Source organism: Salvia hispanica, chromosome 4, assembly GCF_023119035.1.
Source record: "Salvia hispanica cultivar TCC Black 2014 chromosome 4, UniMelb_Shisp_WGS_1.0, whole genome shotgun sequence".
Taxonomy (NCBI): Eukaryota; Viridiplantae; Streptophyta; class Magnoliopsida; order Lamiales; family Lamiaceae; genus Salvia; species Salvia hispanica.
Window position 1 is genome coordinate 3,003,745 of NC_062968.1, and position 60,948 is coordinate 3,064,692.

Here is a 60,948-nt window from a genome sequence, read left to right on the forward strand (position 1 = left end):
CGTCGACTCCTCCTCTCGTCTGCCTCTTCAAATTCGCCGGTGACTCCGCCGCCGGTGCTGTAATGGGCTCCATTTTTGGTTACGGTACTCAATTACTTATCTTTTCCATCAAATTTCCTTATTCCTACACATTGTTTGGCACAATTGCGTTTGTTGAGAGTGTGTGATGCTGCTCTATCATTCAATACAGAATTGGCTTTTGTTGGTTCAATTTATGTGCTAGTAGTGTTTTAACTGATTTTCAATTTCTGTTGGCTTTGTTATATGTGATGATCATATAGATAGTGAATCCTTTACAATTTAGTCTTCATGTTTTAGGGTCTGGATTAATTAAGAAGAAGGGTTTAAAGGGATCATTTGCAGAAGCTGGATCTTCTGCCAAGGTGTGTATAATCTAATTCATATGGATTATTCTTTGACATTGCGCGCGAAGAGAAGATGGACTTTCTGATTCTTTCCTGTCATAGACATTTGCAGTTCTATCCGGAGTGCACGGTTTGGTCGCCTGCATTGTGAAGAGATTGCGGGGAAAAGATGATGGTAAGTCGGTTCGATGTGTGGAAATGTTGGCTGGCCAAAACTCCATATGTTTATGTTAACATGATCTTTCTCTACAGTCATAAATGCAGGGGTTGCTGGTTGTTGCACAGGCCTTGCACTAAGCTTCCCAGGTATTCTAACCCCGGTTTCTCCATCCTACTTCTCTAGGTTCAATGTTTTATATTGCATCACGGCACTCCCGCTTTCACATCCGTAACTGTCAAGAAAAAGTATGGTCCTTTTAGCGTGTACTTGTACGCAGTCGGTTTGTGTAAAAAAAAATCAATAGTTGAATGCACTTCCTTAGTTAGCTATTCTCATACGTTTTTCTTCGATTCACCTTACACCTAATGTTTGTTGCTCTTGGTAAAAATATACTATATCTCATGTGTCTGAGATTTTTCGTTGTTGATCCATGGTTATGAAAATGGTTTCCACCTTGTTTGTTCTTTGCCCCCGGGAAGTAAAAACTGCACATGAGGAGCATTCGTGAGTCGTTGTTAACTCATTTTGGTGTTTATTTGTGCAGGTGCACCGCAAGCTCTACTTCAAAGCTGCCTCACATTTGGGGCGTTCTCATTCATAATCGAAGGTCTCAACAAGCAGCAAGCCGCCCTCGCTCAGCCATTTTCCACAAGGGTCAACCGGCAGCATGATGGCATACTTCCTCCGTTGGCATTACCCCTGCCAAATGAACTGAAGGAGTCATTTGCATCATTTTGCCGGTCTATAAGAAAATGAGACGCAATGGCGAACTTCGTAAAGCTAAATCGCCTATCTTGAAATTTGGAACTGAATTGTTCTTTGTAGCAGAGCTGAATTGAAGGCTTCCCTTTATTTTTGCGATTAATAAATTTACATATACACTATACAATCTAAAGAAATCCAACAAACGGAATCTGATCTCAAGTTCTGAACTTAAAATGATAATTTACGTGGCAATAGAGGATGAAGTAGATGCCTCGTCTCAAATAATGACAATCTTGTTCTTTATTTCCAGCATAAAATAAATAGCCAATGAAGGCCTTATTTTGACAAAGCTGGTGCTATATATGTAAAGACTAAACCATCATGTCATGAAAGAGAGAACACAAGGCAAAGCGGGAACTTAGTCCCATCTCTTAGCATCGCTTACGGCTTAGAAAAACCCGATAACTACTTCCTCCAGACAGCATATCTGTTACCACTAGTTGCTAGTGTCCATTCCTTTCCAGAAGGAGACCATGATCCATCTCCAATCTTCATGGCTATCTTATCCCCGATATTTGCAGCGTAGAGATTTGGCCGTGCTTCTAGGATTGTTATTGGTGACCGACTGGTTATTCCTTGATTTCTCCTAATATCAATCTGCAAAGTTACGTGAGATTAGAATATGTCACAAAATGCTAGAACTGTGGAAATTAATGTTAGATAGCGTACCAGCTTCACAATCTGGTCATGGTATGAACTACCCCAGTCATAGAAATGATCGTAGAATACAGAAGGTATCCCTGGATGTGTGAGTATGTACACATAACCCTGTGTATTATACCAACTATTAAAACATAACAAGCTTTCCCAAAACAAAAAATGAAGTGAGTTTCAATATGGAAAAATGCTGGTGCAATTTCCATAATGATAAAAAAATCCAAAAATCATGCATACGGAAATAAACTCTATACAATACCATATAGTTTGTGCATTGTTCAAACAAATTGAGTTTCGACACAAAAATTTAAATAGCAATGATGTAGTTCTGTTACGTAGTCGCTAGAAGTCACTGAAGGTAGTATAAACATTAGAAAATTTGTGCCTGAATAATGATGTCCCAAGTAAAATCACTTAATTTATCAAAAGGAACTTCGTAGGCAGGTCAAGTGACATGTCATCATTCCTTTTTTAAAATTGCTATGTAACCAGCTATGAAGTTTATGGCAATTTATTGAATGCTTTAATTGATAGCAGATGTTAGCTAGAAGATGTTAAAAGGAAATATGAACTAGTATGAAAATGAATAATACCTGTGCTGATAAAAGCAAATAAACAAAAGATTATTATGAATATAATAAAGTAATTCAGATAAATTATGAAGAGTACCTCCATAATATGATTCGATGGAAATGGCCAATGTGCCTGACAAATAACAATTGCCGCAGAGTAAGAAAAGTTGACTAATGATAATGTAATATCTGCTTGAATGAAGGTGTGTGTGTGTGTGTGTTAATGTGATTACTTTGGCAAGGTTGTATTACTGTAAAGTTTGTGTTACAGCCAAATCGTCTATATCACTAAAGAAGGGAAATTTGAGGGAATTGTGTAGGTGAAGCCCGGTAGATAGATGTAAAACGAATAATGGCAGCCACATTTTCAGGCATCAAGAGATGTTTCTAACAGAGCATCTCCTAAAAGTTTTCTTACGGCTTTCTCACACTTCCATTGGTAAGAACAATTATTACCTGAGTCGAACCAGTGTCATGATTATCTAGAAATGTGACAGCCCTTGAAGGCCACCATCCCATGACACCTGGAGGCTTCCCTTTAGGATCACGCAAGCGCCAGAGTTCTCCTTTAACAGCTTGCTAAAAGCAATACAACAACACATAATTTAGAAAGATGAAAAACCTCTGAAGTGATCAATTGAGTGTCAGTTGCACAGTGCAAACAGTTAAAGACATAATTTGGCTGCTAATGAGAAAGGAAAGAGTCTTTATGAATTTTAACTAGTAATAAATGCATTACCTGCAGAATTCCCTTTGTTGTGAAGTCAAATGCAGCTGATTGTTGTCCTGTGCTATCAATCCAGTTGATAATCCTTTGCCTGTGGCTATCTGCAAAAGAGTTGAGGTAGAGAAAATGAAAAGGCCTTCAAGATCAACAAACAAGTATAACAATTACTCCATGAAAGAAATACGGATGAAAAAAGTAGCAAGAAACTAATAACTGGTAAACTCCAACAATCAAACTTAAGTTTCTAGAGAAAAAAGAGAAGGAAATGGAGCTCTGCATTAGCAAATTCACGAAAATGTAATACTCTAGAGAACTCGTACGTATTTATGAAGAAACCTTATACCTTGATTGTACTCCAAATATGTCCCTTTGTAGTTGCAAGAATCCCAATATTCCCCAACAGAAAAGATCGGCTTTGCACCCTCAATGTATTCTTTCACGTATTTTGGAGAATAACTAGACAGGTGAAAAAACAGATGAACTGAAAAGGACTGGCATAATATATATGGTGTGAAGTTCTTGAAAACCCGAATGTAGTGCATACCCTCTAGCGAAATCGAAGCGAAAATCCTGGAACCCAACACTATTCCTTAACCATCGTAGCCAGTCTTTAATGTCTTTCCTTACAAAGTCTTGTGTATGATCAATATTTGGGACACCGTTAAAGTTATCCCCTGTACTTTTGTTCCCCTAATGGTTGATCAGTGCAGTGAATGTTAGTATGTTTAGAGAATTATCAATCATTAACATGAAATAACATAGACATCATCATACAATTCTATCACATTTAACCAAAGCTTTCAGGTTAAAAAGAACTTTTGTAATTTCATACTAAGATATTAATGAATGATGTCTCGCCAACTTACAAAACTAAGTGGTCAAGGATCAGCTAGTTAGTTTCCAACTGTCTAGAGGAATCTGCATACCGAGTATGCCCCACAGACCAACATTTCTCAAGTAATTTGGATTAAGCACTAAATATTAATAAGAAGTTGTTGCAATACTCAGATGGCTTATGGAAAATTCAACATTATTTCAGAGTTCAGAGTAGAACTAGTAAAGCTTGTTAGCTAAGCATTGTAATCACCTTTCCTCCAGTGCAGCAAGTAACAGCTCGTTCATCCCATGATAATGGGATTCCATCATAGCGGTTGTACATTCCACCATGCCCTTGTGTGGTCCCAACTCGATGATTTATAACTATATCAGCCATTGCTCTTACTTTGTGTGTTTTCATCTTGTTCAGTAAAGCTTTGAGCAGGTTCTCAGAACCATATGAAGAGTTAAGGGAATAAAGGTTCTGGGGAAGATAACCTGCCGGTCAGGAGAACAAATTTGGCATAATGAATAATATAGCTTAGTCAAATAGCATAAAACTTAATCATCAATTTCCATATCAACCACCTTCTTGTGCAAATGAATGAGTTGGTGGTGGCAACCAAGCTGATGTAAAACCAGATTTTGCTATATCAGGAATCTTTTGCTCTAAGTTCCTCCACCAATCATGTTTATGAGACTCCCAATTAAAGGCCTGCAAAGCAAATAATCACCATGTAGAGATATCTGATTAAATTCACTTTGTTGATTTTATGTTTTTGAAAAGACCTAAATAAACTGGGGAATCCCTGACTTAACATATCACTCTCAAAGGGTAAGTCAGTTTTTTTCTTTTATAAATAGTTCTGGTAACACATAAAAGGAGCTTACTAGCTCAACTTGGGATTCCCTAGTTTAACGCATCATCATCAAAGGGTAAAAAAGTTACTCCCTCCGTCCCATAAAAGTTGAGACAAAACTTTTGGGCACGAAGATTAAGAATGTATATTAAATAAATAGGAGAGATGAAAAAAGTAGGAAAGATAAGAGAGAGTAAAGTAAATGAAGGAATAAAGTAAGAGTGATTGGATGTTTTATCTTTTGTTAAAAAAGGAAATGACTCAACTTTGTTGGGACAGACTAAAAAGGAATACGACTCAACTTTTATGGGACGGGGGGAGTATTTCTTTTATCAATAGTTATGTAACACATTCAAGGAGGTTACTAGCTCAACTCAACACACACTTCTCTGGCCCCAAAGCAACAATCATCTTTGATAAGCTCAAGTTTGAACAAAATACAAAAAGATAGAGCATTTATCTACTAAGGTGAACATTGATAATTACCAATTGATTCATATTTTAAATTGGAACTTTGTCCATTATTCTAATTACTTTTTATGTGTTCATTCCACTGTGTTCATGAAAAACAGTCAACTGTTCAACTATCACCAAAGAAACAATACTTCCAGGATGGAGGTCATATATTTTCTGTCTGAGTGGAGCCGCTTCCTACGATTTAAAACATAAATAAACTAAATTTTGTTTTGACAAAATTGAGTCACCAACTCACCTGAAGAAGAATTTCTTTCCCATTGCGTATTGCTACACCTGCATATCGACATAAACAATTAAGCCAGTGCTTTCAGATTTATTCAACCAAAAATCTTATAGAATAATCATAAGCTACTAAAGCATTATAAATATTACTAACATTCATGAACTGCCAACTTCTAAGATCATTATCAGCAGGAATGATCCAATTGCTAAGTATTAGGATATAAAATAACGTCTTCTAGGCTTAGGCTTGTCAAAATTTTAATTATTACAAAAAGTAGTCGCAGTTATTTCCTGCATCGGAAGGCAAGTTAAAACCGTCCAAAGGTGGAACTAAGAAACCGTTTGTTATGGTTTCAGTACTTAAACCCTTAGAGACTAGCTAAACAATCTAGTAGTATAAAACTTTCTTTAAAGGTTGAAAATTTTTAAAAAAATCAAGCCAGTGTTTTTCATAAAAAAGTTATCAAATGTTACTATAAGCATATCACTAACCATGTTATTAGTTACTACAAGAATATCATGTTAATTGTTAAAGGCTGGCAACTTAAAGCTATGGCAACAATAAGAAAAGTGTATGCCAAAAACATGGTTAAGGGAAGCCTAGTGACATCTAAATAGTGATTCTGGTCAACTAGATTCATACTCCTTTTTTGATAGGTTAGCATAGAAATAATCACTACATTCCTTTTTTAAAAAGCATACCTGGTTCAGTTTGCCCATTACTTTGGCCCGATTCCTGCAGTCGGAGAAGAGATTATATCAGCGATCTTATTATGCTGCATATATGCGAATTTTATCACTCGTGTAACAGATTCGCACATCCGAATTTATGATGTTCTGTTTGGCACCAAAGTCGGCAAGAAAACAACTATAACAACGAATACTAATAAAAAAAAGTGGGCACCTACATTTCCCATTTTATATCAGCAAGAACTAGCAAGCCAGACGGCGCTGATCAAAATGAAGCCCCTGCATCCACCATGAGTATTACAGTCAGTACAAGTATCATTCAGACAATAAATCAAGAAACTGACTATGACAATGACTGAGTCATAGCACACAATTTGAATAATCAATAATCAAATATCTCCTGAAAATTGGATGATCATCCTAGGATTTCGAAGCTGAGAAACGAAGCATGATTTGGGGGTGGAACCAGTCAAATTTTCATTATCATATGAAAAGCACCAAACATCATCTGCTAAAAAGTGTACACCTGATTGCAGATAGGTTTAGAAAGTTTTATACAGATTATGAGTTTGTCATCGTACCAAAGCAGTTTGCCTAAGACCAGAAATGTGAAAATCAAAGGTCAAAACAGTATGCATAGTAATGGAGAGTCTTTTTATCCTACTACTACATAATTGGGTGACAACTAAAGCCACAATAGCACATTAATGCAGTAATACATGGACAATTATGATGTTGTAAGCAGGTAGTGACCGATTAAAAACCATAATTGCGAGAGAACTCACGCAGGCACTTGAGCAAAACGATCGCAGCGCGAACCAAAGGCGTTGATGTTCAGCCCCTATATATAGGTGGAGAAGGGATAAAAGTAGATGAAGTGGAATCCTGGAACAATTTCCAGCCATGAATGAGGTGAAAATGGAATCGCAAAAGTTGGAATTTAGGGTGAATATGAGAAGGAACAAACTTGATCAGCTCAAAACTGAACGTCTATTGGCAAAGTAGAGCGCAGAATTGGGGCTTTTAGAAAGCGGTTGGGCTTTTCTCGAGAATCGATTCGATTCGATTCGACGTCGTTTTCTGTGAAAGATGTTCAGATTCCTCTGTTTTCAACCGTCAATTGATCGCGCGGTAAGGCGTATGCAGTTGGTGCACCAAGTTGTGTGCCCCAGCACCACAGGATATAGTTATGAGTTACCAAGACATAGTAGTAAGGTCATTAATAATTTTCAATTTCATATATTAAGATTATTAACACACAGATATTATTATTATTATATTAATGCAACATGTAAATTTAAATATCAATACAAAAATATAAGTTTATAAATACACGAAGATTGATAAATTTATGTCTTTGTACGAAGATTGATAAATTTATATCTTTGTGGTGATATTTTCAATATATAAAATTAAAATTAATTATTTAATTATTACTATAAATTAGTTAGTATTTGATCACACAACAATACTCATATTAGTAATCACTATGTCAACACACAGGCATATAATTTGACTGCTCATATATTCTACTCATATGAGTCATGTGACTACATTTGGATTTGAATCACTACAAAGTACTACTCCAAGTATCCTCAAATAATTATCCACTAGTTCAGGCATAGATTTTAAAAAATATAAAAAAAAAGTGAGTCAAAATTAGTGTAATATAAATTTCACTTTTATATACATTAGTTAAAAAGATTAGCCTGATTTATTTGGCAATACATGTCTTACTACATAATTATAAAATAACAGGTTTACCTTCATTGCTCGGCCATTAAATTTAAATTCATTTATAATTTATTCATTTAAAAAAAAAAGTTAAAATAAAATAACAAGTGGATCCCATTATATATCGTCACTACTACTATTTTGTACTAGTACTAGTTGTTCAGTAAAAAATGTATCACTAAATGTTTAGGTGATCTAAATACATTTATACATGTAAATGGAATTAGTGTATAGTACTTTTGAATAATTAGAATATTTATTTTGTAAATTGTGTTATGACTAAAAATATTAATAAATTTAGGGGTGGGAATTCGGTCGGTTCGGTTCTGACCGAACTGATTAGTCGGTTAATCGACTCCCATTTTTTTCAAAATCCAGAACCGATGTTTCTCAAAGAACCGATCGGTTCGGTCTTCGGTTCCAACAAAGGAACCAAACTCAAGTGCAATATAATACATTAAGTAATAAGTCGTGAAATCAAAAGGACAAAGACCATGATTCCATTCCATCATCAAAAAACAAAATTCCAACAAAGTTTACAAAACTAAGTCCAAAACCAATATAAACCACATCATTTATCAAAAACTAATTTTTACTTTTCCAAAACAATAATAATAAAACTAAAATAAATGTATTAACATTAAATATTTAGAAAATAACGGTTATTCGGTTATAACCTTTCGGTTCTCGATTAGAACCGGAACCGAGATTAGCTTAAACTTAATAACCGGAACCGAACCTTAACCTTATTTTTTTGATTCTCGATTAATCGAAAATCGAAAATATAAAGTCGGTTCACGGTTAACCAAGAACCGAGAACCGTTTCCCCATACCTAGATAAATTGATAGGTCGGTTGACCAATACGGAAATAAAAAGCAGCCGATAAGCTCTATTTTAACACCTCAACTCATGGAAAAGCACTCACTAGTCACTATCATTATTCATGGATTTCATACATAATTACTAATTAGAGTATAATTTTTTATTTTATTCTTTCTTGTGTAAAATTAAATGCGAAGTTGATCATAGAATCATGAGTGATGCGGAGAATACAATGTTCTATAAGAAAAATCATCATTAAGTACAATGATATGTATTCAAAGGAATTGAATTGCAGATTTGAAATCTCCGCTTTAAATAGATGAATTGTATTTATTTATCTAATTAAATTTAAGAATAATGTTCAATTATATTACAAATATTGCTACTCGAATAATGAGTAAATGTGGAGAATATGAACTAATTGAGAAAAAATGTAGACTAATTTGGTGGTTCTTTGTGTTCTGACACCTTGATCTTTCGCACGAACATGTTGTTTAAAGGCAGGAATAGGCATATAAAAGCAAATTTATTTGTAAGATTAACTTTTAATTAAATTATTTTGTAAATGATCTCCGCATATAAATTCACAAATTGAAATCTAAAGTTTAAATGAAGAACCACATATTTATTAAATCATAATTATAAAACAATTGAATTTATTTTAGAGAATATTCTCATTCTTTGAAGTTAAGGTAATTTTAGCATCAAAATAAAAAAGATTCAAAAGGACCCCAAAAGGCAATGTAAATAAGAACAAGATTTTGAGAAATCGCAATAAAAATTAGTTGATCCTTAAATAAACCGATAAAAACGAAACCAGTTTTAAATGAAATGGATAAAAAATAGATGAGAAATCACAATCCCCATATTAATACTTGTAAAATATCTAATCTAAATCTTTTTATCCTACTTAGGAGTGAAATTTCATACTAATATTTTATATCGATATTTTGACTGAAGATTTCTTACCATTCTAAAATACCTATTCATCTTTATAAATAGCAATCACACAGTTAATTCCAACATCAAACAACTATCTCTGTATCCTCTAAAAACATTTCTTCCAATGGGAATCTATGATCGTAGTCAAGAGCATCCATTCATGGTTAGAAAACTAATCATTTTCTTTCATTATTTTTGAGGTTTTGAAACTCCACATTTTAATGGAGATTTTCGTTTTTTTATGAATGATTTGATTATTATGCAGACTTGTATTGTGAGGGTGGACACTCAATCTTGGTGGACTCCATGGGAGAGGACTGTTGCAAGAGTGTTGAACAAATGCCATGGTATGTTTCTTCTCATAGATCTCTTCTTTGTTCAAAACTTCAAATAGACATAAATGGAAATGCTTAACTAAATATGATCATGTGTAGGAATACACAGTTTCAGAGTGGATGATAATGGCATGGTTGAAATATCTGGCACCGTCGATCCAAATTCACTGCTGAGAATGCTGGGGAGAGCAGGACGAGCCGCGGAGCTCTGCTGGATGAATGCTGGACAGTGTTCCAGCAATCTTGTCATGCCAACCAGTGGAGGAAGCGCTTACTCGCACGATGGGAGGTACGTGCACGCTCCCAGCCATTCTCGACCAAAGCCACCCTCACAACGAGCTATCCTGCCATCAATCAACAATCAGAACTACGTTTATGGTCATGACAAAACGTGCTATGAAAAATATGGATTCGATCATGTTCATAGCTACCAGCACCGCCAGCAGCAAGGTTGCGAGTATCAGAGTGGTTACAGCAATGGAAGATACCAGTCTCAGATTCGCAATGGAAGGATTCGCGATGATGAAGACGTAGTGTGTTGTTGCATTGCATAGTCATGTGGAATGACTGATGCTACACTCAACCACTGTTTTTTTAGTGAAGTTGAGTATAAAGAGCACATTTTAAAGCTCACTAGTTTTGTTTTTCAGTAGTCATTTCATGTGGAGCACTTTTTAAAGCTCCATAGTTTTAAATGTTGATTACATGTATTGCTCACTCTAAGGCTCATTACTTCTCATTTTTGCATAAAGTAGTCACATAAATAGAGTAGCATACAAGACAGAACGATACAGATTAAGACAAGTGGAAAGGGGTTTGAGAGAGTTCGTAACATTCAGCCAAATAATCACACCTTCTGGGTGTTATTGCATACTTTCCACAAAGATGCATTGCCACTTCACCTTTTGAGACAGTACTTGAACCCTCACAATCATCTATCAATTCAGCAGTTTTGAGTAGAAGTAACCATAGTAGTATATCACAAGGAAGGGGAACGGAAGCACGGATTGAATCCTTTCAAGTCGAGTCAGTGCCAAAATCTCAACACCTCATACAAAATGCCAATTCCACAAGGTAGTGCAACAAAAGCCACCTTGACTAAGTTCACAGCTCTAACACCAGCTCTCACTAGACCATGCTTTCTTGTGGAGAACCTGCAGGTGATTCGATTAAACAAGTGCACACCCTCAAACCGATCCACTTTTATTTTAAAGTATATGATTATATTTATGGGGATTGGTTATGCAATATGTAAGTAAAATAATACTCACTCCGTCCAAAAAAATAGAGCACAATTACTATTTTTGGCCGCCCACAAAAATAGAGCACATTCATTTATAGAAAGTTTTCAACAAATAATAACCCTACACATCATTTCACTAACACTATTTCTCACTTACTTTTTCTCCTTCTCTCTTACTTTTTTCCCTTCTCTCTTACTTTACCAATTCTACATTAAAACCCGTGCATACACAAATTGCTTTATTTTTTATGGACAGAGGGAGTAAAAGTTACACATTTTATTAAACTGTAAAAGCAACCAATAATATATTTCAAAAGTCAAAAATAATTATTCCAAAGGATGAACGCGAAGTGAGAGTTTGGAGAAACCGTGACCTAGAGTAAGAGAGATTGACATATTTATATAAATTTAGAGAAAGTTAACCTAGTAAGTTGTAATAATTAGTAAATAAATTAGCCCAACTTTTGAAGCCCAAAATGTCTAAACCTAATTTAAAAAATTCTTTAAATAATAAATTGGATATTCGGGTAATACCCAATACCCGATTTATTTTAAATTTCAATATTCAATCTCGTACCCAATTCCATAAAGTTGGATATTGGGTATCCAATACCCGGCGGGTATCGGGTTGGGTACAAGTAAACCCAATATCCGATATCCGTATTCCCACTTCTACTTGGCCGACACTCGATTTTAGAAGTTATTGGTTAATGTGTTTAATTGGAGAGAGAAAAGACGTGTATAAGTATTAAAATAGAAAGAGAAAGAAACATAAATATTTTAATAGGAGTGAGAAAAAGTGATTGAGTGTATTTAGACTTGTCAAAATGGATATCGGGTATTGGATACCCGATATTCAAACCCGAAAAAGTCGGATAATTAGATACCCAAAACCCGATTTTTCGGATATCGGATCGGGATCGGGTAGTGAGAATTTTGGATGATCGGGTATCGGGTTACCCGATACCCAAACGGGTATACCCGAATATTCGATTTGTTTTTAAAATTAATAAAATATATATATTTTTATAATTAAATGTAATTTAATTTCTTAATTATATGTGGATGGATGAAAGATATTAATATGTAATAATTTCTTATTGTGGATGAATGAAAGATGTAATTTTTATTTAATTTCTTAATTTTATTTTTTATTTTGGATCGATGAAAAATGAAAATATAATTTAATTTCTTAATTATACATGGATGGATGAAAGATATTAATATGTAATTTAATGTGTTACATGTGGATGGATGAAAGATGTTAATATATAATTTAATTTCTTAATATAATTTAACTTATAAATTTTGTATTTCTCAAAGTTTGTAATTATTTTCTCTAAAATTCGATCTATTACACGAATTTTGTATTTCTAAAAATTTGTAGTGATTTTCTCTAAAATTGAGACTACTACAACAATTTTGTAAATCTCAAAGTTTGTAGCTATTTTCCCTTGAATACTAGTACTTCAACTTTGTATTAAATTCGAACTAAATAGTAGTATTAAATAAACTCTAAAAATTGTAGTAGTAGTTAATTTTCTAAAAAATCAAAAATCAAAATCACAATCGGGACTGGATACCCGAGTCGGGTATTTGGGTATCGGAAATCAAATTCGGATCGGGTATCGGGTATTGAATTATGGGAATTTCGGGATCGGGTACCCGCGGGTACCCAATTTGACAGGCCTAAGTATATTAATTAGAGAGATAAAGTTTCCAAAAAAAGAAATATGTCTTGTTAATTGGGACAAAATAAAAAGAAAATGGGATAGAGTATATTCCTAATAAATAAATATATTCATTTATTAATTAAATTAAGCTCAGCCCAAGAAGAGAGCCCACTAACAAGTTATAAAGTGCAGGATAGGAATATTAGGTTAGTTGAATGCAGCTCAGCCCAAGAAAAGAGCCCACTAAGCAGCTATAAAGTGCAGGATACGAATATTAGGTTAGACTTTAAGCAGAAGAAGAAGACGGTTGCTGCTCTGCATATTTCTCCACGTCGGAACCCTAATCCGGCCGAGCTGTCACTCAATCATGGGTAATAACATTGTTTTTCTTTCACTTTGAGTACATCCAATCGCTACAATTCCTCGCTGATTGATTTCGCTAGAAAATGCTATCCTTTCGCAGGTATCTCACGGGATTCGATGCACAAGAGGCGTGCAACTGGAGGAAAGAAGAAGGCGTGGAGGAAGAAGCGAAAGTAATGTTTGATTCAGTTTTTTTTATTGAATTTCATTAATGTTTTCTGAATTGCTTACTCGCTGCAAGTTTGCATAGATCGATTAGTTAGGGCTGCATAATTATTTGATGCAAGTCTATTGATCGGAAATAATACTAGCATTTTGAAAAAAACAGTTGATTATGCTATAACTTTGTTCTATTTTAATTATATTTGTATATAGTGCTTATTAGGTATCTGCTCTAAAATTCACTGAGAGATCTAGTGAGCTATGTTGTTTCAGTAGTTTTAATCATTGTGTGCCTCTAGGTATGAGCTCGGAAGGCAACCGGCTAACACAAAGTTGTCGAGCAACAAGACAGTGAGAAGGGTGAGAGTTCGGGGAGGCAATGTGAAGTGGCGTGCCTTGAGGTTGGATACAGGAAACTATTCTTGGGGTAGTGAAGCTGTAACCCGAAAGACCCGTATTCTGGATGTGGTTTACAATGCATCAAACAATGAGCTGGTCAGAACACAAACTCTGGTCAAGGGTGCTATTGTTCAAGTTGATGCTGCACCATTCAAGCAGTGGTACCTACAGCACTATGGAGTTGAAATCGGTCGCAAGAAGAAGGCTGCTGCCAAGAAGGAAGGGGAGGTATATCTTTGTTATGTGCACTGTATACTGCTTTGCCTGACCTGTTATTTTTATTAATGGATTGGGAATTGTAATTAGCAGTATTAATTCTTTAGCTCTTTCCTGGTTTAGGAAATCACTGAGGCTGCTGCTACTGAGGAGGTAAAGAAAAGCAACCATGTTCAGAGAAAACTAGAGAAACGTCAGCAGGACCGAAAGATCGACGCACATATTGAAGAACAATTTGGTGGTGGTCGTCTGTTGGCAGCAATTGCCTCTCGTCCTGGCCAGTGCGGCCGATGTGACGGGTACGTGTTTTACACCTGAATTTTTCTAGGCTATACATGTTTGATTACAACCTGCATTAAGGCAAAAAGATTGTTCATATCATTAGAGCATTATTTGTAGTCCAAAGTATGCTCAATGATTATAACACTCCTTATTCGATCAGTAACTCAAATACTATCTACCTAAAGGGGTGTGCAGGTGAATATCTGTAACATCACCAATTTTTTTACATTTCTAAGTATTTACTAACTTATGCAGCAGTAATAAGCAAACAGACCAATAAGTAGTTATGCTGCTAACCGAACAAGCAGCTCCAACCGGGAGTAGAAGAAATGCGCTTACATTCATAGCAACGTGTGCAAACTAACGTGACTGCTGTAAAACGAATAAATGTGCTCATATCTACCAAGCTTCAAAACAATCACTAAGCAGATAATAAAAAGTACTAGTATATGTTTGATGAAGCCCTCTGCATTGTTTATAAGATTCAAACACTATGAATAAAAGCACGACTTTATAATCCATGGGCTAGAACGATTTATCTCCGTGTAGCTTCTTCAATCTCGCTCTAATGTAATCATTCCGAGCTTGAAGTCGAGCTTGTTGAGGAGCAACATTGACATGAGAAAGGTGCAAACCATATCCAAATAACGAGCAACCGAAAAGAAAAAACGCTGTCGTAGCTGCAATCTTTTTAGGTGTAGCCTCAAAACACACCACCATCTCAAATCTCCCTAATTCAACTAGTAAACATACCAGAAAAATCAATCACTTTCCCACATTAATGCATAATACTCCCTCCGTCCCTGATTCAGAGTCACACTTTTCTATTTTGGTCCGTCCCCAATTAAGAGTCACACTTCATTTTTACCATAAATAATAAGTAGGTCCCACGTTCCACTAACTCAATTCACTCACATTTTATTATAAAACTAATATAAAAAAATGGGTCCCACATTCCACAGATTAGCCATTTGGGTTTACAGCACTCAGCAGTTAAAGTGTCATAACAAGTAGTGCTTGTTCACAAATTAGGCACAAATCAATCTCTATATACATAGATGCATCGCTATTCTTTATAAGAAGCTGAGCAAATGAGTTGCTGAGAAAGAGATGGAAACATCGACATATACTCCTTATTAGAACGCTTTATCCGTCAAATCCCAGACCATTAACAATTAGGGTTCCGTTTGATTTTCGATTTTACCATTCAAATTGAATGCTTGAAATTTAGGATCAAATCAATGTCGATCTAGCGAAAAGTAAAGCAAGATAGGAACTTTATGAGCTTACCGATTAAAGATAACGGCGGCGGTGGTGTTCCGACAGGCGGCGTCGACCGATGAGATTTATTGAGAAGAAGACGGTAAATGAAACCATGAAACGATCATTCAATTACAAAATGAAAAAAAAGTGCTACTAATAAAAGTAGCCATTTTTTAATTTTTAGTTTGATACATTTTGTTTAGACTTTAAATATATTTTGATCATTTATAGTAACATAATATAATATGTGCCGCCACTTTTTATTCTCCTTTCTTTCCCTCTATCTATTTTCTATTTATTCGTTTTAAACTAGTAACACATTTCAATTATTTTTTATTTTTTAGTTTATCAATTTTACATAAAATTAATATTATTTACTATTATTCATAAAATATCATGAATTTTAGCATTGTAACAAATTTCTCACAAGTTAGATGTTCTCCTAAATTGGATTCGACATGGCACACCGAATTATGTAGTTGGACAAATAGTCAGTACCGGGAACAACAACATTTTAACGTGTAAACCGAGTCGTCTTGCGCGTTGCTTGAATTTAAAAATATTTCCTCAATTTTGTGGGAATTTCAATTGTGAAAAGTTGCCTACAAGGCTTACAAATATGATTTATGCTATAAATTTGAAGTTCATGGAAATATCAAATTTCGTCCAAAATTTAGACTTTTGGGGACTAAGTCAGCCCTATAAACATATTTGCATAGGTAGATAGTAATGCTGAATTCTAAAATCTAGAAACGAAATAATCAATTTGCAAAACTCCATTCTTCTGAAAATAAATGGCTTTGTTACACAGTGAATCATAAGCTAAAAATTAAAAGTATTGTTTTCGAGCGAGAAAGTTGTATATTAGTGAACAACTTTATTTGATATTTGCATCTAATAATTTTAGTTTTACTCATTATATCATGATAGTAGTACTAATTACATTAATTCGTAACAATACTGGTTCAAAATTGTGTACCCCTTGCGCTAGGCTGCTAAAACACACATGGCAGGGGAGATTTTCTTTTTCTTTTTTTTTCCCTAAAGAATCAAAATCTTAAGCTGAATCTCCAGAAAAGCTCATACTTGACAGAAAAAAAAAATCGAATTCTGTGGAAGTATGAGTAAGTAGTTTGCCAACTTTCAACTATCTACAAACACATTATTGGCATTTTCTTGTATGAACAGCTCCAACAGATTGCTCAAGTTGGCCTGCGATGGGCTTGAACAATTCCCCGGAGCATCCCACCGGAGCCGTCGCCACAAGTTCTCTGATCTCCTTAACCACCAGAGCTTTGTCTGCCGCAAACATCTCATCCTCTGCACAAAAAATCCTTACTTAGCCTCATCACTCTTACAGCATGTTGCATTGTTATGTTAGATCACCGGGTTTACCTTTCTCGGTGTTGAAGCCATCAAAAAACCGCAGGAGTTTGTTTCTGTTGGCAGCGAGTATGTTGATGATATCAGCAGGCTTGTTCTTGTTCGCCACGAACAGCTGCACACATGGCTGAGTTAGCACGAGTACACCACAAAACTGATTATAGTATGAGTAGCTAGTGTTCAGGGTAGGAGGTGATCGATACCTTGAACACGTGGAATGCATCGATCTGTATGCACTTGTGTGTTTCCTGCAACACACACCAACATTAGATGTTGTAATATCATCAATGGAAGCTTTCAGAGGTTAAAGAGATGTTACCCTCATTAGATTCATGAGAACTTTCATATTGTTCTTGGAGCTGACATAACGCACCATGACCCCGGAGTTAGATCTATCAAGCAACATGTCTCCTAGAAGCTGAAAAGCAAAAGTTATCGTTAGTCTCAAATGTCTTACATCTTACAGCAAGATCAACATTAGTAGTCATTTTATTACTTTTAGTCCAATGGAGGTAAGGGTTGAAAAATACACGAATGCAAAAGATTGCCAGTCGTTTCGAAACAGAAAAGGGCGATTCTTAGGAAACTCCATACCTTGATAGCTTGGCGACGGGTCATGTAGTTTGGAGACTCCAGCAACTTTGAGTTGAAATCAGAAAAGAACTACGGCGAAAACATTAGGATAAATGTAAGGTACTTAAAACTTTGGGAAAATTTCACAAACAGAAGCAAGAAGCTAATGTACTACTTCCTATTAAATTTGCAACAACTAAATAGGGAAAAGAAAACCATACCCAACTATAATTTTCTGTGAGAAATTCTGCAACAGTGGACTTATGCCGTGTCATGAGCTCCTGAATATACCAGGAAAACATATAACTTCAGTCACATGATACTATTAAGAATGCAAGGGTAAGATATATAAATCACATATTACTAAAAGCACATCCAGAAATCAACATGGTCTATCAATCAAATATACATCCCTGCACCAAATTATTGAACTAAAGTGTTTACAACATGGAGGAAAAAATTGGCTACTTATTAATATAATAGAAATGTAATTACCCGGAATGTAACATCAATAGAAATACTATGAACATAGACCATATAGGAGAGTGAAAAGTTTGATAGACAGTTATTTTTTTCCACTAGAGATATAAGACTACCATAGAGAAAATCCAAAAGCAACTGCTCCTTAGCTAGGTATCACTAAAATCTTAAGTGATGATGAATTCATAACATATAGAATTAGCCAGGGAATAAACAACTAAGACACAGAAACTGAAATCATAATGGAAAACCTTAAAGGTAGTAGCAGCATCCGAAGCAACATCAAAATTTGGAAGTTGAATGTAGTCGAAAAACTTCTTTATATGGGCTGACTTCAAAACATAACTGCGAGCAAAGAAAGATCAAGAGTTCATGGAGTGAATGAGAGAGTGGCATCTGAATGACAAAAATATGATTCGGAATGTCTATATTGTTACGCTTCTTACCTAGCGACCACCTGATGTCTTAGGCAGTCCCTTAACATTCCTCCGTAATGCAGAGCAACGGAAGGATCTTCGTGCCTGTAAAAAATGTAATGTAAAACCAGCATTTTGCATATACTAGAAAAGGAGAGATGTATTCTAGGAAAAAAGAGGGATATTCATCAGTTTCATCTGCAGAAAAGGCTACAAAATTATGATGGTTCAGGAAGCAAGTAAACGCAGTAAAGTCTCCATATACTAGCATTTCGCATATAGTAGAAAAAATAGAGATATTCTAGTTAAAGAAGGGACATTTATCAGTTTAATCTGCGTTATGAAATTCTGATAATTCATGAAGCAAGTAAACGCAGTAAAGTCTCCATACATCGATACAAAGATGAAAGCTATCGAAAGCTCTAACTAGCAGCAATCTGAACTATACTAGAATGCATGTGTAAATTACTCACCCAGTGATCATAACGTCCAAAAGATCAATGTTCTTTTCCCAGTAGTCAGAAGCAATCAACCGTGAATGAACAGGTTGCCTTTGCAGATTCGCAACCACTCTCGTTGCATCCTTGCGAGTCTTCACAGAGGAAAAAACACGTCCATGCGATCACAAAAACTCAATCCAAAAACAGAAGCATTGCTCTCGTAAAAAAGTGTGTTACCTCGAAGTTTAATTTGGGGAGGCAGCGAATGAGCAGCCGCATTGTGTCGCCGGCGAAGAATTCCTGAGTCAATTGCGCACAAGCTTCTGCAACAGGCTCCGATTCCTCAATTCCGTACAGAATCGATTTCAGCTCCCTGATATCGGCATCCAATTGCGCCAACTGCAATCAAAAGTGTTAAAAAAACAAGACGAGAGCAATGTGGTAGATTAGATCTGATAGGGCACGGTACGGTACCTTATCATTGCGCCTGGGGGTGGTAGCGTCGTTGGAAAGGGAATCGATGCAGATGAGGAGTCTGGCGACATCGCGGACGATCTCGGCGGGAGGGCGGGGTTTTTTGGATTTGAAGAGGTTCTTCATGGAATTGGAGCGGAGAATTTTGGGGACGAGCTTCCTAAAACTCATGGGGGAAGAAGTGGTCTTCTTGAGAGCGCCCTCCTCCTTTGTGGAGATCGGCATCACGTTCCCCAGAGAGTGATCGGGGAATGAGATCCCGTTGGAATGGCGAATTCCAAATACCACGCGAGAGAAAGACGCGTTCTTCCGTTTTGCTCTCTGTTTTTGTGTTTCTTCCTTTTTTCCCCTGTGTTGTGTGGGTGAGTATGGGGTCAAGAGGTGAGGTAATGTAGAAGAGGCATACGAGAAATCGGTTGGATTGTGGATGCCATTGTGAGCCGCGCCATAAACGATGGAGATCCCTCAGAAATCTGCGGAGACACAGGAAAACGAAGACAAACACAGATTCCAAAATTGCAGGAGCCAATCACGAAATATTATTAACTACAAATATTATTATTTACGATAGATAGATAAATAAATAAATTTTGGAGTATACTTTAGTCAGACAAATTAAATTCAAGCATATAAATTTTAATTAAACAAATTCACTTCAACAGAAAATGATATTGAGATAAAATTGTTAACTCATCTTTTAATTAATTAAACAAATTTTAATTAATTATGAGACGTGATCAATTATTAACTCATTTTTTAATTGTTAACCATAATTAATTTAAAGTCCATAGAATTTTCAGAGAGCTAGTGGTCCATAAATTGGCATATGTAGTTTTTTTTTATTATTTGAATTTAAATAGATTAGAAGAATGATCAAATTCAGGGTTTGGGATAAAAATCTATATAGTAGTATATAAAAAAAAATATATAAAAAAATATTAATGTGGTTTCTTGAATATATCATACAATTTTGCATTGACATTGTATATATATTATAGTATTGACACAATTAAAAATAAAAGAATTCAAATTTTGACATCGGAACATATGCAAGTGAGATCTCGTTAGAATCCTTATAATATTATCTTTAATATTATATATATTGTGTAAAAAATTAATTCAAATTGAGATAGTTATAATTATTTAAAGTTTTGAGATATTTTTTAAAAGTGGATTATAACTATTTTATTGTGAATTGACATTAATAAACCCCTAATTGGCTTGACATTGATACTCATGCCGGATTATCTTATGCCTTGATTTAATGATACAATGATTATTATTTAGTTGTAGTTAATAATTTAAGAGGAAGTTAGCAATATAACACACCTAGGGGTGGCGCCGTACGGTATACCGCACCAAGAATGTCATACCGCATATCGTACCTCGAATTGCGTATGATAAAATGTCATACATATACCTTACTGAATATTCGATATACCGCAATGCGGTATACCGAAAATTCAGTATGACAATTTCCGATACCGTTACCATACCGTTTATGCGGTATACCATACCATATTTGGGTATACCTTACTTTTAAGGTATACCAAAATAAGATATGACATACCATTATACATGTGGTTCATTATTTTATAACCAAATATTTAAAATAAAATTTCACCTATTTAAATAACGTCCAAAATATTAAAACTCCATTACAATCAAATCTTGTTCATAAGATTCAAATCAACAAAACTTCAACTATCAAATCCATACAGTGGACTTGATTTGCATCTCTTCACTAAATTATTTCTCAATCCACTTGATAAATACATATAATCGGCATATACCTCATTTTTTGATATATATTGTATGTTCGGTATAAATTAATAACGGTATTATACAACATAGTCGATATATACCTCATTTTTGGTATATATCGAATGTGCGGTATACCGCGGTATACGAAAATCTATACCTTTACCGTACCGAAGTCTATCGGTAAGGTATCATACCATACCGCAAATTGCGGTAAACTGCAAATTCGGTATTTTTCGGTACAGTAAATGCGGTATTTCGGTATATTTACCCAGCCCTAAACACACCCCATCAAATAATGATAATAGTATTAGTATTAATGAATTAATCTAAATGAGCAAATGAAATTTTATTGTAACTTAAGCAAATAACAAAAAATAATGCTGTGAAATTAAAAACTCTTCGAAAAACTGAGTTTAACTATTGTTCCTATCTAGGGTGCGAAAGCTTATGCATTTGTGAGGATTTTCGGAGGATTCAAATCTTTTTTTTTTTTTCTTAACAAACAAATAATGATTGGATATGTTGCAATTCTATGACCCTTACAATTAGTGAACGTGTAAGTATGGATATCATTCCGCAACATTTATAAGAAAACCAATGAACTATAAATAGGATAATTATATTTTTTTTGATACTTTAAAAATAAAATTAGCTATATAAATAATTTCTCTACAAATTGGCAGTTGTATTAGACTAATTACGGAAATATTGTAGTAAGTACATTATTTAAAGATGAGGATATCAATTTCGGGAAGGGTTGTAAAATACTTAACAAGATTAATTTTTATATTTAATAGAGGAGACACGAGAGAAAAAAGATATTGTAGAAAACCTCAAACTATGGTTCCTTCATAATCTAGTTAATCTAGAAACGGATTTTTGTGAAATATTTAGGAGAGAAATATATTACACGACATAATGATCTTTATCACTTAACTATTGAATATATGTGTGCAACAACAAAATGACATGATCATAACAATAACAAACTACTAAAGTAATCAATAACCAAATACAAAACTGGATTGAGACTTCCACTGCCTAGCCTTCTCAAATCCATTAGTACAATTCTCATAATCCTCAATAGTTTGATCAATTTGTTCTTGTGTGTTCATCACAAAGGGTCCATACTGGCGCACGGGCTCCCCCAGCGGCTCGCCTCCAACCAGAATAAACCTCAGCGCCTTGGATGACTTGTTGGAGGCGTAGAGGCCATCGCCCTCCCCAAGGAGGAGCAGGTGGTGGGCCGACACGGCCGAACATCTCTCCTTCCCAAACACACCTTCTCCCTCCAAAACATACACAAAGGCATTCCAAGACAGGGGTATTGGCTGCCTAATGTGTGCCCCTGGCTTGAGTGTGAAGTCAAGATACATGGTGGGAGTTCTTGTGTATATCTCTGACCTCACACCCAATGATTCCCCTGCAATCACTCTCACTTCGACACCGTTTCTAGAAGCTTCTTTTATATCTGTGCTCTTCATTTCTTGATACTTTGGCTCAATCCTACACATAAAGTTAGTAATGTGTGACCACTTTTGATACTCCACTTGGTAGCACTATTGAAAAGGAAAGAAGGGTGTTTGTCTTTTTCATAGTGTAGAGAGAGTAATGGGGCACTCACATTTTGTGTTTGGAGGAGAGGTTGATCCATAATTGCAACCCCTTTTGAGTTCCCTCTGCTGCAGGCATTTCTGAGTGGACAATACCTCTTCCTGCGGTCATCCATTGTAGGTCACCGGCTTCGATCGTGCCCTTGTGCCCCTCAAAGTCCTCGTGTGTCACCGCTCCCTGACAAACCAGTACATAATAGTGAGTGTTCAGTTGCTCGAGATTAAATTGATCAATTTTATCACAATGGGGACCAATCAAGACTAATTCAAATATTGATACTATCCCGAGAATAAGTACAGATTCATAACTAAACAACAAAATAATATAAGTACTAATCTTTTGTCATGCCGGCCTAGTAAGGTGCAGAAAGTAGATGATTGAGGCATGTTCAAGTCCAATTAATTATTTAATTTGTCAACTTAAACAAATGATGAATGTTGCTTTCTTCACAGTCACATCCACTTGAAGATCAGCTTTCCTAGCCATTCATTATGGCAAAATCATGACATGGTCCATCTCCTAATTTTCTAATGTTGCTTGCTTATGCTGTTGTATTATTATATGCTAGCATTCGGACAACAAGATCCTTTCAAAACATGAAATTATTTAAAAGAGCAACTATAGAAAAACTTTTTCAAGTCAATACTATGATGTCAAACAATACACATTAGAAAACAGTGTAGCTCTATACCTGCAGCATGTAGGTGACGGTCTCGAATCCTATAATACCATGAAAACAGAGATACATCACTATTAATCACCATAATTAAAAAAACAATTATCATCAAAGAAAAAAGGGGAAAATGATGAACAAACCTCTATGTGGGTGATCAGGAAATCCAGCAGGAGCAGTAACTGCAATCCCATTTCACAAAATATTACAACACGAAATCAAGTCGAACTCATTCAAGAACTTAAAAATAAATAAAACAGAGACAATAACCACACCTGAGAACTCGTCCAGAACAAGAAAAGGGTCGAAGTATTTCAGCTCAAATCTTCAAATTAAAAAAAAAATAAAGTTTAGAATTGATTGCCAAAAAAAAGATAAATTTGATGAAGAAGTAGTTGAGATTGTCTAACCTTCCGATGCTTCTTCTGACGGTGGCGCCGACGCCTTCGTGCTGAGGCCGAGCCAGGAATTTTCGGACAACGGGGCGAGGATCGGTGACAACGTTGGACATGTTTGTATGTATGTTTTGTTGATATTTTTTGGAGGGGATTTTTATACTTTTGTGAAGTGGGATGTGAATTTGAATTGAGTATTAAATTTGGCTTCATGCATTGGGGTTTTATAGTTGGAGGAGTTTAATTCCGTTAGTTGATTTTGGGACAAGGAGTGGGGCCACAGAGGCAGCTGTGGATTCTTCTTCCTTCAGAAGAAGGGGGCGTGTTTTATTTGCCACATTTTACGTCATGCTGACGCCCAGATGACGTCATCCTATGACCTTTCTCATCGTATAAATGAACAAACCCTTACGTCATCAATAAGATAATGCGATGGATTGAGATTAATTTGTCTGAAATTAATTGAGATTGAATTGAACTGATAATATCTGAGATTAATTTTTGCCAAAGTATCATTTTAGGTTCGTGAACTTTGAAAATATTATTTGAGGTCCATCAACTATGAGTTAATTTCATTTGAAATACTTTTTTACTATTTTCAAATTTTTCTGGACGAACATACCTCAATACCTTAAAAGAGTATATATTTTTAATAAACTTATCATATACTCATATTTTTTATAAATATCTTTACAATATATTTTTGACGAATTTTCTAAATATAATTTGACCTTCAATATTATCACTTAATTTTGTGACATGCAAGTAAAATTGCTTCTTCAATTTTTTATATTAAAGAATTTTAAAATTGAACAAAAAACTTTTCTTTAATAGTAAAAAGTTGAATAAGGATCTTTTCTTGGATGTCACAAAATTAAGTGATAATATTGAAGGTCAAATTATATTTAGAAAATTCATAAAAATATATAGTGAAGATATTTATAAAAAAAATATGAGTATATGATAAGTTTAATAAAAATATATACCCTTAGAAATATTGGAGGGTATTTTCATCCAGAAAAACTTGAAAATAGTAAAAAAATACTTCAATTGATATTAACCCATAGTTGACAGACCTCAAATGATATTTTCAAAGTTCACGGACCTAAAATGATACTTTGGCAAAGTTCGTTGACCAAAAAAAATGTTCCATCTATTGTAAATCAAGATTATTTTATATATTGTTATTGTCTCGAGATTAAGTGTTGGACTCTGAGTATAATTCACTTATATAATCATTTAAATCAAAGATGGAAGTTTATATAAGGTCCTGTTAGGTTGAGATTTTTTAGCTTAATTGAGAATTGAGATGTATTTTTAGCCACTCATCCATAACATTTTTAAAATATCAACTACAAGTAGATTATGTCAACTCGGGGGTATCGTCAATAGTCTGCACATCAAATGTCAATTACTTTTAGTTGACTTTATATGTATATAGTTGACATGAATTGTATGTGTAGTTGACATTATATATGTAGTTGACCTCAATTGTATATGTAGTTGATAAAAAAAATTAAATTTTTAAAATAAAAAAAAGGTATTTATGATAAAATGTACTCCTACTATGAAATTACCATTCTATCTTTTCATAATTAATTAATCTAAAAATATTTTTTACGTGTCAAATTCTGAACCACTCATTTAATAAAAATGAGTGACTGATAATGCATCTTAATTCATGATTAAACTAAATAATCTCGATTGATTACAACCATATATATCGTGAGTATCTTCTATTCTTCTATATAATACTAGATGTGAATACGGGAAAGCATCCACGTTGATGCTTTAATTTGCTGGGTATTTGTGAGGCTTTTAAATGTTTAATATATGATTGTGTTTTAGTAGTACTTTTTAGTTTTTACACTTATTCAGTTTGTCGAGTTCATATCCAGACCAAGTCATGACAACATTGTTTCAACCACAATATTTATTGTTATTTTATTATCTTCATTCAGTAATCATTTACTTATAAAATCGGTCTTTGTAGTTTACTACAATTATTTTTAAGTTAATTGTTCCAAATCAATATCATTAACTTTGATTTTAATTTTGATCTATGAGAGGCCGCACCAAGTGCACCTCAAAAACTAAAATATCATTAATATTGATTCTCTCGTTTCTACCATTTTTAATTAAATTTCTGGGAATCGTGTCTATCAGTCTATGTATTTCCAAAGTAAATTAAGTGCAAAACAACAATTCGAAATTCACGACAATTAAATACTGAATTGAAACTTACAACTTTTAATCATACAAAAAAGTTGAAAAAATAATAATAAATAGTTAAAGTAGAGAGAAAGAAAAATAAGAGAGAGAATAATGTAGAGAAGAGTCTTAACTATAGTATTCTCTTTTTTACTTTATTTTTTCTCCACTTTAACTATTTATTATTATTTTTTCAAAACGAGTGCAAAAAAGAAGTGACTCAGGTAACGTGGGACGGAGGGAGTACAACTTTTAATCATACAAAAAAGTTGAAACTCCAATCTTAAGAGCCCCGTACATCCCATTCCAACAATACTGTGAGAGGTGTTAAATCAGGGTACGCAATAACCCGTTAAGGAGGAGGGCCTAACCCACTGCCTGCCAGAAGCCTACCTCCCAAGGCCTCACACTTATGCCTGAGAAGTGTTGCAACTACACGACAATAGTGAAATTTGATCATTGGTCAATCATACAAATCTGTCCTTCTGGAACCAACTGCGCTGTCCCCGTGGATAATTTACAACTTTTAATAAACATATAGACAATAATAACTTTTATAATTTGACAGACAAATTAATTAAATTGATTTAATACTACATATTTGGTGCATGAGATCGATAAAACTTTGTGATTGATGTAATGTGAATATAACACCATATTAAATGGTTGTAAGTTAATTGCTCACTTAGATGATCGGATAAGGAAGAACTACTGCTGTCTTTTCATTCCTTAGTTTTCAGATAAACCAAAATCATTAAAAAAATTCACAAATGTTGCCGTGCAATTTGATTTTTGTAGGGGTGATAGATTTTAAATTATTATTAAATTAAACTGATAATCCATTCAATGTGTACATTATGCACAGCTGAATTAATAGTGGTTGCATGTTCCACGCTATAATGAAAATCTATTAAATTTCGACCATAATTAAAGAAGTTGCCCACATCATTAGCCACGCACCGCATACGTAAATATAGTTCCCTATTTTCTAAGTCATTTTGCATAAATTTCAATATTGACTTCATACATAATTCCCATACAATTCTTTTCTATTCATATAAATACGGATATACTTCCTGAAACTACAGTAATTTTAGATGTGGTTAAAGATAAATTTTCATAGGTCTTGACGTCTTGTTCGACATAAGGCGTCGTCGGTAAGAAGTATGTCTTATAAGTACTCCTTGATTGTTACTAGAGTACATGTTAATCAATTTAAATAATGATTGGTTTACCTTTAAAATAAGAGATAAAGCACGTATAATACTACTCCAAACTTGATCACACGAATGAATAACTAATAACAATAAAAAGAAAAAGTTAGTGTTTAATTAAAGCGTTAGCAAAAATCCAAGAATATCTGAATCGAACTAAACTGAATTTTAAAATTTAATTCGATTTTTTTGGGATTTCGATTCAGTTTTATTTTTTTTAAAAATTTTGATTTTTCGATTTGGTTTGGGTATCTAAAAAACCGAACTTGTTTTTAATATTTAATATATTAATATTAATATTTATATAATAATTTATGCGTACAAGGTAAAAGTTCAACTTAACGTAGTGTAAAACAATTTAATTGTATCATTTTCACCCTTGAAATATGTATGTAACACACGTAGTATTTGATTTTTGAAGTTTCGGATTTTTTATTTTTTGGATGTTGAACATATTGTTATAACAATTGGAATTTTCTATTTTGTTCTGTTTTCAATTGTTTTTCGAATTTTGATTTTTCGAGTTCGAATTTTAGTTTGGTTTCGTTTCATTTTTACGAAAATTCGGCATTGATTCGGTTTAATTTAAGACAAAAAAAAAAAAACAACAACAACAACGGGTGTTCGCCCTAATTAATTACGAGTGTAATGGAACCCCTATTTATCTTAAATCATTCAATGAATCACTTAGAATCGGGTTAAAGAATAAATAATTAACACTAATATACTGCCATTAGACAAATTAATATTGGAACATATAACATGGATTGTCTGTCAAGAATAAGTGGTTGCATTTAGAGTTGACAATGAAATCAAACTGTCAACACAGATAATTAGATAGAAGCAATTAATAGCTAAAAAAAAATCTTATGTACTGTTTTGAATAAGGACTGGAAAGTCATTGGTCAATTCCCAATCTATTCTTAAGCAATACATATGGAATTTGCCCATTGCATGCCATCAATGTAACGAAAGCATGACGAACACAACGTAAAGATTAGTTCAAAATATTTTTATCTCTAGCATGCAAAATTAAAAGAGTAATAATTTGTACATTAAGGATAAGGATAGAATGTAAAACTAAACACAATTACTTAAAATCTGAAATAGACCACATATTTGAGAATCGATAAAGTCGATATAAGATGAGGTTTGTGTTAAAATGACAACACCTCTCAAAATGGTGACACCGTAACATCACATATACAACAATATTATAAACGTTACACAGCAATCTATAGATTGCTATATAGCGTGTTGGATATTGTTGGCCGAGAAAAATTGTTGTATACAGTGTTGCATATTGCTGGCCGTGTTTTTTATCCTTTTTTTTTTCCACATGACAGCTTATTATTCGTCCACGTGTACAAATGATTGGCTAGGATTAGGAATGGTGGTATGATGTTATTTTAAGAAGTGGTGACACCCTAACACTCCCCTATAAGACGATATTCAAATTATTTACGCAATGCTTATTGTTCTAGATAATTTTATACCATGGATTTTGAGGTGATAAATTAATATAGGGTTAATAGTCAATTAAATCATAAAATTTTAGTCAAATTCCGGTTTATCTCACCAAAGTTAAAATTGAAATATCAAATTATGAAGTTTTATTTTTTTTTCAATATCCCATCTATATGAAAAATATCATCTTTAAATAAGTATTTAAAATGATGTATTTTATGAAATAAGTATATTTTTTTTTCTTTTTTTAACAAAAAAAAATCATTTTAATTATCATTACAAGGTAACATTTTATATATAGATAAGATAATTGATGAAAATAATTGAAACTTCATCATTTATTATTCTAATTTTAAACATTGAAGAAATAAATCAAAATTTAATTAAATGTTTAATATAAATTACATACATCTCTGATGGACGCCGTTTATGCAATCTTGCTAAGAATCAAAATTATTTTATTAACAATAATTAAATCAAATTCTAAAGATCAGGGTTTGGACGTTTGGCATAGTCACCTAGCCTTAAATTAGGATATTTATGGATTATTAACTAAGAATAGAATAAAATAAAACAAATACAAAACGAAACTCGATATGAAAGGGACTCGGCTTTGAATACTCGCCACCACTAATAATAGACCAGGAATAAATTAATTCCCATTGATCTACCAGTTATATATAGTATTTGTTTAATTCGATTATTTGGTTTTTGGTTATTTTTGCCACCCACAATATTATAGAGTACTCCATAGATATAGGTTTAACCTAATATTTATGCATAATAAAGAATCATTTTTAGACTATTAGGTAATCAAATCTAATGGACTTAAAGTGAAATTAATAGATAATTATAAAAATTTAAAAGGCATTATAATTATTTTAACAAATCCAATCAGTTATCCAATACTTATTTATTGCATTCCGTAATCCCCAAAAGACTAAAGTATGATTTTCTTTTCCTTACTTATTCTAAATTATTCAGAAGATATACAATATCCTTAATTAATTGGTTTAAAACATCCCTAATTCTCGTGTAATATAATATAATTATTTATTGAATACATCCATTTAGTGGCCAAATTGTCCATTATATGCTTCGCAAATGTTCATTGTAGATGTTAAATATGTTGTGCAAATTAATTCACACTGTTATCCATTGTAGTTCAAGCAATGTGTCATTAATCATTATATACAAAATCAATTTCCATTGTAGTTCAAGTAATGTGTCATTGTAGTTAATGTATATAATCTAACAAAAACATGCATAATATTGAGATTTTGCCTACAATATATTGAGATTTTTTGTTGCATTTGTTGAAAATAGCTGCTTATCAACATGTACGAAAATTGAAATATAATTTATCAAATTTCATCACCCAAACATCGTCGGAACATATACAATTGAGATCTCGTTGGAATCCTTATTAAATTATCTTTAATTTGATATATTTTTTGCGAAAAAATAATTTAAATTGAGAGAGTTACGTAAATTTAAAGATTTGAGATGATTTTGAGGAGAGAGAAAGTAGTTAGTTATAATTACTACATATAGGATTTGACATTAATACCCTTTTAATTTAATTAATAATTATTTAAATTTAAAATATATTACACTTGGCATCATATTAACCACAAGATCTTCTAATCTAATGGTTGAAAATTGGTCTCAATTTGGGATTGGTAATTAGTTAGCAATTGATTACATCCCATAAAACCAATACTTTAAAAGTAGGACCCACATCCCACCAACTTTTTCAACTCACTCTCCATTACATTTCTTAAAATCCGTGTCGGGTCAAAGTGTAGCAAATTTTGAGGGACGGAGGTAGTACTATATAAGACACTTAACATTATAGTGTACTCCATTTGTTCCTCCTTAATATAGGCGGACGGGCGACGTAGCGGCTTCTGGTTGGCCAACGGTATAGCCGTTGGAATTTTTCCTTTAAAAAAAAAAAATTTGAAAATGCAGATTAAAATTAAAAAAAATTCCACTTCCCAATAGAAGTATCCATTTATTTTCCACTTTTAATTTATATTTAATTATTTTTTATCCTAAAATTCACATTTTCATCGATATAAATACCTCTCATTTCAACCCAAAAAATCACACCATACCAACAACTCTCTCAATTAGGGGTGGGTAGGTACGGTATACCTTACCGAAACCACCATACCGTATACCTTACCGTTAATACGGTATGCAAAAAAGTCATACTTTTACCTTATCAAAGTTTTCGGTATACCGAACTTCGGTATACCTTATTTTCGGTATGACGAATTTCCATACCGATACCGTACCTCATTTTCGGTATACCGTACCGAAGTTTGGTATACCTTACTTTTGCGGTATACCTGACTTTCAACATCAATTAAAATAAAAAATCAAAGTTTTTAGAATATTATTTATATTTTATAATTTTAAAAATAAATTAAATATAATTTATTCATAATTATTTTATATTTCACAATAGATTTTATAAATTTTAAAAATATATAAAATTTATTTTATATATAATTGTATTTATATTTTTGTGGTATATACCTTAGTTTACGGTATATACCTTAATTTACCGTATATACCGAATTTCGGTATGCATGCGGTATACCGCGGTATTTGAAAATTCATATCGTTACCTTACCGGAATCTTTCGGTAAGGTATCATACCGTACCAAAAGTCACGGTATACCAAAAATTCGGTATTTTCGGTACTTTTTCAGTACGATAAGGCCGGTATTTCGGTATTTTGATATTTTTCCCCAGCCCTACTCTCAATCTCATTTTCTGTCAATTCTCACTCTTTCTCTCTTGCAAACATATCTGGCGAATATCCCTCCGCGGATGGAACCATGATTGGTTCGGCGGTTTGTCATCCGCCTCGCCGGATACGAATTTCTCGCCCCCTCCTCCTACCCAAGGCTCAGGTATTCCGGGTGGCTACCGATTACCCGCCCGGACATTCAAAATGGCCCCGATGGGCAATAAGGGTGGACACTCGAATACGGCTCAACACAGTCGTTGTCCCAACTTCCGGAGGGCAACGCCTGCAATTCCGGCAATCACGGTAGTCGCGGTGACTCCGTATACTCCGCTCGAGATGGAAAAGATGTTCAAAGCATATGTCACGGTGTCCGAAGATCCGGAGGTAGGCACAAACCAAACCGGGGGAAGGTTCTGGGGCCGCATCGCTCATATCTACATTGCCAACCGACCGGAGGTCGAGGTCGCTATCCTGCTTAGGCGAGGACGAGGTGGCAAGCCAACTTGCCGGAGCTCACTTAGATAGCTCCGACGCCTGCCCGAGCGGTTCCCGATGCCGTTCCCGGGGCGGAAAACGACAACGGCCAGCTGAATCGCCGGCTCCCTTTTTGCCACCTCCATCCCCTGCAATGCCTTCAAACCGCAACACGTTTTTTTTCCTTTTTCGAGTAACACCCTTTTTGCTGATTTGTCTTGGATATCTCCCAGACAAAGAGAGATTCATGGCCGGATGGTACAAACCCTCCAAGTGATCCCCGACCCCAACCAATAACCGCCATCGAACTAGTCTTTTTCAAAATTTGCACGGATGTAATTTTTTATTTTTAAGATTTTAATTATGTAAATTTTAATTTTTAAGATTTTAATTATGTACTACTTTTTTATTTTTTAGTAATTTGTAAAAGTAATTTGGATATTTTTGTGCATTTTTAATATTATAGAAATATTTTAGTAATTGAAATATTAAAATTGAACAATATAATGGTGGGACACATCACACATGAATAGTGTAAGAGCATGTCTTATGGAAGAGCACGGATGTGGGTGGGTGTTGTGCTCTTGCGGAAGAGTGGGGAATTAAAATTAAATGAAGGTGGGTCCGGGTCCACATCTGTACTCTTGGAGAAGAGTACAAACGTGGATGCTCTTTAGTGCATCTCCTACGGCGGACGTCGCGGTAGGACGTCGCGGAAGTCCTACCCGACGTCCGCCGCTGTGAAGAAAAAGGTAGGACACGCCCGTCCCGTGCGCCCATCGGATGGGCTCGCCCGTCCGCCCCACGTCCTACCTGACGTCCGCCACTGTGGCGTGGGTAGGACGACGAGGTCGGACGTCCGACCGAAAATTAATTTTTTTTTAAAAAAAAACACTCTATAAATACGGCTCACGAAATTTTAATTCCGTAAATTTTAATTTTAATTGTGAATTTATTAATTTTATTGCGAAAAGTTCTAATGATGACATGACATGAATTTTGTGTGGGAAGTCCTAGTGGGAAGGACGCCACCGGAGACGCTCTAATAAATTCGATCTTTAGTATCTAAGAATACTTCAAAGAACCCGCTCGGTTTGAAAAACTACATTAAAACAATTACAATATAAAACCAATATTAACGTAAGCACACCAAATACTACTTAACAATCTTTACCTCCGAAATTATTCTTACGACAGATTATATTGAGCTGTGTGTATATATTTAAATTTCGTAGTTAAGTGAATATGTTTGCTCGTGTATTCTTACACTACATTTGTCTAAGAAAAATAGTTATATTTTTCTATTTTGATCTTTCTATTAAAATTAGTATATAATTTCTGATTATTCTAATTTTTAATTAATAATACTTTTAACTATTTTTCCTATTTATCTTTTAAATAAAATATATGCATCGTTGATCCAAATATGCACCTGAGTGTACTTTGTTCTATTATAATCGCAGTTTCTACAAATGAGTTAGATTAGGAGTGATTATGGTTTGATAACCGATCAATTGTCATCTAAATGAATCAATAATCCCATTTTGAAATGATTTAGTCCACCAAAAATTGAATAACTTATTATTAAGTGGGTAACCAAAACAAAACATGACAAGCACAATGTTGAATTATAAATACGATTGAAAGAGAGAGAAGTATTGCTCAAACCTCAAATTATGATTATTTCCTACGCAATAGTCTCAAATACGTACATTGCCAAACTACCACAAAACTCTTATTCCCGATTAATTTTTCCAATCATATTTCTTTTGTGCTTGACTATTATATTCGGAGTGATTACTAAAGTAAATACCATCGCTCTTCGTTATCCACCATGACTCATTTGGTCTGGCCTTGAAGAATTTTTCGCGATAAACTTCAAAATTTTGTTTCTTTTTACCCCAAAAAAAAGACAGAAAAATATCGTTGTTGGTGTAACATCTGGACAAAAACTCCACTGATAATCTTGGTTTGGGTAAAGGAAGTGGTCTCCGAGATCATCATCTCCAGATTCACAATGAACTTTTAAAGATGGAGAATTTGAAGGCAAATTGCTAAGGATATGGACATGATGCTTTGATGTGAGAAAACATCCATCGCCAAAAAGGCAGATTTCCGCTATAAGAAATAACAACAAAATTTTCTTCATTGCATTTCTTTTTCCTTCCTAAATTTTCTGTGTATATTATGGTTTAGGGATTTATATATATATAGTTTATTTTTATTTACAGAGAAATGGAAATGATTCATTCTTGAACACATTTGATCTTGTCAATTAATTGGCATTTGATTTGCTTTCACTGCATACTTTGAATTTTGAATTGAAGCGAATACGCAAATATGGGGAAAATATATTTGTTTTTTCTTAAAATTAACTGGGGCCAATAAATACCATATTATGATATAAATGAATATTTTGTTTCCAATTATATATTTTTAATTTAATACACGGATTACATGTTACAAATATTATTGATTTTGAGGGAATTTTATAATTGGGTTACTTATTATGTACAACAACAATTTCCCCAAATTAATTGTTTACTGAATGTGGCACTACATTAAATATTACAAAAGTATGAAAATAGTATTTCATCTGTCTCCCAATAGGAATCATATTTGGTGTGGATAAGAATTTAAAGAAATGTAAAGAATAGTGAGTTGAAAATATTAATGGAATATGGATTCCATTTTTTTATATTGATTTTATAATAGAATGTGAGTGAGTGAGTTAGTGGAATGTATGACCTACTTACTGTTCATGATAAAAGTGAGATGTGACTTTTATTGTGGAGCGGACTAAAATAGCAAAATGTGACTCTTATTGTTGGGACAGAGAGAGTATAAAAATTCCTCAAATGTATTTAAGTTTTTGTTCATAAACTTCTGGTGATATATTATTGAGTAAGGTCAAAATTGGTCCTTAACATATGGTCAAAATACGAAGTTGGTCCAAAAGATCACTTTTTAAAAATTGGCACATAAACAAATGAAATCGTTGTCGATTCGATCTTTTTTTGACGGAACCGTCAAAATTGACGGTCGATAAATCAAGCTTGGATTTTTATGAATTTTAAAATATGAAAAACTGTCAATATCATTTTTTTTTTGTATTAAAATCAAATTAATATACATAACAAAACAAACAATGCTAGGTATACATCAAACGGGGATGATGCTCACATAAGATATATGCTCACAAACTAATATCATTTCTCAATTATGGTGAAGTATATCACATGAAGTGGTACTTAAATATCACAATTTTAAGATTTGTACCAATTTTCCACGGCGCATGTCATTCTTCAAAGCTGACTTATTAACATGACATATTTTATTTTGTTAGATACGTCGAATTCAAATACTCTCTCCAACCTTCTATAATTGAGTCATATTCATTTTTTGGTTATCCTACTATAGCTGAGTTTCCTATTTTGATAAAAAACACCGACTTTTCTTCTCTATTAATTTACTCTCTCTTACTTTATTCTCGCTTCATTTCTCTACCTTTTTCAATTCCTACTTTATTCTTCCTTCACTTAATTCACTTTTGACACAATTTCTTAAATTTCGTACAAAAAAGAAACGCCTCTACTACAAAGGAACAAAGAGAGTATTAGGATATTGAAACGACGTTCTTTTATGTGTTATTCCGACTATGCCACGTAAATAACATGACTAGCCAAGCTGGTTGATCAAAAAAATTCTATATAAGCCGTATCAAAGAAATTGCACACTTTTAAAAGTGAACCGTTTTAAAATTTCATGAAAAATAGCAGGTTTAGCCCAAACCATATTTTTTTTAAATGAGTAAAAGGTGATTTAAAATATTTAAACATATATAGCCGCAACTGAAATTAGGGTATATTTGTTGAACCTTATATATATATCAACCAAACAATTAAATAACACATATAATTCATTTATATATATATCAACCAAACAATTAAATAACACATATAATTCATTTATCTTGGTCTTATAGTTTCCCTTTTTCTAAGTCACTTTGTATATAGTAGTATAAAAATAATTAAATACCGACTTTAGACTAAACATGATAGTTCATATTAGACAAATAATATTAATTCTTCTATTTATCCTCTGTTAAAAACTCTTAAATCTTGTCCCACATCGAAAAATTCTAGCTACACATTTTATTTCCGAAAACAATAAATGGCGAAGAGAGGTCATCTATTTGGTGCGATTTGTTACTCATCGCCGCTTTCTCCCGCGAATCTCCAATGGATCTCTATTGTTTCTACTGCATTATTGATGATAATTAAGGGGACAGCTATCCACAAATCCTTTCTTGTGCCTTTATTTGCGCTCCAAGCACCCGAAGTATCATCACATGGATTAAGAGGTGAGTAACTCATTTCTAATATGATATTAGAGCAGACCCAAGTCGATGATGGATTTATATCTTTATCTCTTCTCTTGCCTATCTACGTGATGGAAGTCCGATGTGTCATTCTAGCCCACAAGTGAGGGGCGTGTTAAAAACTCTTAAATCTTATCCCACATCGACTTGGTGATGATCCTAACTTGTTTATATAAATATGGATAACCCCCTCCTATCCGTATAAGGCATTTTAAGGGTGATTGGGTCATTTCGAATATCCTCAATCAATTAATCACTTAAATCAAGTGAATGCGTAGATGATTAATAGTACTACCAATAGTGAACCATAAATTTAGAATTCCAACATGGATTGTCCATAAGGACTGGAAAGTCATTCCCAAACTACTCTTAAGCAATCAAATAAGGAGTTTGCCCATTGCATGCCATCAATGTAAATCAATATAGTAAAAAAGATATGGATAAGGATAAAATTTAAACCTAATAATAAACATTTAAAATCTGAAATAGAACACATATTTGAGAACGAGGAAAGTGAATATTAGACGCTTTTTAAAGTATTTACGCAATGCTTATTGTTCTAAATGATAGTGAATATTAGACGCTTTTTAAAGTATTTACGCAATGCTTATTGTTCTAAATTATTTGAATATGAGCCGCTATCTAGAGTAATTTATAAAAGCAATAGATATATTTACCGGAGGTGATAATTAAATTAACAGTATCCCCTCCGTCCAAAAAAAATAGATAAGTTTTATCATTTTGGACTTTCCTATAAAAATAGTAAATTTCAAACTAATACTAATCACACAAATCATACTAAATGTGAAGCCTACAATCCACTAACACCATTTCCACAACATTTTCTCTTTCCCTCTCTTACTTTATCAATTACTCCCTCCGTCTTGGATAATTCGGGTCACTTTGACCGGGCACGGGTTTTAAGAATTGTAATGAAAAGTGGGTTGAAAAAGTTAGTGGAATGTGGATCCTACCTTTATATATTAGTTTTATAATAAAATGTGAGTAAGAATGATTAAGTGGAATATAGGGTCCATTACAAAAAATGGTAAAAGTGAAATGAGACAAATTATGTGAGACGGACCGAAATGGACGAATTATATGGGACGGAGGGAGTACTATAAATTAAAACTCGTATCATTTACAACTTTGTGTATTGTTGTAACGTATGGAATATTAATTACACATACTTCGTTGGACGGAATTTATGTAATGAATCAAAACTAGTTTACTAAGAATAATGAAATCAAATCCCTAAAGGCATAAAAAATAATGTTGCCACCTCGCCTTAAATTTGGAGAATGATTATTAAATAAGAGAATAATTAAATTTATCAAATAGCAAACGAAACCAATCAATATGAGAGGGACTCACTACCACTAATCAACCACTTATATACTATGGTTCGGTTTATTTCAATTATTTGGATTACGAATTTTTGTATCCATCCAAATTCCAATAGTTATGTACAAAAATATATCAAGAATTTTAAGCCCATTAGCACTGAAAAAGCCTAAATAGAAAATATTACTCAGCCCAACATCGTTTAAAAAGCCCAATAGCTTCTTATCAAAAACTCAAAACCTCAAATAAAAAGCCCCAATTGAAATTAGGGTTTATGTGAGCGCAGATCTTCATCAGTTTTCTATCTCAAGCAGAAGCTCGGCTGCGATTCTACCATGGCCGTCGGGTATATTTCCTTCATCACCATACAACCAATCCGCCCACTCTTTAACCTATTTTCTTCGATGGCTGAATTTTTGTTTGATAAAATGCAGAAAGAACAAGAGGATTTCAAAGGGAAAGAAGGGAGGCAAGAAGAAGGCGTGAGTTGCTACCTTTGTTTAATTTCGATTGTGTGAATTACTATTGTTTATTAAGTATTGAAGTTTTCAGTATCCTGATTTCCCGTACTAAAACAAAATATTTGTTGTTGGTGTTTAGTGTTGATCCATTCGCAAAGAAGGAATGGTATGACATCAAGGCTCCATCAGTTTTCAGCAACAAGAACGTTGGGAAAACCCTAATTACCCGAACCCAGGGTACAAAGGTACTAACTTTATTCCTTTGTTTTTTATCCATTTATGATGATTACAATTGTTACCCCTATGTTTTCATTTGAATGTATAACCTTGTTGACATGAAAATGTATGTGTATTGAGCATTCATAATTTACTCCTAATCTTTATCAGTGCATTACATATGAGAACTAGTGATTAGACACTCTTTTATCATTACTAAACATAGAAAAGCTTTGATCGGTTGAATAGAAGTTATGGATCCTTATTTGGTAGAAGTAATTCTTTCTTGTAAAGATGTAATTTGCGCCTATAATCCTAATTTAGATACTGTTGGATACCCTCACTGGGCTATGGTCTTTCCCCGTAGTCTTGTTTGTTTGTTAATGGCATTATTGCATCTCATCAGATTGCATCCGAAGGTCTCAAGCACCGTGTGATTGAGGCGTCCTTGGCTGATCTTCAAGGTGATGAGGATCACGCTTACAGGAAGATCCGCCTGAGAGTTGAAGATGTTCAGGGAAAGAATGTTCTCACTAACTTCTGGGTATGCATAATATTAAAAAATTCTTACTTGGGTTTCTCACATGATTTCATTTGTAATGTTAAACCTATGGTATTCACTTGTAGGGAATGGACTTCACCACAGACAAGTTGAGATCACTTGTCAGGAAAAGGCAATCACTTATTGAGGCCCATATCGATGTGAAGACTACTGATGCATACACTTTACGTATGTTCTGCATTGCCTTCACCAAGAAGCGTGTAAACCAGCAGAAAGTTACATGCTATGCTAAGGCTAGCCAAGTCCGCCAGGTAAATTATCTTTATAAATTTGCTTATACAGTTGTCATTGCATTTGACTGAACTTTATGTTATCCGTTACTCATGATATATCATCAATAGGTTATCAAGCAACTGTACTCAGTATAATATTATCTTGTATTTTTTTCAGATTCGGAGGAAGATGCGTGAGATAATGGCTAACCAAGCACAGTCCTGCAGTCTGAAGGAATTGGTTCTAAAGTTCATTCCCGAGTCAATTGGGAAAGAGATTGAAAAGGCAACTTCAAGCATATATCCCCTTCAGAACGTGTACATCAGAAAAGTGAAAATCTTGAAAGCACCCAAGTTTGACCTTGGGAAGTTGATGGAGGTAAGCTATGTTTTTCCTATCATAAATTTTCTTAATCTTGACAATCCCTGAACTAAGTACTTAGACCATGCTTCTAGGATACCTTATGAACATGGTTGGTTGAAATGTCTTTGTTGGTTCAATAAAAGCCAATGCCACCTGATTTATTCATGAATGTTTTGTCGTATAGGTTCACGGTGATTACACAGAAGATATTGGATCAAAGTTGGATAGGCCTGCAGAGGAGCCAGTTGCTGAGCCAACTGAGCTTGTTGGAGCCTAGAGATGTCCATGTTTTGTTTGGTTTTTTCATGAATTTGATACTAGTTCTTTAAGATATTTTTTTCTCGATTGAAAATCTGTGTTGTAGTTTTTATGGATTCTGAGCTCTCAATTTCACCAGATTCTCATCTTCCTTTATTACTCATTCCTTTTTTTAGTAGATGCATTTTCTTTTTTGGTACAGATTAACAAATGAATGTTTAATTTGTTAATTGTGAGAAAAAATAATATAATAAATATTTATTATGTTAAGTTTGAGAGTAAAAACATAAATTATTCTGTTATGTTTTCAATGTAGATGTTCTTAATCTTCTGATAGAATGGAACAATTGTGTAATCAAAGTAAACATATTATTCAAAGTGTTTTCAGATTGCAGAGTTTTGTGTTCTACTCTTATATAAATAGGCACACAGACTATGGGCTAGGTCTAATATAAAATTAAGGCCTAAAGCAGAAACATGTCATAGTGTCGAAAGTGGAGGGACTACTACTACAGCGAGACCCCCATTGGGCTAGCGGCAAATCATACAGATTCAAAGCATACTAACAATAGAAATATAATTCTATTAACTCGGAGTGGAGGGACTACTACTTAATTTGATCTATGGTGGTAGCTTATACAAAGCCTAAATTTGTTCTTTAGACGCATTGGTCCACCAGTAATATATTACTGCAAGTGTTAGAAGATATAGGATTAATTACCCTTGCCAAAAAGAAACACTTCAAGTAACGAGGAACGGAGGGAGTATATATTTAATCATGAGCTATAATTTTTCATACCGAACAGTCCTTTATAATGCTTTCTACAAATGTATCACTCTATAATCCAAAAATGATTTATTAGAACATATGCATTGGAGGTGGCATTGCATAGCATTGAGGGAGGAGTCCGGTTGTGTATTGCGGTTAGAGGTGCACGGCCCAAACCGCATGTGGGCGTGCCACCTGCAAACCAATCACACAGATGTGCACGCAAGCACATCGTCGTTGAGTCAATGAGGTATGAGTGTCTCAAACGATTTTAATCGATGGATCATTGAAGCTTTAATACTCGATACATATATAGCTAAAATAATGAAATAAATTAGTCGGAGAAGGGCTTAAGCCCCTCCTTAATCATATGTGTGTCCGCTCTTGATTGCCTCCATCTCATAATAGATGACATACTTTGGTAATGACACAAGATTTTAAGAGATGTTTTATTTGTTAAGTAGAGAGAGAAAACATTATATTTATATTAACGAGAGAGAGCTTTTTTTTTGAAAATGAAATATGACATTTTTTGTGGAAAAATTAAAAAGGAAAGTGTAACATCTATTATGGAACGAAGAAAAAGGTACTCCCTTCGTCCCATAAAAGTTGTCTTAGTTTCCTTTCCCATATAAATATTATATTTACGATCTCCTAAAAAAGTTCTTTCCACCTAACATACAAAACAAAACCTCCTAAAATCTCATGCCGTCACACAAATGTGACATCTTTTGTGGGACAGAGGGAATACTTCCTCTATCCCCTGCTAAGTTATTCATATTCTTTTCTTGTGATATCCTAAAATAAATGAGTCACTTACTTTTTTGACCTTTTTTCTCTTACTTTTTTCTCTCCCACTCAACCAATAAAATCAAATTTTCTTAAATTCCATATTGAAAAAAATGTCTCACTTAGTGAGAGACGGAAGGATTATAATATTGAGAAAGCATGGAAAACCACAGTGCAAAGTTGAAATCATTATCTCACTTCACAACCCAAAAGTTGAGCAGTCAAACTGCAAGCTCCACAACGCACGTTTTATCGACAACATATAACTAACTATTAAAAAACGTAAGAAAAAAGTCTGATATATGGCTAGACTATAAAAGGAGATAAGGTAGTATTTAAAAGGTTATCCACTAATGAGTTAGTCACGAAGCCAGCCCGAGTTAGTGTTGTGAGGATAATAGGGACCTTGAGCAAAACCTAAAGGGCCTTGACTCGGAGGAGGTCTCGGGTCCATCCTTGCATGATGGGGCTCATGTAACCGAGCTGCATATCGCTGCGCTGCGGGTGCTCTCATCTCCCCATAACTTGATGAGGAGGCACCTGCTAGTCCGTACTGATGCGAATAACCCTGGTAAGGAGGAACTGCACTTTCTTGACTCCACTCATGAACCTCTGCTCTCCGGACATTCATTTCTCCTGGGTAAGATGTATAAGGGGGAGCCGGAGAGCCTATGGATCGAACATCCCCAGAGTATGATGTGTAAGGAGGAGCAGGAGAGCCCAAGGATCGAACAGATGCAGCAGGAGAAGCATAACCCTGGCTGCTTCTCCAATCACATCCACGTTGATGAGGTTGATGCACATCATGTATCTGTCCGCCACTCATACCATGTTGAGGAAGGTGATGTGTAGCGTATGCCTGTCCGCCACTAATATCATGTTGGGGAGGGTGATGTGGGATGTATGCCTGTCCTTGAGGAAGGCGATGTGCGTCGTAAGCCTGTTCAACACGCATACCATGCTGAAGTTCTTCAGCACCGTATTTCTTCAACAAATCACTCACTTCCACACTATCTTTTGCTTGAGAGTAAGACTGGTGTGTTGGGAACTTGCCCCGACTCAACTGCTGCTGACGATGATCATCCCTTCCAGCTACTTGTCTACTCTGCCAACGGTCACCCTGTTCAAGAGGAACCGGTGCAACTTGATGACGCTCACCTCTTTCAGAACGAACCTGTGATGTAGTTTCACGATTCTCAGTTGGATAAGGTTGCACACGAGTACTCACATCTGGTGACAGACAGTGAGGCACTGTAAGCCTGCCAGATGATCTGTCCTTCGGAAACATGTTATTTGGTGATCTTTTCTTGTCTTCTCTCCCCCCAACACTATTGGGACTTGTCTCGGAATGATTCTTCACTGCAGCGGGACTTTTACCCACTCCCTTGCTGTGTGGCAAATCATCCTTGTGGCTGATAGTCTTCCTCTCCTTCTTATCCAGGTTTGTAGATGAGCTGTTGATATTGCGTGATAAACCATCGCTGCGGCTTATAGTTGCCTTCTCCTTCTGCTCCAGGTCTTTAAGTGTGCTGTTGATATCACCAGGCACACCTTCCGAGTGGCTTACAGTTTCGTTGTCCAAGACTTCCCCATGGCATAGAGCAATCTCCTCAGCACTCTGCCCCAAGGATTTAGGTGTATCTGCAGGTTTATCTTCGCCTCTTGCAGAAGAAGATTTACCATGACATACCTGTCCTGAGTTAGTGGTGTGCAGCTCATTGTGATTCGTATCCAATCTACAGTTCTTCAAAGCACCAGAATGGTGGCTGTGACTTTCAGCAATAGCCTTGTGTTTGCTGGTCCAGGCACGACTACTCCAGAGATAAAGCACTGGTGCGCAAATGTTCCAATCCTCAATTTGTTTGTTATTTACATCAACAGACCCGGGTAGATAAAATGACTGAAACAAACACAGTTCATTCATGAAATATATTGGCAGACACGACCATAAGAAATACAATGTTTACTAGAAGAGACAGATAACTTACTTTGCCAGCAAGCATCTGATCATCTTCCCAAATCAGATCATATGGAGGTACTTTTTCATCTAACCTGATAATGAAAAGCAAATGTAAAACTAGCCTTCTAAAACCAACCTTCTGGTTTTGATTTTCGATTGAAGGAGAAAGTGTAAAGAGAGAGAAATTACCGTTGTGTCTCTCGAGGAACGATCAGAATTAATAGTTTTGGGTTGAATTCAAGAGCCTTACTAATAAATTTGTTAGCAAGTGCAGCATTCACTCCAAATGGTGGGTTCAGCCCCATGATCTACCCAAACATATCATATCAGTTGCAAATAAATGGATTGCAGGCATTCAAGCACAGTAAAACAATAGTCTCACCAACTTCGACCCATCTGGAAGCTCTTCTTTTTTAACGCCCATCCAATCTCTTCGCTCAAAATTAAAATCATTCTACATACAAAACCCAAAATGTTATGCAAGCAGAGCTGGCCGATATCCTTAAAGATCTAATGATTCTAAAAATAGATTATCAAACAGTGCACTTTTGTAAGCAACTGTGATATCACTTAGTGAATAAACCACTGTAGGGATATATGCATGCTCGAGTGACCACTAAGTCAAAGTTAACAATGGTGAATAAATCATCATACATCAGTATATTAGTGGTTTCCATCAAAAGGATACATTGCTATTTAAATACTCATATAATATCTTCACCACAAGCCACTTATTACCAGTCTAACAGACTAATTGAGAAATGGGGTAATATAAGCAATTCATGACCTGAAAAGTGACAAGTCACAAATTAAAATTAGTGTATTACTGACGACTGACCCATTAAAAATCCATGAACAAGAAACAGCACTTAATCAGCCTAATTTCCAGTTGGAAAAGGTCCTTGGTCTATAGGGAATGTAGAGATACTCATATTTTAAGCCATGCCCAACTTATCAGAATTAGTTGGATGAATGTTTTACCATTTCCCATTCTATACAAAAAGGCATAGAAACACCCAAGAGGCAAGATGATTCTGCATTGAAGGCATTCAAGGTTATTGTGATTCATTTATTCAGATATAGACCCCACAGAAACAACCAAGAAAAATGAAAATGGTTCTAAGTGTTAACCTTAGCTTGTAGGATGTCATAGTTTTTGAATGAGCATACCCTCCCCATCTCATCAAGCTTCTCTTTCATAAGGCAGCTGAAGTCATTTGAACCACAGCAAAAATCAACTAGCTGAAAAGAGAATAGACAAAGTCTGGAGTTAAAGAGTGAGAGGACAATAAATTAGAAGTATACTTAAGAACTAAACAAACCTTATTTCCATCAATCTAGAATAATTTAACATACACAAGACAACAGCATACAGAAATAATCAATAGGAAACTGAAACACAGGTGATTCACCAAATAAACTAAACGAATGTTCAGTAGAACCTAGAGCTTATCATGAGATTTATTCACAATGCCACTTTTTAGGAATCCAAATCCAAATTGCATAAATCTTTGGGAGCTCTGAGACACAACCAATTTAGTTTAAACAAAAAGTCAATGAGCTCAGTTCCAAGCTAAACCCCATGGCCCATACGTGACCCACCTCGGCAGGTAGCCCCTGTGCAAGCTAAATCATCTTCACTACCAATTACCGAAGACAGGGAATGTCTAACTTCACAGTATCTTCAAAGTTTTATTTATCTAAATTCTTGGAATAATGAACAGTAACTTAAATTGTTATTCAGCTACCATGTCTGTTCAGTGTAATAATTAGAGATTTAACAAAATAATATGATTTAAATTGTAGACAGCTAGGGAAGGAAAATAACTTTTATTACCATATCACCATCTTGAACATACCAACGGAGTATATCAGCTATCTGTACAGTGATACCGCCACCAACACAGACGACGAAGAATCCAGTTAGGCAACAAACAAGTTAAATTTAAAACATCATAAGACAATCAGAAATGAAATACCTAAAATATCAGGAATGGATCAAGCATGCAGCACACCAAGTTTTACATGATATTATGAGGACAATTCATAAGTATTCAAAAAGGCTTCTAAAAATGCAGATATGGTTTCATTTTTATCACTAACTACATGCCATGAAGGACGGCTGCAGTATTTTAATTTAAGTTTCTAACCTATGCCAACAGGTTTACTCCTTAGCAAGTTTGTGGGGATAATTTGTTCAAGAAAGTGGCAGAAAGTATTTTTAGTCAAATTTGCATATATTCCAGTGAACGATACAAATTCGCATAGGTGAGCAAAAGAGAAACTACACCTACCAGACTAAGAACATATCCAGTTAGGCCATTACCATCCTGACAGTTTTAGTTTTCAAAGATTACTTATAACCACCATTTCCCAAAATCTAACAAAATATTTTCCTCAGGCCAACAAGCATTCTTTCAACTGCAGAGTTAATATCTCATTGAAAAGGGTCAACAAAACATTACCTCCTTCAGTTTATCCATTTTGGTGAAATGGCGACCAAAGGATGTATAGCGCATGCCATGTAGGAATGGAGCAAGATAAATTTTCAGCTTTTCCTGCAAAAGCAAAAGCAAGTATAGATCATTATATGAGCACGGGCATCAAAACAATTTGAAACTAATGCCATCTCAGGAAGGCGTGGAGTATTAGAAAACCAAACAATAATATTATTCCAGTCGCTGCTCTCAAACACTCCAATCATATAACAAGAATAAGGAAAACATGATACCCAAGAAACCCAACAGATATGTTAGTTGTGACTTGAATGTTACCCATAAGTTAAGCTAAATGTAGGGCTGTACATGCATCTCAAGGTAAGGAAAACAGTAGAGTAGACACGTCATCATAATTAAGGCCATCTCAGATGTAGTATTGTAGTTACGCCAGCCATCTAAATCTACAGTAAGAAATTGTGAAACAGACAACTGATACTTTTAGCAGTCAATTGAGGATAAATCCTTGCCTCTCCACCTAGACAACTTTGATCTCATACAAGTAGCTACCACCTTCTTGCAAATAATTTCAAGGTGATGCACGCACTTGTTCAATATTGTCCATGAGATAATTTGCACTTAAAAGAACAGTAACAGAATCAGTTCCTTGACCATAAAATATTCTTATAGAAGAACTAAACGTAATTCCAAAGCATGGAACAAGTTTAGGCCTAAGAATATGGTTGGCTTTAGCAGAGTTTGCCCCTGTTCAGGGCATAACTTACAATTTCACACCAAGTCTCGTTTGCAAGGAAATATCTAAACGAAGTAGAAAGTAAAAGGAATGTCAGCTGCTTGCCAATTCAGACTTGAAAGACATTCTAGTGTTAAGGCCAGTTCCTTTCAGATATTCACTCAAGTTGTAATAATAGATATCAATGCAACTACCAGTATCTAAACTCCACAGGCTAAAAACAACAAATCTCAAGTCCATATCACGATATGAGCGGAGTGGTTTCCCTTTAGCAAAGTGCTTCTTGTAACATTGTCCACTGAAGGCAAATTGAGTGTCTATTTCTCTCTATGATGGCATGTAGGTAAACTTAAACAATTTGTGTCCATACAAGTGGCATAGCATAGTATGTTTCTTTTCTAAAACATTAATTCCCACACTCTTCTAGGAACACCAACGTGTGCCACATTTTACATTATCCCTTTAAATGCACCAGTTATCCTTCTCCACCCATTATAATAGATAATTTCTAAGCCCAAAGCCGCTAGAAATAAAGAGAGCTAGCAAAGCTATATATTTTACTAGCAATGAATACCATAGAGTGAGGAAACACTGGTTTGATAAATCTACAAGGAAGAAACAAAAATTAGTATTCCAGTATATTTCAAACACAAGGAACATACCTTCCATTTTAACACCTGCTGAAGAAGCTCCTCCCCACAAACTGCTTTAGCATCTCGGACATTGCCTTCGTCCAATTTCTTGAGTGCAGCATGCACAGCCTACAGTTACTATGTAAATTACTAACTCTTAATATGATGAAACAATAACATCACCGAAACCTTGCACGCACCTGAACAGAGCCTTCCACCTTCCCCATTGTAACATTATCTGTAGAAAATCTTGAATACAGGGCTTGTGATGGTGGTTTATGCCTTCTTTTAACATCTACAAGTTTTACTGAAGATGATGCAGCTTTCATCAAAGTCAATACTCTGCATCAATGCAACACAGAATAGAAAGATAGAGCAAAGAAAATATTTAGTGTTTTTCTGGGTGCATTAAGTGTTCAGTCCTATGAAAGACGTTTACATTTCATAGTGACCATTCCCTTATATAGAGGCAGTTTATTCACATTGAGGATGAAGAGAACATAATATGCTAAAAAAACTGCATTACCTTCTTTTAGCATCAGCATCCAGAGTAAAAGTATTATCTGTTGTTTTCCCATTTGGCTTGACCTCCTTAGTATTCTCGGCATGTCCAGTGGCCACACTGCGTGGATTCAGAGGCTCAGATTCTGTATCTGAAAAGGTGGCATATGACCTGTCAACTGAAGGTATTCTTCCTTCATCATTTAAAGATCGCTTAAACTGTCGCTGATAATTTCTTGTATTGGCTAATTTCTGCTTTTTAGAAGATGAAGTAGGAAGCTCCTTCAATCTTTTTCTAGATAGACCAACACCTTTTGCCCCATTCCCTTTTTGTTGTTTTTCAGAAATTCTATTCCCTGAATTGTCTTTGAAAGCTAAACCTTTTCCCTTTGGTAGACGCTTAAATTGACTGGATTCCAACTCGAGCATTTTCTTTTTCTCTTGTCGAGAGCCAGGGAATACTATATGGTCTCTAGGAGGTGTCATAATATCTTCGTCGATATCATGAGCTCTGACGAGAAAGTATAATATCAGCGGAGAACAGATATTAGGACAAAACTGAAATACCAAACTAAAAACTTGAAGGAGTCTTACAAGCAGTAAATCAATAGGCGCTTAGGTATCAGACCCTCCCAAGCTCTTTGAACAATCTCATTCTCAGAATCATCTTCAGATCTAATATCACTGTTAAAATGTTGAAAACACTTACTCAAGTAAGAGATGGAGATTTGCGTCCAAAAGATTTTCAGAAGAAACTTACGGCACACCTTGGTAAGCATTTTCTATGATATGCCTTTGGACAGCGACGGCACACAGCAAACTGCATTTCGTGGGTCGACCTCAATTCTAATTCCTTACAAACATGGCATTTGTGAATAGGACATGCAAATGGTTCCCCATTTGCAATTCTTTTCTCTAGTTCTTCAGTTGCAGCATCATCCCCGGGATGGAGAAGAGTAGCTACACAATGAGGATGATAGAAGTACCCACAAGCTCCATTAACACAACAAAATACCTGCAGATAATCAGCCATGGATAGCAGCTACGATTAACGGAAATCTTGTCAGGAAAAGAATAAAACACCAAGATTAAGACATCAAATATATCTTATAATAGCCACAACTCTTGTAAGCTGTCATTCTCACTAGAGAATAGCATTACTAATAGAGAAGATACCATATAATTCTTTCCTAAAACATTAATAGAAAAGGTGTAACAAAGTGTGTTTGATGTTAATTACAAGATTTAAACATACACATAACTGTCTAAAATTTAAAAATGAACATGTTAAGGCAGTAGAAAAATAATAAATAATTATAATCTATTGTTAGCAGCCTGACCTTTATCTTCACCATGGTACTTTAGAAAGAAAATGTGCAACTTACAAGATATCAATCACACATAGATTGACGAAAGATGATGCCCGGAGATTTAAAGGATTACATACCTCAGGATTGGATAATTCATCAGAAGATCCCAATTTTCCACATGCAAAGCATTGGTGTTTTTTATACTTGCAATTATCACAAATAAAAGGAACATTTTTTATCGCCTGGCAATAAAATCAGAAACCATCAGAGTAAGGTAAAGAGCACATGATTACATGCATAATGAAAAGATAGAGATCGTGGCGGGGGGGGGGGGGGGGTAGGATTAGGATACTTACTTCTAGTTCTGCCTTAGTCAACCCCAGAGAGAGACATTGGGAATCCTCACCATCTTTAACAGTTGCATGGAATGACCTCATGCACTTGCCGTCACAACTGAAACCAACAAAATTTCGAAACACCGAATAAGAGATGCATTATGCATTTGCAGCACAACCAGATTTAGTAAGAAACTTAGTAACAGGTGTAAATGAGGCCATTTATCTTTTGCTTGATAAATTTGTATGTGGAGGGAGGAATAGGCTGGGTAGGTTAATCAAGCAAGAGCAAATTTGGCTGACATAAGGGAATTAAGAAACAATGTAGTCTTTTGTAAAGAATAAATAGCAGCCCAGATGAGTCAAACATTGGTTTTCCATCATAACTAGTAGGTCTGTTCAACTTCCTTAAACAATGCAACTTCCATATTGGCAAGAAATTATTACAGTTCCCCCAAAAAGAAAGATGATATTGTGTCAACAACATCTACCACATAAGAACTATGAAAAGTTGAGACCCTCCAAATATGTGCATGAGTGCATCCACAATCAAACAAAATAATTGCCAGTTGAAGTTACCAGTGCACCACTAGGACAATCTCAAAACACAAAATAATGATAGCAATCATACCATGGGTGCATCCAGCCAATTAAGCTCGGCCCAGATTGAGGAAGTTGAGTTTGAGCAGAACTCAACGGTTAGCAAGGAAAAGGCCAAGAGATATACTTCAATATCTCGAGAGTTATCTTTGTATTATTTTATTTATTTGTTTATGTAAATAGATAAGAGGTCCATTTAGTGCTAACTTCATAAGGATTATGATAGATTTTGATTGGCTTTTCCTACAAAAGGCTATGAACCTTCAGATTTTATAAGAGCTTTTGATTTAATACTATAGTTTTGATTTTGTTCTTGAGTTTAATCTCTTGAATTCCTATTTAGAATTCTTGTGGCATCATGCTCGATATCATTAAAGTTTATCGACTTACCATTCGAATTCTCGCATTCAAATGTGGCATCATTCTACCTAATAAAATCCCAGAACAGAGTAACCATAGAATGTGAGTTTGAGAAGTCGCCTACGTTCCATCAACGATCTAACTAGGGGGTTGATCAAGCCACCACTCCACTCGTCATCCATTCTATCGTCAATTCACCCAATACTTTCTGACAATTATTGCCAACATTCGTTCATTATCACTCATATAATTTCCACTTCCATCGCACATGTAAACTGGTTAATGTTTCAGGTGTTGGATAGATTCACTGTTTGTATACCCCATTCCAACCCCGCAAGTTCCATTCATTCGTATTCACAGAGAATGTCCTCTAATCTTTAGTCCTGTATACACTCTCGGTCTCCTTAGTGAAATCTAAATCTACTATTTATGTGCTATAGAGACAACGCAAACAAATCATAAAGCAAGCATGAGCATGAAAGTTGTATAAAGCTAATAAAGCATAATACGCTTTACTGCAACCCAATTAGATGGAACTTAGCAGGTAGAATACTTATATGTGACATGAGATTCAAGAAAAGCATACATGAATAAATCACCGCCGTTATCGCAGATTGCACACACAGAATCAAAACAGTCACTCTCATTGGAGTCACTATCATCATTTTCATCAGCCTTGTCCCCCTCTTCAGGCTCACTATCTTCACTTTTATCAGCCTCTTCAGAGTCCCCTTGAACCTCCTTCCAATTGGTATCATCAACTATGAAGGAAGGCCTTACATTCTGCAAAGCAGCAACTTACACTATCATACTAACTTCACAGTTCTCGGTAAGGATCGGCATAAGCATATTTTGTACGCTGAGTGCACATGTGTGTCAGAGTGAAAGAAGAGAGACAGCAACCTCATTGGAAGTTTTCTTCTCCCAAGGTTTTTCCGCAAGGAATGCACTCAAAAGCTGGGTAAAGGAAACGGCTGTTAAAACCAAAAAGATTTCCCAAGTGCAAGCATGCAAAATGAACAACAGATCATATAATTTTAGTTAACAACTTTAAGTGTACAAGATCAAACAGTTACGGTATTTAAAAAGGTAAAGCATTAAAATTTGAGATGGAAGCACCTACAAGATATCAGAATTTCCAAATAAAGTTAAAAAAGAAGATAAATCATGGGAAATAACCTGTGGCCTAAAAAGCTAAAAAAACTTGATCGCCTTTATTCAGTCCAGAAAACAAAACACTACTAACCTTGGAATTTTCCAATTCTGTATCCCACTTAATGGATTCTGTAATTAATGGTACATGATCTGCCAGATCATCCACACAGGGCGTTCTCTCAAACATGCTGCGGAATAGCAGAAAATTAGAGAGATTCAACCCGCAATGATGTTTTCAAGCAAGATATCAAACATACGAAACCGGGGAATTTTGCTACCCCAAATCGACTGCCATAACAGGACACACGTCCACAAGATATACAGGTTAGGGCAGAGGATGAGAAGGTAGCAAAAACTTCCAGCGGAAACACCTATATTAACCTTAAAGTATCTTTAAGATTATCCCACAAAGCTTTTTGTGACCGCTGAGGATTCCACTTAGCAAAGTGTAAAGCATATACTGTGACCAGAGCCGTTCTGATTATCTCGTAATAAGGTTTCCATGGCTTCAGAAGCTTGATCCAACTACCCTGCGCTTGCAACACTGAGATCTCAGGCTTCCCCTTTAAGAGATTAAACTTCCAAGCGGTAACCTGGACATAAATTGTGCGAAGCCCATTATCTGTTTTTCCGCGCAAGTATATCTGTAGTTGCTTTCCATCACCAGTGTTTCCTTCACTCCACTCCACAGGTAACTTGGCAAATGAAATCGGTTCCTCATCAACGCCACCGGTAAATTCATAATCAGACACAGTGGTTGTTACCACGTCGCCTTCATCATCAGAAGATGCCATATTTTTGTCTCCAATTTCTCTTCACTCAGAAACACACTTGTTCAGAACCATATAAATCCACAAGTGAGAAATACTAGAATCCCATAATCTTGAATCATAATTGTAATTCCATGAAAATCTAAAACATCTTACACTCACGCATCATTCTCTATTTCACCTTATGTGCTGATTTCACTTTAATATATAATGAACAAATAAACGAAGCAACGAAAATTTAAAAAAAAAAAAAAAGGTTTTCAGAACCCTTAATTGCCCATACATAGAGAAACCTTCAATTTCAGTTAATTACAAAAAGATAAAAGTAACGCTAAATAAGTATAATTCCCATTAAACTCGGCTTCGAATACCTGTTATGTTATAGCACAGCAACTGCGACGAACACAGTGAACTGGAAAATAGAAACCCGATTATCCCCGAGATTTTTGCGGTGTTGGATGAGGCGGAAAGCATTCGCTCTTTGTAATCGATAAGGGTTTTTGCAGAAATCTAATGGAATAATGATATGATCAGAGAAAGAACCTAATTTGTAATTCTGCACTACACGATTTCAAATACTCCTTCACCTTTTTTAATTGTCACATTTTTTATTGGTATAGTTTTTATAAAATTATTTGACTTTGTTAAGAAAATACTTAATTTTATAATAATTATACGATACTATTAAATTTATTTATCAAAAAATAAGATAATTAATAAGTATCAACGAAAATAGTGAAATAAGGCAATTAATGGGGACCGGATAGAGTACTTCAAATTTGGATTAAGTCATCTGGCGATGTCGTCTAACTGGTGATCCGAATTCCATTAAAATTAGAACTATATTAATCTGGGAAGAAATTCCACGGACAATTTTGGTTTCATAGTTTTCAACAGTTTTATGAAAATGGATCCCCAGATGTGCACAGCAAGGGGTTGTGTTTAAAACCCAGCTTTTCATGAACAAAATGCAGCAACACTTGTTTTATTTCTTTTTCTTTTTTCTTTTCTTTGATTTAATTTTACCCGTGGGAAATGGCACAAGCAGGGGATCCTTCCCCAGTATTATCCCGTTTCAGGAGAAACAGTGGTTAACTGCTGAATTATAATTTGAAAATATTGGATTTGGAATTAAATCAGTAAAACTAATAAGTCAGTTTGATTGGGCACATCAAGGTCGATTATGACTTGAAATTCGATCTCATCATCGATCTAATTCCGAACCAAGAAGCAATGTTTCCAATTTATCTATGGTCTATGCATAGCTGCATACCAATCTTTTCTCAAAGGCATCTACATGTACTATATATTTAGGACTCTTTTGATAAAAAAGATGGGATATGAGAAGATATGTAAAACAAGATAAGAAATACGGGCTTCATGTCAAGATATGCAAAGATATAATTTTTTTTCGTTGTTGTTTGATAGAAAAGAAATTATCTAAATTTGTATTTTATATTAAATAACATGGCTTAACTTGACAAATTGGTGAGATACATAAAAATGTCCATATATAATTCTCTATCTTGGTATTACTAACTTATCAAACATGCCCTTAGTCGATAATTAATTATCGATCTAATTAAATTAACTCCCTAAATAGCGCAAAGTATGATTTATGATGCTAACATTGGTATATAGTAAAACCCAACGGCCAGAATTTAACCTTCATTTGCTCGATTGTGTTACGAAAATTTATTAATTATCAAGGATCATTACAATGTATTTCCTGTATTTCAGGAAGTTCCCAACCTCAGATACAAATATAAACTGCAAGGGGACTTGCTCCATAATCAAACCCAAAATTTACAGAAAAATTGAAGAATAAATTTGTGTGAAAAAAAAAAACAACAAATAAAATATAGTAGCATTTTTTCATTTTAAATTATGGGCATATATATACCTCTGTGTGCAATATAAGACTTTATTACTCCCAGTGACTGACCTAAAGGTGTATATTCTTCTGTTCTTTTGTTTCTTCTCCTTTCTTCCAACCAAACAAAATTTTTCCAAACATGGCTATTCACTTGCCAACTGTGCCTCATCGCTTTCCGGTGCCAGAGCAGACGTTGCAGTATCTGATACCTGATCATCAGCCGATGCAGATATGACGGTATCAGATGCTGTGTCGTCCATCGTCAGTTGAGATAATTCAGAAACAATTGAGACATCATCCCCAGAAGCTGATGGGGTCGGGGGCTTATCGCGAGAAGCTGCAGCACTAGGATATGAATTTCCATTCGTTGAAGATGGACATCCATTAGCCGATGTAGCTAGTGCATCTGAAGTAGAAACAGATGCAGGGGATGTAGCCTCCTCGGCTACAGGTTCTGGTGACGTCCCACGACTAAACGAAGCTGCGGAAGATGAGTCTGAGTCATAGACAGGCTGCTGAAGGCTCCAGTACATAATACTTGCCGTAAGAGTCAGGATCATTTTTTGGTTCACCTGCCAATACAATGGCAAGAACAATGTCATTTTTTACACTTGGAAATATAGGGATGCACTGTAAAGCGGCCTTCTATGGTTGATAGAAGCACTCAAATCGGCCCAAATGCTGGCATGATCTTTTGTACAAAACTTGTTTAAATCGTTCCTATTCATTCATTACCAGAATGAAGTGGAACTGTAATAGGTTTACTTTTATGTGTGGTGGTCTATTTTCCAGAATCAAATGAAATGTTTTTCAAGAAGCAGAGCATAAATTGGACCCTCACCTCTATGATATCATCAGGCAATAAGAATATTGAACATCCAAGCTTCCTTGCAACACTGATGATATATGTAGCGTTTAGCCTCTTCTCCTCATCTATTAGAAAATAACAAAATGTCAAGTTCCCATTCAAAAAAGTCAAAAGCTGAAAATCAGAAAATATATGATACAAGCCATCTGATAACTAAACAAGGATAAGCAAAAGTAGTTCACGTCAAGCAGAGAATACATGTGAGGAAGTAAGGCCCACAATGGATAATACACACGCATACAACCCCAATGACTAGATGGAAAGAGAGAAAAATGTTTATTTGGTAGAAACCTACCACTTAAATAGAATTACTTCTTTTTTGCAGGCCACATATTATAAGCATGTGCATAAATTGAATTCACAGTCTCAGATATTTTACTGACAGATTTAAAAATCAAGAGGCAGCTGAAATTTCACTTCAAAAAGGGAGCCTAACCCAACAAAGATTATTAATTTCTACGAAAGTGAGATGAGAACTTACCACTCTCACCCTTGGTTACGAGGTTCCAGTTAACAACTCGAGGCTCAACTGCACTGAGAAGCTGAAGAAAGAATAATCCATTTGAAATGCTCTTGTCCTACATAAGAATTCAACAAATCTATCAACAACATGGGAAAAGAATGCCAGAGCATCTAATGGACAAATCATGTGCACATATTACACGTAGAGACAATACATGCTGAAAGGAAAACAAAAGCCTTCCCCCACCTTGAAACTCTCAATTTTACATTTTCTGCCATGACTCCTGACTTTTCGATTGGCCCAGCTCAGTATATCAGCATCACTAATCTCCTTCCCTTGAAATCGGGTTCTTAGTTTTTTAACAAGTTGAAGCATATTATACCTCATCAACTGCCAAAGGAAAGCTGCAAGAAAAACAAAGGTAATGAAACATGAGCATCAAGCATGCAGCAGCGCAACACTATTTTCACCGAATCGTCAAATTAATTTACAAGAAATGACGAATAGTTAAAACACCTTGGAATGGCCAAAATTGAACAAATAGGCACTCATACACTTGCAAACATTCATCTTTTATGCCATGTTTTGTCTTCTAAATTTCAGGAGTCCTCAAGTTTAAAGTAATAAAGAGTATTAATGACTAGTTAAATATAAGAATATGAAGTTTAATCATTGTAGTAGTAATTCATGAACTACTAGCTCTTTGCTCATCTATTCATCAAATTGAAAGCTGACTTATATATTTAATTAGGCGAAAGCACCAGGCAATGCATGGTGGAAATATTTGGTATAAAGAACAATTGCATATTAGTAAATGACTTATTCACCAAAAAAACAAATGAAAATAGTTCAGATTATAATAATTAAAATTAAAAAACAATGGAAACAAAACAATTTTTTGGCCCGGTTTATCAAAAGCTACTTGAAAGGACCATCTCTTCTGCAAAGAACTTGTAGATGGTTTATGTGCAAAGAATCTAACAGTTTGCTGGAAAGTGAGATAGAATATTCTGATAGATATGATCCACCTTGCACATGGCTTCAATCACTTCAATGAATTCATATAATGCATACAACAAAGAACTACCATCTTGAGTTTTATTGACAAGCGAAAGCAACCTCTTACCAAGTATAAGCTTCTTATTCCCTTGCACAATATCATTACCAGCCACATTGACTAGGGATAGTTTCAAATTCATCCCTATCTCAACAACTTGGTTGGCATTCTCTACTTTTCGAAATGGCATTTTTATTGGTGGTTTTGAAGCATGCTTCCAGTTGACAGATCCTGGGGAAACTTTTTCCAGCACTTCTAGAAGAACCCACCTGTAAACATACCATTATTTGGTTTAGATATATACTGGAGAAGCTAACAAAATAACCATACAGAGAAATGCAAGTGCAAGTGTGCAACTCCAGTTCCTAAATCGTCACAAGACATGTAGTTCTTGTATAGTAAAACAGAAGAACCCTCTTAAAAGATATGGGATTCAAAGAATGTTGGTGACTTTATGAAGCTGTAATACTAACCCATTCCTGACATCTTCAAACAAGTTGTTCACATACAAGGAAATTCCTAAGCTATTGATCCACAGGCGGAAGCACCTCTCCTCTCTGGATATTTGCTCATCATCTGTCATCATTTCTGCAAAAGATGACTTATGGCTGTCTGTTGACAAGCCACTCCTGGGGGAAAAAATTCATTTAATTCAGAAGTCCAAGAGATTTGAGACACAAAATAAAGGCAACTGTACGAATTATAGGTTTTACTAAACATTAAAATTACAATTTTTGAATGAGACATGATAACTACCTAATAGTCTATAATGTATAATTAGAAGAAATGTGGAGATACTACATCAACCAGCTATAGCTTTTTTTATCGAAGTATAGTAGTGGCGAAATAAACAAGTATATCGCCAAACCAGAGATCAGGCACGTAGGAAGCAAATATGAGAGAACGTCTCTTTTGTGATCATGTAATACCACATTTCTTTATCAGAAAAACTTATAACAATTCATGAAGCATAAAATTGCTCATAATCTAATTAGTTATTCATTTGCTGAAAGATTCAATGAGCAAAGAAAGCATTCTATTCCTGCACCTTTCATGGAATATTTGTGCAACGAAAGCAAGGTTCAAATTGGAGGACCCCTCTGCAATGTCCTTGGGAGTAAGGTATCTTTTGCAGTTCATTTGTTCTGCATGCTCAAGAAGCAAATCAGCCCGTTCATAGGGGTCCATTGTATCTAAGGTGGTGGGGTTGCAAAACTCCGGTGCAAGTACATTAAGCAGGTAGGCATAAGCCTCTCCATCCTGCAGAACATGGTAAAATGCAACAGCTATAGACTCGCGGAAACTATAAGAAGAGAGCAAAGAATCTCGAATGCAATAGATAGTTAAGTGGACAACAACAGTTTTGAACTGCATCAATGACAGAAAAATTACCAAGAGCCAGAGTTGATCCTCAATTCACTAAGCCTAAAACAGGGGTGATTTGTGTGCTGATTTTCATGGTTTCCCAAAGAAAACCTCCGCATTAGAATAAGGTAAGGAGCGAGGGTAGGGAAAGTGCAGCTCATTTAGTGTGTGATATTAGAAATATTAGAACCAGGTGACAATAATGTCACCGTCAACCCAATCTTCAAATAAAATAAAGTAGGACAGTTGCAACAATTATTAAAGAAAACAAGCAACCTTCAGATCAGAAGAAAAGTTTGTCACTGTCTTTTTGTAGCCGCCTTTCTTAAGATGGAAATTCATCCATTTCAGCAGAAGTTTTTCAGGAGCAAGCGACATAAGCTCCTCAACATCCTGCATATATCAAGGACACCTGATCAAAGTGTACAATTTAGCTCAGCTCTGATTTAACATTTTAGAATGAATAAAATATCAATGTAGAGTCATAGAGTCAAAGGAAGTGCAGCCTATACACAGTTGTCATCCACAATTTCTAAAAGCTGGGGCGTCTTTCTGAGGTTGAGATCTGCCAGTAGTTGGATCTGAAAATGCAACCAAATGCAAGGAAAGAATATATATAAGTAAAGACTCCACAATTCCAACGAAACTTGCTCTACTGTACGGATTGTAGTAACCAAATCCTCTTGAAATCCCTTTCCAGCTACTATTCAAACAAAAGAAACTGATACATTAAGCAATGTTATGAAGAAAAACAAACTAACCTTTATAATTTGAGAAATTAATCCAAGTACCAGATGAGGCTGCATGAATGAAACAACTTGCATAATTAAAAAGTAATCTAAAATAATTGAACCTTGTACATAAGCCTAAGCGATCTCAACTTACTCTTCCTTCAACAAGATCTTGAGTGCCAATATTGACTACCGTGCATCCAATAGCCTTTGCAGAGTTGAGGCATAGTGTGTGATTCTCATTTCTTTCCCAAGGGTTGAGTACCTTTTTCGTGTTGATAGCCCGCTCATCTATTGTACCAGGCACCGCAACATTGATAAGCTTGCTGAAACAACCAATAGCAAATTAAATCATCCAAGTTACCAACACTGAAGTCAATCAGGTGCGAAACTCTGAGATTGCTAAGTTCAAGTATGAAGTACCATAATAGGACTCCACCCTTTGCAAGGTCAAATAAAGCATTTGTGGACGGATCCAGTGGAAGGAACTGCTTCAAAAATGGGTCATCCCTGAGGTAGCTATTTATATGTGCAACATATGAAGCCCTTTCAGTTTCATCAATGGTGTGAAGAAGAGTTGTTGTGGTTGCCTTCAGGAAGGATGAAGGGGTCTTTGCACCCCCAGATTTTTCATTGACTTTATTTCGTTCATCTTCATATGACTGATTATTTAATGCAACAGCAGAAAAGTAAATAATCATTCATCCAACTATGGCTCAAGCAGAAAAAAACCAAGAGCTATCTAGATACCACAATTATTATCGGCAAATTTTCTTTGATGCGGTCACAGCACTACAATCATTAGGAATCAAATTCAAAAGTAGCACCTTCCACTTGCCTGGGATATCACCAACTTAAAAGTAGGAAGGATAAAGAAAAACTTACCCTGAGGAAGCCTTCAAAATCCACCTCGTCATTGATGTCAGAATGTGATTCTTCCAATCGTTGTCTAATCTCCTCCTCGTTAAATACATCATTCGAACTCTTCAGTTTCATGATTAAGGAGGGTATATCTCCAACCGTAACTTTACCATTCTCATTTTTCACTGCCTCAAACTGCCCAAAACAAAAACATAATCACACAACCCCATATATCATAGATCAATTAAACATAAATGCCCTTTGACTGGCTTGCTTCAATTCTGCAAATCAAAACGCAGGAGCCAATGCCCAAAAAAGAAAAAAATCAAACAAAATTCAAGTCCGGAAACACATCACCTGAAACCAGATTGAAAACTATTTATTGAATTAAAAAAACAAGCGATTTAGGAAGATTACTTTGGATTTAAGGCCTTGAAGCTCGACTTGCGTGAACTGGCTGTGAAGTTGATCAGAAACTACAACTCCCGCAAATTTAGACATCCTCTTCTCGCCCCGCGCTCAACCAAATCGCGGGGAAATTTGTCACCGATCACCCTAAAATTATTTGGAAATGGGCTATGCAGCCCCAACGGTCCACGATCCCGAGATTAATCCCTGCTCCAATCCAAAATCACCAACAGACGAGAAAACGTAAGCGGATAAGCAGGAAACCAACCATGCAAAAACAGATTTGGCAAATCTCCAATCAATCAATGCGCTTCAACTCCCGGCAAGCGGAATATATGAAATTCAATCCGGCAATGATTGAAAATCAATCAATGATTTAAAATGCAGACGTTGCAGGATCTCGAAATGGCGAGAGAAGGACGCTAATGAAACAGGAAACGCGTTGCCGAGCAGTTTTCAGGATTACATGCATACCTGTCGAGACAATCCGGGATTTTTGGGGGACAGGATTTTGATTTGTCGATCCCTTTTTATCGGCGTTGTAAGGTTTTGACTGTGCGACGATGAGAATCTGATGCAGGAACGGAGGTGGGAATGCGAATTCAATTGCTTTGGCGAAGGGCAAAGAGGAGAGAGATTTGAGAGGCAAACAAAACACGCTAAAAACAGAGGCCAGTTTGTGGAGGCCCAGTTTCGATAAGGCGCGTGAGGCTGTCGATTGCATCCCACTCGCTTTGCATTTCTCAACACCTCACTTCACGTTCTACACGTCACCTCTATTTTCGTTATTTTCTGTTTCCATTCATTTTATTGTTTTTTAAGGGGTGTAAATGCAAATAATGGTACCCGGGCTGTCAATTCGGTTATCGGATAAATACGGGCCAACCTGAAAATTGTCGGGTATCAGGTATTCGATATCCAAAAAATCAGATAATGAGTTCGGGCTCTGAAAGTAATTATCCATTTATCCTATAAATTTAGGTGTATCGAATTACTTGATTGGATGTTGCTCTATTATTCAATTTTGACGAAGTCAAACTCAATTATACTTCTTTTGTCTATT

The 60,948-nt window shown here is 35.1% G+C and overlaps 8 protein-coding genes and 1 long non-coding RNA gene across 13 annotated transcripts in view; 3 read left to right on the plus strand and 6 right to left on the minus strand.

Annotated features, from left to right (window-relative positions):
• Positions 1-1,414, plus strand: part of LOC125221844 (chloroplastic import inner membrane translocase subunit TIM22-2-like) — a 1,620-nt gene extending 206 nt beyond the window's left edge. Inside the window, exons 1-5 of the mRNA XM_048124136.1 lie at positions 1-84; positions 319-383; positions 468-540; positions 618-671; positions 1,070-1,414. The exon at positions 1-84 is cut by the window's left edge and continues 206 nt beyond it. Coding sequence (XP_047980093.1) covers positions 1-84; positions 319-383; positions 468-540; positions 618-671; positions 1,070-1,281 — 488 coding nt within the window. The 3' untranslated portion in view covers positions 1,282-1,414. The remainder of the gene's footprint in view (positions 85-318; positions 384-467; positions 541-617; positions 672-1,069) is intronic.
• A 98-nt stretch (positions 1,415-1,512) lies between these two features.
• LOC125221843 (probable alpha-amylase 2) lies at positions 1,513-7,282 on the minus strand. The gene is made up of 13 exons (XM_048124135.1): positions 7,097-7,282; positions 6,530-6,590; positions 6,324-6,357; positions 5,635-5,672; positions 4,651-4,777; positions 4,334-4,560; positions 3,791-3,936; positions 3,590-3,702; positions 3,259-3,347; positions 2,976-3,098; positions 2,617-2,652; positions 1,960-2,058; positions 1,513-1,887 (listed from the first exon to the last, which is right to left on the minus strand). Exons 2-13 carry the CDS (start codon positions 6,536-6,538, stop codon positions 1,696-1,698), a joined length of 1,233 nt encoding a protein of 410 aa, XP_047980092.1. The 5' UTR covers positions 6,539-6,590; positions 7,097-7,282; the 3' UTR covers positions 1,513-1,695.
• Positions 7,283-13,308: 6,026 nt separating this feature from the next.
• On the plus strand, positions 13,309-14,534 carry LOC125222828 (40S ribosomal protein S8-like). The gene is made up of 4 exons (XM_048125660.1): positions 13,309-13,432; positions 13,525-13,597; positions 13,886-14,213; positions 14,325-14,534. Exons 1-4 carry the CDS (start codon positions 13,429-13,431, stop codon positions 14,517-14,519), a joined length of 600 nt encoding a protein of 199 aa, XP_047981617.1. The 5' UTR covers positions 13,309-13,428; the 3' UTR covers positions 14,520-14,534.
• Positions 14,535-14,804: 270 nt separating this feature from the next.
• Positions 14,805-15,917, minus strand: LOC125222830. The gene is made up of 2 exons (XR_007176615.1): positions 15,774-15,917; positions 14,805-15,223 (listed from the first exon to the last, which is right to left on the minus strand). It is a non-coding gene; the product is annotated as an uncharacterized LOC125222830 (long non-coding RNA).
• An 886-nt stretch (positions 15,918-16,803) lies between these two features.
• LOC125222827 (putative MO25-like protein At5g47540) lies at positions 16,804-19,934 on the minus strand. The gene is made up of 12 exons (XM_048125659.1): positions 19,919-19,934; positions 19,513-19,861; positions 19,276-19,437; positions 19,072-19,190; positions 18,629-18,703; positions 18,434-18,527; positions 17,924-17,983; positions 17,724-17,792; positions 17,449-17,547; positions 17,333-17,377; positions 17,142-17,244; positions 16,804-17,066 (listed from the first exon to the last, which is right to left on the minus strand). The coding sequence occupies exons 2-12, from the start codon at positions 19,735-19,737 to the stop codon at positions 16,909-16,911; spliced, it is 1,209 nt and encodes a 402-aa protein (XP_047981616.1). The 5' UTR covers positions 19,738-19,861; positions 19,919-19,934; the 3' UTR covers positions 16,804-16,908.
• Positions 19,935-22,182: 2,248 nt separating this feature from the next.
• Positions 22,183-24,162, minus strand: LOC125218785 (pirin-like protein). Its single transcript, XM_048120553.1, has 6 exons — positions 23,974-24,162; positions 23,839-23,888; positions 23,707-23,745; positions 23,582-23,610; positions 22,901-23,067; positions 22,183-22,782 (listed from the first exon to the last, which is right to left on the minus strand). Exons 1-6 carry the CDS (start codon positions 24,072-24,074, stop codon positions 22,278-22,280), a joined length of 891 nt encoding a protein of 296 aa, XP_047976510.1. The 5' UTR covers positions 24,075-24,162; the 3' UTR covers positions 22,183-22,277.
• A 13,877-nt stretch (positions 24,163-38,039) lies between these two features.
• LOC125218253 (40S ribosomal protein S3a) lies at positions 38,040-40,045 on the plus strand. Its single transcript, XM_048119890.1, has 7 exons — positions 38,040-38,159; positions 38,248-38,295; positions 38,414-38,519; positions 38,897-39,034; positions 39,118-39,303; positions 39,443-39,643; positions 39,813-40,045. Exons 1-7 carry the CDS (start codon positions 38,149-38,151, stop codon positions 39,903-39,905), a joined length of 783 nt encoding a protein of 260 aa, XP_047975847.1. The 5' UTR covers positions 38,040-38,148; the 3' UTR covers positions 39,906-40,045.
• A 1,572-nt stretch (positions 40,046-41,617) lies between these two features.
• LOC125218939 (protein ENHANCED DOWNY MILDEW 2-like) lies at positions 41,618-52,808 on the minus strand. 5 transcript variants are annotated; one of them, XM_048120753.1, is made up of 20 exons: positions 52,628-52,808; positions 51,868-52,299; positions 51,578-51,674; positions 51,235-51,288; positions 50,918-51,114; positions 49,393-49,489; positions 49,174-49,278; positions 48,494-48,741; positions 48,321-48,410; positions 48,107-48,237; positions 47,752-47,878; positions 47,426-47,567; positions 47,256-47,354; positions 45,870-45,962; positions 45,242-45,283; positions 44,536-44,646; positions 43,787-43,858; positions 43,594-43,712; positions 43,433-43,496; positions 41,618-43,344 (listed from the first exon to the last, which is right to left on the minus strand). In XM_048120753.1, the coding sequence occupies exons 2-20, from the start codon at positions 52,278-52,280 to the stop codon at positions 41,803-41,805; spliced, it is 3,843 nt and encodes a 1,280-aa protein (XP_047976710.1). In that variant the 5' UTR covers positions 52,281-52,299; positions 52,628-52,808; the 3' UTR covers positions 41,618-41,802. The 5 variants fall into 5 exon arrangements, with proteins under 5 accessions (XP_047976710.1, XP_047976709.1, XP_047976708.1 ...); XM_048120752.1 differs by having other exon boundaries at positions 48,038-48,237; XM_048120751.1 differs by having other exon boundaries at positions 41,618-43,062; positions 43,135-43,344; positions 47,752-48,237.
• A 1,128-nt stretch (positions 52,809-53,936) lies between these two features.
• Positions 53,937-60,524, minus strand: LOC125222001 (fimbrin-1-like). The gene is made up of 15 exons (XM_048124372.1): positions 60,360-60,524; positions 59,895-60,092; positions 59,502-59,672; positions 59,040-59,278; positions 58,771-58,942; positions 58,647-58,685; positions 58,398-58,466; positions 58,162-58,278; positions 57,569-57,780; positions 56,994-57,149; positions 56,590-56,789; positions 55,710-55,867; positions 55,482-55,578; positions 54,974-55,065; positions 53,937-54,704 (listed from the first exon to the last, which is right to left on the minus strand). The coding sequence occupies exons 2-15, from the start codon at positions 59,976-59,978 to the stop codon at positions 54,276-54,278; spliced, it is 2,235 nt and encodes a 744-aa protein (XP_047980329.1). The 5' UTR covers positions 59,979-60,092; positions 60,360-60,524; the 3' UTR covers positions 53,937-54,275.
• Between the last annotated feature and the right edge of the window lie 424 nt (positions 60,525-60,948).

What these genes read in the sequence shown, in the direction of transcription:
- LOC125221843 (XM_048124135.1), bottom strand. An exon ending in TCATTCATTTGCACAAGAAG is followed by an intron (nt 4,561 to 4,650) that starts GTGGTTGATATG and finishes CCTGACCGGCAG; the next exon opens with GTTATCTTCCCCAGAACCTT. An exon ending in ATGACACTGGTTCGACTCAG is followed by an intron (nt 2,653 to 2,975) that starts GTAATAATTGTT and finishes GTTATTTGTCAG; the next exon opens with GCACATTGGCCATTTCCATC.
- LOC125222828 (XM_048125660.1), top strand. An exon ending in GCGTGGAGGAAGAAGCGAAA is followed by an intron (nt 13,598 to 13,885) that starts GTAATGTTTGAT and finishes GTGTGCCTCTAG; the next exon opens with GTATGAGCTCGGAAGGCAAC. An exon ending in CTGCCAAGAAGGAAGGGGAG is followed by an intron (nt 14,214 to 14,324) that starts GTATATCTTTGT and finishes TTCCTGGTTTAG; the next exon opens with GAAATCACTGAGGCTGCTGC.
- LOC125222827 (XM_048125659.1), bottom strand. Translation starts at nt 19,737, where the DNA reads ATGCCGATCTCCACAAAGGAGGAGGGCGCTCTCAAGAAGACCACTTCT. An exon ending in TCCCCAAATTAAACTTCGAG is followed by an intron (nt 19,191 to 19,275) that starts GTAACACACTTT and finishes TCCTCTGTGAAG; the next exon opens with ACTCGCAAGGATGCAACGAG. An exon ending in TCACAGAAAATTATAGTTGG is followed by an intron (nt 17,793 to 17,923) that starts GTATGGTTTTCT and finishes TTTTCGCCGTAG; the next exon opens with TTCTTTTCTGATTTCAACTC.
- LOC125218785 (XM_048120553.1), bottom strand. Translation starts at nt 24,074, where the DNA reads ATGTCCAACGTTGTCACCGATCCTCGCCCCGTTGTCCGAAAATTCCTG. An exon ending in GTCAGAAGAAGCATCGGAAG is followed by an intron (nt 23,889 to 23,973) that starts GTTAGACAATCT and finishes TTTAATTTGAAG; the next exon opens with ATTTGAGCTGAAATACTTCG. An exon ending in TCCTGATCACCCACATAGAG is followed by an intron (nt 23,611 to 23,706) that starts GTTTGTTCATCA and finishes ATGGTATTATAG; the next exon opens with GATTCGAGACCGTCACCTAC.
- LOC125218253 (XM_048119890.1), top strand. An exon ending in CCCGAACCCAGGGTACAAAG is followed by an intron (nt 38,520 to 38,896) that starts GTACTAACTTTA and finishes GCATCTCATCAG; the next exon opens with ATTGCATCCGAAGGTCTCAA. An exon ending in ATGTTCTCACTAACTTCTGG is followed by an intron (nt 39,035 to 39,117) that starts GTATGCATAATA and finishes ATTCACTTGTAG; the next exon opens with GGAATGGACTTCACCACAGA.
- LOC125218939 (XM_048120749.1), bottom strand. Translation starts at nt 52,280, where the DNA reads ATGGCATCTTCTGATGATGAAGGCGACGTGGTAACAACCACTGTGTCT. An exon ending in AAATGGATAAACTGAAGGAG is followed by an intron (nt 45,284 to 45,869) that starts GTAATGTTTTGT and finishes ATCACTGTACAG; the next exon opens with ATAGCTGATATACTCCGTTG. An exon ending in GTTCCTCGAGAGACACAACG is followed by an intron (nt 43,497 to 43,593) that starts GTAATTTCTCTC and finishes TTTCATTATCAG; the next exon opens with GTTAGATGAAAAAGTACCTC.
- LOC125222001 (XM_048124372.1), bottom strand. Translation starts at nt 59,978, where the DNA reads ATGTCTAAATTTGCGGGAGTTGTAGTTTCTGATCAACTTCACAGCCAG. An exon ending in TTCAAGGCCTTAAATCCAAA is followed by an intron (nt 59,673 to 59,894) that starts GTAATCTTCCTA and finishes TGTTTTGGGCAG; the next exon opens with TTTGAGGCAGTGAAAAATGA. An exon ending in GCACAAATATTCCATGAAAG is followed by an intron (nt 57,150 to 57,568) that starts GTGCAGGAATAG and finishes TTTTTCCCCCAG; the next exon opens with GAGTGGCTTGTCAACAGACA.